Source organism: Trichosurus vulpecula, chromosome 6, assembly GCF_011100635.1.
Source record: "Trichosurus vulpecula isolate mTriVul1 chromosome 6, mTriVul1.pri, whole genome shotgun sequence".
Classification (NCBI taxonomy): Eukaryota; Metazoa; Chordata; class Mammalia; order Diprotodontia; family Phalangeridae; genus Trichosurus; species Trichosurus vulpecula.
This window is the reverse complement of record NC_050578.1, coordinates 270,536,335-270,607,384: the sequence shown is the minus strand read 5'-3', so window position 1 is coordinate 270,607,384 and position 71,050 is coordinate 270,536,335. Positions and strand designations below refer to the sequence as shown.

The 71,050-nt window shown below is 43.0% G+C and overlaps 2 protein-coding genes across 3 annotated transcripts; both read right to left on the bottom strand.

Annotated features, from left to right (window-relative positions):
- Positions 1–11,636: 11,636 nt before the first annotated feature.
- On the bottom strand, positions 11,637–29,156 carry MS4A1 (membrane spanning 4-domains A1). Of its 2 annotated transcripts, XM_036762554.1 has the most exons (7): positions 29,027–29,156; positions 24,784–24,961; positions 22,874–22,996; positions 20,815–20,871; positions 17,719–17,955; positions 14,586–14,687; positions 11,637–12,396 (listed from the first exon to the last, which is right to left on the bottom strand). In XM_036762554.1, the coding sequence occupies exons 2-7, from the start codon at positions 24,943–24,945 to the stop codon at positions 12,211–12,213; spliced, it is 867 nt and encodes a 288-aa protein (XP_036618449.1). In that variant the 5' UTR covers positions 24,946–24,961; positions 29,027–29,156; the 3' UTR covers positions 11,637–12,210. The 2 variants fall into 2 exon arrangements, with proteins under 2 accessions (XP_036618449.1, XP_036618450.1); XM_036762555.1 differs by lacking the exon at positions 20,815–20,871.
- A 14,341-nt stretch (positions 29,157–43,497) lies between these two features.
- On the bottom strand, positions 43,498–53,568 carry MS4A5 (membrane spanning 4-domains A5). The gene is made up of 5 exons (XM_036762597.1): positions 53,284–53,568; positions 51,703–51,831; positions 49,981–50,037; positions 49,083–49,235; positions 43,498–43,620 (listed from the first exon to the last, which is right to left on the bottom strand). The coding sequence occupies exons 1-5, from the start codon at positions 53,431–53,433 to the stop codon at positions 43,498–43,500; spliced, it is 612 nt and encodes a 203-aa protein (XP_036618492.1). The 5' UTR covers positions 53,434–53,568.
- Between the last annotated feature and the right edge of the window lie 17,482 nt (positions 53,569–71,050).

Sequence of the window (71,050 nt, the reverse complement as noted above, 5' to 3'; positions counted from 1 at the left end):
ATGCAAAAACTTTTTATTTTTTTTGAATGTCTGTTTTTAAAACTTTGAGTTCCAAATTCTCTCTCCTCTTCCCTTCCCGCCCACCCTCCCTAAGAAGTCAAGCAATTCAACATAGGCCACATGCATATCATTACGTAAAACCCTTCCACAATACTCATGTTGTGAAAGAGTGACTGTTTTGCTCCTTCCTAACCTATCCCCCTTTATTGAATTTTCTCCCTTGACCCTGTCCCTTTTCAAAAGTGTTTGTTTTTGATTACCTCCTCCCCCTGTCTGCCCTCCCTTCTATTGTCCCCCCCTTTTTTATCTTCTTCCTCCTTCTTTCCTGTGGGGTAAGATACCCAATTGAGTGTGTATGGTGTTCCCTCCTCAGGTCAAATCCGATGAGAGCAAGATTTACTCCTTCTTCCTCACCTGCCCCCTCTTCCCTTCCTACAGAATCGCTTTTTCTTGCCACTTTTATGTGAGATAATTTACCCCATTCTATCTCTCCCTTTCTCCCTCTCTCAATATATTCCTCTCTTATCCCTTAATGTGATATTTTTTAGATATCATCCCTTCATATTCAACTCACCCTGTGCCCTATCTATATATATGTATATAAATATACATAGAGATATACACATAAACACACACACACATATATGTATACACATACACACATATATATGCATATTCCTTTCAACAACTATGATACTGAGGTCTCATGAATGATACACGTCATCTTTCCATGTAGGAATGTAAACAAAACAGTTCACCTTTAGTAAGTCCCTTAGGATTTCTCTTTCTTGTTTACCTTTTCATACTTCTCTTGATTCTTGTGTTTGAAAGTCAAATTTTCTATTCAGTTCTGGTCTTTTCACTGAGAAAGCTTGAAAGTCCTCTATTTTATTGAAAGTCCATATTTTGCCTTGGAGCATGATACTCAGTTTTGCTGGGTAGGTGATTCTTGGTTTTAATCCTAGCTCCATTGACCTCCGGAATATTGTATTCCAAGCCCTTCAGTCCCTTAATGTGGAAGCTGCTAGATCCTGTGTTATTCTAATTGTTTTTCCACAATACTCAAATTGTTGCTTTCTGGCTGCTTGCAGTATATTCTCCTTGACCTGGGAGCTCTGGAATTTGGCGACAATATTCCTAGGAGTTTTCTTTTTGGGATCTTTTTGAGGAGGCAATTTGTGGATTCTTTTAATTTCTATTTTATCATCTGGCTCTAGAATATCAGGGCAGTTCTCCTTGATAATTTCTTGAAAGATGATATCTAGGCTCTTTTTTTTGATCATGGCTTTCAGGTAGTCCAATAATTTTTAAATTCTCTCTCCTGGATCTATTTTCCAGGTCAGTAGTTTTTCCAGTGAAATGTTTCACATTGTCTTCCATTTGTTTCCTTTGGCTCTGTTTTATAATATCTTGATTTCTCATAAAGTCACTAGCTTCCACTTGCTCCAATCTAATTTTTAAGGTCGTATTTTCTTCCGTGGTCTTTTGGACCTCCTTTTCCATTTGGCTAATTCTGCCTTTCAAGGCATTCTTCTCCTCATTGGCTTTTTGGAGCTCTTTTGTCATCTGAGTTAGCCTATTTTTTAAGATGCTGTTTTCGTCAATATTTTTTTCAGTATTTTTTTGGTTCTCCAGGAAGTCATTGACTTGTTTTTCATGGTTTTCTCCCATCATTCTCATTTCTCATCCCAATTTTTCTTCTACTTCTCTAACTTGCTTTTCCATATCCCTTTTGAGTTCTTCCATAGCCTGAGACCAGTTCGTGTTTTTCTTGGAGGCTTTTGATGTAGGCTCTTTGACTTTATGTTGACTTCTTCTGGCTGTATGTTTTGGTCCTCTTTGTCACCAGAGAAAGATTCCAAAGTCTGAGACTGAATCTGAGTGAGTTTTCACTGCCTGGCCATGTTCCCAGCCAACTTACTTGACCCTTGAGTTTTTCAGCAGGGTATGACTGCTTGCAGAGTAAAGAGTACTTTGTTCCAAGTTTGAGGGGCTGCAGTGCTGTTTTCAGAGCTATCTCTATATAGCCACCTCTGCCACACCATCACTCCTCCTTCCCCAAGAACTGCCAACTTGGACCTGATGCAAATCCTAAGCCGTCTCTGCACTCTTGCTCTCATCTGCCACTTAATTCCTCCCACCAGGTGGGCTTGGGGCTAGAAGCAACTGCAGCTCTAGTTCTGTAGCTGCACCTCCCCCTGCTGCCCCCGGGGTGGTGGTCGAACTTCCAACTCTTTTCACTCTGCCCCAGCAGCTTTTCCCACTAACCTTCTCTGTTCTTTGGTGTTTGGGGGTTGAGAAATCTGGTAACTGCCACAGCTCACTGATTCAGGGTGCTAGGGCCTGTTCCACCCTCCTCCTGGTCTGGTTCGGCCGTGCCGCCCATGCTGAGCTCCGCTCCCCTCCGATCTGTGCGTGACAGACCTCAGCCAGAGACCATCCAGGCTGTCCTGTGCTGGAACCCTGCTTCCCTCTGCTATTTTGTGGGTTCTGCAGCTCTAGAATTTGTTCAGAGCCATTTTTATAGGTTTTTGGAGGGACCTGGCGGGGAGCCCACAGAAGTCCCTGCTTTCCAGCTGCCATTTTGGCTCTGCCCCCTCTCTGAAATTTCTTAAGACAACTTCAGCAGATTCAAACAACTGCCCCAGGAAGGAAGCCAAGAGACCCCAGAAGCTGTGAAACCCGGAAACCCTTGGCAGCTCTTGTCGTGCATCAATGCCCGGGAGACACTGATCGAGATGCCAGGCCCATCCACTCACCCTGGGAGAGGCCAGCAGAAGTGTGCGAGGAATCCTACGTGGAGATGAGGCCCAGGAAGGCCGAGCTCCAGGCCGTGCTCGGCCAAACTGTTCAAGAATGTTTATTAATAAATCTTCAACAAGGGCCCCGATAAGAGGGGAAATGGTGCAGGAAGGGGCAGTGGAGAGAGCCCTGGCTCTGGAGTTAGAGGGCCCTGGGTTCAAGTCCCACCTCTGTTGCTTACTCCCTGCCCAGGTCTTTTTTTTTGGTCTCCTCAAATGTAAAATGAGTGGAACTGTACGGCGTCTTCTTCTGGTTCTACCCACGGTCCTATGACCTGCCAACACTGCTGCAGCATCCCACCCTCCTCCTGGACCGCAGTGAAATGCTGCATTTTTAGGACGGCACCTTAGGGCAGTGAGCATTTATTAGGCACCTACTGCATAGACCCACCAGGCATGGCGTCCTTTTACAAGTATGACCTGGGAGGAAGGAGCTATCGCTGTGCCCAATTTACAGATGAAGAAAGGGAGGAAGTGCCGTGGCCAGGGTCGCCCAGGCGCAGCTCAATGGTCTGAGTAAAGGGGACGTTACCCAGAGAGTGAGGCTGGGGCTCCAGAGGCACAAAGTCCAGGCTGAAAGTAAATTAATTTAAGGATAAACGGGCTGATTTGGGGGGTGGTGCTGGGCCAGGATGTCCCCTCCCAAATGACACCCACGCCCCCTGCTGGTCACTGCCCTAACCAGGGGAGGGGTCTGCGCTGATTGGGGATGGACACGGTGAGCGGGACTTTAGGGCTGGGCCCGTGCCCCTTCTCCAGACCGCCCCCTCTGCTCCGCCCCCACATTTATGATCCGACAAAGCAAAACAGGGAAAGACCCCTGCCCCAAGAGTCACGTGATACAGACCCCCATTCTCCTCCCTCCCCCCCTTTCCTTTGGTGCCTCTCTCCAGGCGTGGGTGGGGGGCAGCACGGGGTGGGGTGAGTGGAGGGCTGCCCCCTCCCCCACAACCGCTTGAGAGACCCCGAGGCTGCCTTGCATTTGACCTTGGGGCGGCTCTGCAGGCCAGGCTGGGCAGCCGCAGAGGACCCTCGGACTCCTCCTTTGGCCCATCACGGGCTGCCGGGGCTTAACTCACTCGTTTTACAAAAAAGGAAACTGAGGCCGGGCAGAGGATGGGGCTTTGCCCACGGCTACCGGGTGGGCGGGGGCACAGCCTCCACCAGCGCTCTTACCATTCAGCCAGCCGAGTTTCCCCGACGCTCCCCGCCCCCAGCCGCGGCTTCTGGCCTCCCTGCGCTCCCAGGCCCACTAACCGCTGGCGTTCTGGGCGACGCGCTCCTCTGCCTGCGGCTGCGTGCTCGGCTTGGCTCCGCAGGGGGCACTGGCGAGCTCCGAGTGCTCGAGCGCGCCTGCGCCCCGGTGCGCGCGCAGCCCAGGGCCGAGTGCAGCCAGGGGCGCCTCATGACAGGCCCAGGAACCTGGATGAGGGAACGGAGGGGGTTATGGGAAGAAAGGCCCGCGTGACCTCCCCACCTGAGCCTGCGCGCGCGACCAGAGGCTACGGGTGGCCGTGTGGAGGCCACGCACCACCCCCCCTGAGCATGCGCGGAAAGCCCAGGGCCACGTGCAACCGGCGCACCGTGGGACTGGAAGTGGGCCCTCGTGCTTTCTCCCAGACGGCACTTCGCCCCAGCGCGTGAGCCGCTCCTTGGCTCCTTGGCTCCTTCCCTTCCTAGACCCTCAGTCTCCTTCTTTGTGCCCTTTAACCTTTACAGAACGCTTTGCAAATGTCAATCATCTCGCTGCGTCCTCCCCACAACCAGGCCACAGGGACCGCCATAATCCCCATTTTAAAGGTGAGGAGACTGAGGCAGCCAGAAGGGAAGTGTCTAGCCTGGGACCAAGAAGCTAGTAACTACCTCAAGGTGAATCTGAACTCTGGTCCTCCTGACTCCAGGCCTAGAGCGCAGAGCCGATGGAGCCTTCCCAGTGCACTGATCAAAGTCATCGAGGTCAGCTACCCCCACCGGCAGTGAGTTATTTACCTTGAAAAGGCTTCCAGCCAAGACTAAAGTGGAGGGAGGGTTGGTGCTAGCAGCCTCTGAGGCCCAGATGCAAGAACAAACGTTCCACGTGGAAGGAATGGATTCTGCCGCTTGGGCTAGTTTTGGCTTCTCCTCCCCCCCTCCCCCCAGCCATAAGTGGAGCCCTCGGTTACAGCGAAGGGAGAAGCTTTGAATGCCCCCTTACTACGCAGTATCCCCTTCCAGGCGTGCACCGGAGATGACGAGGTCCATGCTGTGGTAACTCAAAAGAAGCGCGAGATGTGCCCATTTAGAGACACCCGCGATCCAGATGATGACACAGTCCACTGGGGCCCGCCTGTGGGAGCGCTCTCTGAGCTCTGATCGCCTAGGCTTAGACACACCGGACCTTGACCCCAACCTCTTCCAGAATGCAGGACAAGCGCCCACCAAACAGCGCAGCAGGAGGAGCCGTCCCCTGCTGGTACCCAGGAAAGGCGCTGGGACGAGGCTGGCCACTTTCCTTCCATCCACAGGGAGCCTTTGCAGCTTCGGGAGCGCAGGCGCCAAGCCCCAGAGTGGATCCATGAGCGATTGGCTCTGGGGGCCCTTCACCAGGGCAGGTTGCAGCATGTGGAGGATGGACTGAAGCCAGAGGCAGGGAGACCGTCGAGAAGCCTCCTGCAGTAGTCTGGGGGAGAGCAGGCTTCGTTGCACGGGGTGAAACTGTGTGAGAAGGGAGACGCGGCATGAAGGTAGAAGTGATAAGACCTGATGACAGGTGCTGAAGGCAGGGAGTTAAGCATGACCTTGAAGTTGTGAAGCCGGGGGCCTGAGAAGACCACGGGGATGGAAGCCCTCCAATCCACCGTGCAAGGCTCTCAGGATTAGGGCTAATGGCAGTTAAGAGGTGACTGCTAATTTTGTAGAGAGCGGTTTCAGTAGAGTTCTGAGGCTGGAAATTAGAGAACAGGTTTGGAGGAGAGTGAGAGGCGAGGAAGGGGGAGGCGGTGAGTTTGGCTGTCAAGGGGAAGAGAAATGGAGGACGATGGCTTGAACGCAGTAGGTCTGGTTGAGGCTTTTTTCCCCCCTAAGGATTAGGAGACATGATACTCTGAAGGGAGTTTGGAAAAAAAACACTTGATAGAGAGAGGTTGAAGATTTTAGAAGATAGAGGAGTTATTGAGATTACAGGGAATGGGATCAAGTGAGTAGGGTAAAGGAGGGGATGTCAAGGAGTTTTGAGAGGAAGATAAGAAGAGAGGACTGTTTTATGCCTCTTATTACACATAGATTATTGTAGGAGACATGCCGCAGGTGGCTTATGCCAGCCCTAGATCTCTCTTTTGCCCTGATGTTTCCTGATTCTGAACCCTGTAATATTTGTACATCCTTTATTTTGATTAATACCAATCTACCTTCCCTTAATTCCTCCTCTTCCTCTTTCCCTTTACCCGCTTATTTCTCTGTTTTGTGAAATGTATTTCTTGACACACCTGTGTGTGTTCTTCTTTTGACCAGTTAATAATGACAGTGACATTCAAGTGTCAGCCACTCCCTCTGTACCCTCTTCCTTGTTTGTATAGATGTCTCTTTTCACATCCTGATTATCTGAAATACTTTCCCCCAACCTTCTCTCCTTTCCTCCTACTCCCAACATTCCTCTTGACCTCTCTTTCCATTCTTCTTTTAAGATCATGGAGAAATCACCAAAACTGCTTCCAGGCCTTGTCCAAGTAGATTCCATCTATCTTAGACTCTATCACTCCCAATGATAGGGTTCAGAGGGGACACGTATCATCTCCTCACTTTTGAATGTAAGCAATTCATCCTTGTTTAGTCCTTTATCATTATTCATTATTGTTTAATATTGCTCTTCACTCCTGTGTTTGAATTTCAAAGTTTACATCAGGTCTTTTCATCAGGAATGCTTGGTGTTCTACTATTTCATTAAAGGTCCCTCCCCCCCCCCCCCAGCATTGTGTTGAGTTTTGCTGGGTAAATTATCCTTGCTTATAAGCCCATATTCTTCAAGTTCTTTGCTCCTTTCTAGTGGTGGCAGCTTAATTATGTTGTGATCCTGATTGTGACACCTTGATAATTGAATTTTCTTTCTGGCTGGGTGTATTATTTTTAATTTGACTTGGAAATTGTGGATTTTGGCTGTGGTGCCCCTGGGTATTTTCATTTCAGGGTTTATTTCAGGAGGTGATCGGCGAATTCTTTCTGTTTCCCCTTTGCTCTGTGGTTCTAAGACATTTGAGCAATTTTCTTTTAAGATTTCTTGAAATATAATGTCAAGACCCTTTTTTTTTTATTCATTGTGTTCACATCATCCAATTCTTAAATGTTTTCTGCTTGATGTGTTTTCTAGATCAGTTGTTTTTGCTGACATACTGTATATATTCTTTTATTTTTGTAGTCTTTTGGCTTTGTTTTAATATTTCTTGTTGCCTCATGGAGTCATTGGCTCCTATTTGGTTCATTCTAAGTTAATTCCTTTTCCAATTCTTTCTTCCATAGCACTTTTGTCTTTTCCAATTTTGCCTCTCAAACTCTCTCATTTCATTTATAAAAACATTCTAAACTCCTTTTTTTAAGACCTTTCTCTTATCAAGGAATTCTGCTTGAATTTTTGCTCCCCCTTCCCAATTTTTTTATCCTCTGAGGCTTTACTGGTAGATTTTTTTGAGTCATTCTCTCATTCTCTTCTGGGTTTTGACCTTTCCTGCCATCTTTATGATGGGTTTCTTTTTTTATTTGCTCATTCTTCCAGCCTACTTCCTGACTTCAGACCTTGTATTAGGACTGTGCTCTGTGATACCTGAGGAGGGAGTGCCTACACTGAACTTGTTGCTTCTTTCTGGAGGATATTGAGTGTTGTACTTTCCAGGATCTTGGGGACAGCTCAGGCTGGGCACCTACAATCTTCCAAAGTGATTTGATTCAGGGCAAAGTCTGATAGCTGACTTCTGGTTTGAGCTCTGCAAGATTCTGATCTAGATTTTGGGTAGACTGTTACTGGACTCATCGTCCATTTAGAAAGCTCTGTTGGTTTAGAGTAGTCGAATTTAAGTTCCCTTTGTTCCGGGACACATGTGCCCTTCTAGGTCCTTATGCGTGGCCTTTTCTTTTATTAAGGGAATTTGTTTGTTGAAGTTTGGATTCAGTCAAAGGGCCACACTTGAGGATCTAGAGGGCCACGTGTGGCTTTGAGGCCACAGGTTCCCCACCCTTGGTCTGGGATTTTGCCCTATCCATTCCTCTGCAGGCTGCGATAGATGCTGGAATTGAGATCTAACTCAGCTCTTGGGGTTTGAGCTACACTGAGATGCTGCCTTCTGAATTTCTTCCTTTCTGATTACACCACCCAGTATAGGGCCTCCCTGTCCTGGAAAAGCATCCCCATTCATAGGTTCCATTCTCATTCTACCTGGATCTGAGAACAAGAACTGGGTAGTGGCCAACAAAACTGCTAGTTAGCACCTATCCCAGTCTTGGTGTCCCTATAGGGGTATGGTAGTGCTCTGGTATAGGTGGGGAGCCTTCGTTCTTTCCTTCCTTCCTTCTTTCCTTCCTTCTTTCCTTCCTTCTTTTTTTTCTTTCTTTTCTTCCTCTTTCCCTCCTTCCTTCCCTATAATTTTTTTGTTGATGTTTTCTGTTTCTTATCTCATTATAGTTATCCCTAGTATTCCCCCTCCAAAGAGCTATCCCATATAACAAATAATATTTTTTAGAGAAAAAAAATCACTAAACTGATTACATTGAAAAAGTTCGAAATATATGCAGTGTATCACTTGCGGATCTCCTACCTCCATGAAGAGGTGAGTTGTGGGGGTGTTCTTTCATATCCCATTATTTGAGTCCTGCTTGATCTTTATGATTGTTGTCACATTCACTTTTGATTTTTTTGGTGTGTAGTTATTTTTTCCATTTACTTATTGTATATATTGTTTTCTTGGCTCTGTTTACTTCACTCTGTATCAATTTATATAGATCTTTTCATGCTTCTCTGTATTCATCAATACATTATTTTTTATTTATTTTCCCCCCACTAAATAGTATTTTATTTTTTCCAATTACCTGTAAAGATAGTTTTCAATATTCATTTTTATAAGATTTTGAGTTCCAATTTTTTTCTCCCTTCCTCCCCTCCCTGCCCCACAAGATGGTAAGCAATCTGATATAGGTTATACATGTACAATCATATTAAACATATTTCTGCATTAGTCATGTTGTGAAAGAAGAATCAGAACAAAAGGGAAAAACCACAAAAAAGAACAAAAAGAGGAAATAGTCTGCTTTGATCATCATTCAGACTCCCGTAGTTCTTTCTCTGGATGTGGATAGCATTTTCCATCATGAGTCTTTTAGAATCGTTTTAGATCACTGTATTGCTGAGAAGAGCTGAGTCTATCAAAGTTGGTCATCTCACAGTATTGCTGTTACTGTGTACAATATTCTCCTGGTTCTGCTCACTTCACTAAGCATCAGTTCATGGAAGTATTTCCAGGTTTTTCTGAAATCTGCCACTCATCGTTTCTCATGGTACAATAGGACTCCATTATATTAATATACCACAACTTGTTTGGCCATTCCCCCAATTGATGGGCATCCCCTCAATTTCCAGTTCTTTGATACCACAAAAAAGCTACTATAAATATTTTTTTACATGTGGGTTCGGTACCTGTTTTAGTCTCTTTGGGATGAAGACCTAGAAATAGTATTGCTGAGTCAAAGGGTATACATAGATTTATAGCCCTTTGGGCATAGTTCCAAATTGTTCTCCAGAATGATTGGATCAGTTCACAACTCCACCAACAATGCATTACACACACATTATTTCTTATAGCACAGAAATATTATATTACATTCATGTACCACTGTGATGTTTGTTTAACTATTCCCCAATTGATGGACATCTTATTCTGTCTTATCACCATGCTGCTCACTCTAACTTTGATTGATACTACCTTTCTCAGCCTCTTTTCCTGTGTAAAAAGGGCTGGAGGCTAGAATACCAAACGCTTTTCAGTGCCTTCCTTTATACAGAGCAAAAACTGGACTCAGCTCCACATCCGGTGTCTGCTTAGTGTTGGCTCCCAGAACTAGGAGCTCTACATCCTAGTATTCTCTCTCCCTCCTTACCCCTCCTCCCACTTTCTTGCCTCCTTTAATGTGTTGTCTCCTCCTACCTTAGATTGTAAACTCCTTGAGGGCAGACACTGGCTTTCTTCTTATTAATTGTATTCTCGGGGCTTGGTATAGTGCTTGGCACATGGTAAGTGCTTAATAAGTGCTTATTGTTTCCAATTCTTACCTATCACAAAAATACTGCTATAAATATTTTGGTATATATGGCTACTTTTCTTCTTATCTATGACTTCCTTGGGTTATATAAGCCCAATAATGGATTCTCTGATTCAGAGTGTATGGACATTTTACTCATTTTACTTGAATAATCCTAAGTTGATTTCCAAAACAGTTATATCATTTCACAGCTCCACCAACAATGTTTGTATCCCTGTCCTTCCACAACCCCTCTAATATTTTGGGGTCATTTTGCCAATTTTCAGGGTGTGAGGTAAAACCTCCTGGTTCTTTTGGTTTGTATTTCTCTTCATTGGGGCATTCTCTCCATTTAGCACATTTTTTCCTGTGGTTGTGCGTACTTTGCAATTCATCTTTTGAGAACTGTTTGTTCATATTCTTTGACCATTTATCTATTAGAGAAATATGTATGTATATGCATATGTAAATGTGGCTGTACACACACACACATATACACACACATATATAATGTATACGTACATATATGTGTGTGTGTATATGATGGGGCACTAATGATGGACCCCTAAAAGGCCCTGGACTTCACCTGGGGAACCTTGCTCTTCCCAGTTAATCCTTTCAACTTCCCTTTCATTGTGGCCCTCATTGTTTGCACCTGGCCCCAGCCTAGATGGCCACTCCTTGATTCCTCCTCGAGGCCTTCTCTGTTACCTCCAAGTCACCCCAGACTTCTGGGCCACTCCTAGATCACATCCAGATCTTCCCACAATCTTACTGTATGAAAGGTCCCTCTTGCCTCCATTAAAGTGCTCAGATTCCTTAAGAGTCTGGCTGGCTTGTCGATACAAGCATTACAATAGCTTAGATTCTTAAAATCTTAATAATCCTTGTCTGTGACTGAAAGAAGGCTTGGGTCGAATTCTTTCGAAGCAGGACCAGCACTTCTGCCCTTGAATTTCAGAGTTCTCAGCAACCCTAGACCACAACATACATATGTGTGTGTGTATATATATATATATAATATACATATGTATTATATATTATATGTATGTATTATATATATTATATGTGTATTATATATATGTATTATATATATATGTATGTATTCATTGTTGATACATCTTGAATAATAAATCCTTAGCAGAGAATCTGATACAAAGATTTTTTTCCTCTTTCAGTCAGTTCCCTTCTTCTAGGTGTATTCATTTTGTCTGTGTAGAAACATTTCAGTTTCATGTACTCTTTTGTAACTGCCTCTGTATCTGATTTGCTTAAGAATATATCTCCTACCGATAAGTGAGGAAGATATGCAATCTGCTTCTCTTCTATCTTTAAAATATTTTTAAAGTGATATGATCTTTAATGGGGCAGTTGGTGGACCAGTGGATAGAGCCCTGGGCTTAGTTCAAATCTGGCCTCAGACACTTACTAGGTATGTGACTCTGAGCAAGTCACTTAACCTTTATTTGCCTTAGTTCCTCGACTGTAAAATGAGAACATACTGGAGAAGAAAGTGGAATCCCTCCAGTATCTTTGCCAAGAAAATCCCAAATGGGCTTGTGAAGAGTTGGACGTGGCTGAACAGCAACAACAATGATCTTTAATATTAAGGTCTCATCTATTTAGAGTATATTGTGCAAGACCCCAGGAAATACGGCCAAGAGCAAGAGTTCACAGAAAATGATAACAGGAGAATCCTTCCAATTCTTTCTTGGAAGCAGCCTTGACGTGACGAGTTGCTTGTGCAGTGAATGGGAGAAATGTGAGGAGTAGGACAGAGGCAAGCAGCCCTTTTCTCCTCCCATTAGGGAAGTAGGAGAAAATTGAGCTTTTTGATGTAAATAAGAACCTCCATCCCAGGTGAAGGCAGTCATAGGATCACTGAATCTCAGAGCTGAAATGGAATTCTGAAGCTGTCTTGGCCAACTTGGACCTGAACAAAAATCAGCTTTAGTGGGATAAATGTTCAAAAAGCTTGTTCTCTGTCTGTTGCCTTTCTTTAAGGGCACAAAGGCAGATTTTGCTACCTACAGGGAAATGGAGAAGCATTTGAGTTCCTCTATACACACTCCAAAGCTGGAGGGAGGCATGCAAGGAGCAGAACAGATGTGGAAGAAGATGACCGGGACAGAGGCAGAGCCCCACAGATCACTCAGGGGGAGCCTGAGGCGTCGTCTGGGGGTGAGCTTTCCTGAGGGGGAGCTGGGAAGTTTGCGTCTTTCTCATCTTCTTGAGCAGGGAGAGTTTCCATTTCTTCCTCATCCTTTGGTTGGGAGGGCACCACAGTTAGTGGGATGACCTGCTCCTTCCTCTCTTCTGCAGACAGGAGAAGCACAGTCTGCAACAGAAAGCCAGATTACTTTTCTTGTCCTTTACGGTCAGAACTTCCTAGTTCTTTGTCATGTCATATTTTATAAGGGAGTAAAGGGGCCATTAAGTCTAATCCCCTCATTTTGCAGAGGAGGAAACTGAGACCCAGAGAGGTAGATGACTTGGCCAAGGTCACACAGCATAGTAAGTGGCACACCTTTGTTAATTCTTCATACACGTCCATGACTATGTTCTGTCATCCTACAGGGCCAGGCCTGATCTTTGTCCCCATCTTTCTGAAGATGCATAAAGTCAAGCTGTACAGAAAGTTAGCGGGCAGGTGCCAGATTCACTGATTCCCTGACTCTGGGAAGGAGTAGGCACCTCAGAGGTGCTTTAGTCCGGTGGGGACTTGACTAAGAATCCCCTTTCCAAAACTGGGTATAATGGAAAGGGCCCAGAACTAGGCCCCAGGAGCCCTGCACTTTCACTTCCCTGCTGCTGCTACTTTACTGTGTGACTTTGGGCAAACAACTTCTTGGCCTCAACTTCTCACCTCTAAAATGAAGAATCACAGGAAACTAGCCCCAAAGCACTCTTCTTAAATGGCCTACCCCATGATGTGGGCATGAAGCAGAAACAGAATTTTTTAAAATACTGCCCTACAAGAAAGGAAGAGAAAAGGGAATGGGAGGGGAGTGGGGGGACAGAAGGGAGGGCTGACTGGGGAACAGGGCAACCAGAATATACACCATCTTGGAGTGGGGGGGGAGGGTAGAAATGGGCAGAAAATTTGTAATTCAAACTCTTGTGAAAACCAATGCTGAAAACTAAATATTTTAAATAAATAAATTAAAAAAAATACTGCATTTATTATGTACCTACTGTGTACGTAGGATTATGCTAGGAGTAGAAGGTTTAGATAGGACACAGTCCTTGCCTTCATCTTAGTAGAATTTAGCATATACAGTCTTTGAATTTAAATCCTGGCTTCTTGTCTCAACACTTTTTATGTCATCTGTCTTTTCTGTCATCTGCTGTTCAGCTCGCTGTCTCCCCTTCTCCATAAAGGACCATAGTGTCCTGAGCACATTTTCTTTGTCCTTCTCCCCTTCTCTCTTCCTGAGAACCTGTAGGAGGTTGCATTGAGGGGAAAGTGTACCTGGAGCTTTAGGCATATGGGATTCATCCTCTTCAGTGTAACTATTGGCATAGTTAATCCTAGATTAGGAGTTTTGAGGAATTTTAGAGATCATTAGGGTCCAGTCCACTCATCTTACAAAGGAGGAAATTGAAGCCAGGGTGTGCACAGTAAGTGCTTAATAAATGCTTGCTGATGTAATTGAAAAACCCAGAGAAGTGTAAATAACACAGAGTAGCAGACCTAGGATTTGAACCCAGGCCTCTGACTCTACTACCTTGGGTGTGGCAGGGGTGGGGTGGGGGTGGGGGGGAGGAGGTGGGGCTTTACGTAGAAGGACTCATTTGTCAGAAATCATTTATTTATGAGGCATTGGGTTTTAAGGTTGAATTGATTGCTAATTAAACTAAGTATCTGGTGTTATATCTAAGACAGAGTGAAGCTAATGCATCCTGGTGTCAAGTCAATGTTTATTGTGTAAGGTTATGCTACTCTATGTTTGGTAAGAAGGAATAGTGGGAAGGTATAATTCAACAGGATAAATCTATTCATTTGGAAAGGATTGCTGTCAGTTTGGAGAAGGGCATATAAACCACCTCAGTCAGGTCGTGGAGTCATGCACAAGGGTCCCAGCAGCCAGTGTACAATACCGAATCGTTCAGGAAGTTTCCTAGCTAGTCTTTTTCTGAAGATATTTGGGATGATCTCTCTTTTTTAAGGCCATATGCAAGAATTGGTTGAGCGGGGCTTAGGCTGCTGATATAACTTCTTGGTTGCCTGGGTGCAAGGCAGCCATGCATAGTTCCAGGCACTCTTTGTGATGCTTGACTGATGGACCACTATGGCCAGCTCTGGCAAGGGTGCTTTGTTCACCATTGCATCAACTTAGTACGTCCTTAATGGATATCCTTGTCTAATAGCCTTTCTCCTTTTTGTTTACTGGTAAATGTTTTACTTTGTACCAGTATTGAACATAAACTATCAAAGGATGAGCCTGAGTCAGGCCCCCCCTTGATGGAGGAAGACCACGAATGAATAATAAGCCATGAAAGCTTTGGGGTCAGGTCAATACTCACTGTTTGGGTACCAGAGCACAGAGTTTTCCATTCATCCTCCACAATGCACGCTACCAGGACGTTCTGGAGAAAAGTGAAAATCAGCATGATGGCCAAAATTCCCTGTAGAATGTAGAAATAGTTGGATTGGAGCTTAAGGAGACCTCATAGATAGATTATTTAGACTAAAACCTAGGTCGGAATCAGAGGTAGAATCTTAGAGGCCATCCAGTCCAACCCCTTTATTTTATAGATGAGGAAACATGAGGCCTGGTTTCATTTAAAAATAGTAGAGGTGTCATAAGATTGGAGAACAATGTTCAGTTTTCAAAAAAATCAACAAGAAGAGAATCGTCAAACTTCAGGCCAGTGAACTTACCGTAATTCTGGGGAAATTCTAGAATGGCCTATTAAAGAGAGGGAAGCGATAATTACAAAGAGCTGGTGATGCTTCATTTAGATTGTGTAAGGCTAACCTAATTTCCTTTTTTGGACAGGGCTACTAAACTAACCTGTCAATAATGATTCCGGCTACCTGCCTTTTTGCATAGCTTTTGATAAAACATCTCCTGCTATTTTTGTGGAGAAGATAGAAAGATAGGGATTAGATAAGACTAAAATTAGATGGATTCAGAACTGGTTAGGTGATTGGACTCAAAGAGTGATTGTTAATGACTCAATATCATTGTGGTTTTAGGTCTCCAGTGGAGAGCCCCAGGGATCTGTGCTGTTTAACATCTTTATCAGTCACTTGGATAAGGACCCAGATGGCATGCTTGCTAAATTGGCAGATTACATCTAGTTTGAAGAGGTAGGTATCATATTGTAGGACAGATTAAGGATCCAAAAGGATCATGACAGTTCAGAGCATTTTGTACTTGAGTACAAAAAAAAATTAATTTTTTTTTGGCACAAATCAAGTACAAGATCAGTCAATATGCATTTTAAGCACCTACTGTATGCCAGCCACTGTGCTAAGTGTTGGGAATATAAAGAAAGGCAAAAAAGTGTCCGTGTTCTAGAGGAGTTTCCAGTGTAATGATTCTGATGGGGGCGGAGAAGGGGCAGGAAATAGCAGCTGTTTGGAGGTTTTCATGGACTGAAAGCACTATGTGGATCAGCAGAGTGGAGCAGTAGCCCAAGAGGCTAACATGACCTTGGGCTGTATCAAGAGATGCAGAGCCACCAGGAGGATGATGGTGACCTAAAAGCCTGTGGCCTGCCTTCACCGGATCTCATCCAGAGAGTTTGTCTAGTTTGGGAAGTCAGGGCTCAAGAAGTGTTTGAGAGAGGACAGCCAGGCTAAGAAGGGCCTTGCCATATAAAGGCTGGTTGAAGGCACTAGGGGTGTTTAGCCTAGAGAAGATCAGACTCATGTGGGACATGAGAGCTCTTTTTGAAGATTTGAAAGGCTCTCTATTGTTGGTTGGAGAGATTTGACTTGTTCTCTGTGACTCCGTAGCACAGAACCAGGAGGAATGGGTAAAAATTGCAAAGTGGCTCATTTAGTGTAAATTTTGGGCAAATCTTAACAATAAGGACCGTCCAAAGTGCATAGGCAGCCTTAGGGAATAGTGGGATCTTCCTTCTCAGAGGCCTTCATGGAGAAGCTGGACGACTACTTGTTTATGTCGTAGCGGAGTTGCTGTTTGTCCTTCATTCTTGAAGAGGACTGTGACATCAAGAAGGTTATGTCATGACATGCAAGGGAATTGGATTTAAGTGAGGCAGGGCTGTGCAGAGTCACCAGCCTCACTGTATTCTCCAGAGCCATCTGGGTCCAGTGGCCAGATGTAGATCAGGACAACTGGAGATGGCCTCTTGTAGTGCATCATATATGTACTACTGCTGAAGTCCCTTCTAATTCAGAGATGCTGTGAAAGGTAAGACAGCTTGCCCCAAATCCCATAGCTAGCGAATGTCAGAATGTCAGAACTATGACTTCTTGTGCTAAACCCTGTGGTCTTTTCATGCACCATGGTGCCTCCTTGCTCACAGGCACTTCAAGATGCTGAATGGGTGAGATAGGTTGTAGGATCCAGTCTGTGTCCATATCTGTGTTTGTATCTAACTGTATGTATCTATGTGTTATCTATATCTATTTCAGTATCAGTCATCTATATCTGTATATTGTCTGTATATAATCTCTAGCATCATTATCACTGTATCTATAGAGGGAGTCTTTGAAAAGATGTATGGCCAGGGGGAGAGCCAGTGTGGTATTGAGCACGTGGAAAGGCCGTTGATATAGAGTCAGGAGAGACCTAGGTTTTGGTCTCAGTTGTGACATTTATGAGTTGTGTGGCCCCAAGAAGCCCCTTGACCTCTTTGAGATTCATTTTCCTCGTCTGTGAAATGGGCAAAGTAATAAATTGTATAGTTTCCCCCTTAGGGTTGTGGATGAGAAATGGGACCTAGAATTATGAATTTCATCATCTCCTTCTCACCAACAGGGAGATGTCTCACCCATCATCTAATATCTCACTTTTGGAATTCATGAAAGAGAAATGGAATGACTTCATCTTCAGTCACAGGGTTACCACTCACATGCAAACTGCTGCAAAAGCCCCCTGCTGCTAGCTCCTCCCCTCTCAAATCTAACCTCTCCCCAGCTACCAAATTGATTCCTACAGAGCAGAGGTAGGAACCAGGCACTGCTTTGCTCCAAGAGCTTTTGTGAGTCCCTGTTGACTCTAGGATAAAGTGGGAACTCCTTCCCAATCTGGCTCCTTCCCGTCTTTCCAGAATTACTTTGTATTATTCCCCATCATGTTCCACTCTAGATGGAATCTGTGCTGTTCCTCACATGTCGTTCCTCTCCCACCTCTTCCATGCTTCCCTCTCCCCCATGTCTGGAGTGTCTTCCTGTCTACCTTGGCCTCTTAAAACCCCAGTCTCCCTTCAGGGCCACGTCTTTTCCTGGTTGCCTAGGTTACTAGTGTTCTTCCCACCTCCTCTGAAATTATGTCGTCTCTATATTGTCTGTACGTTACATTTACTTATCCGTGTCCATCCTGTGTTGCCCTCTCCCCCTCCTTTGAATGTAAGCTTCCTGAGGTCAGGGAGTATTTTTTGTTTCTTTGTTTCTATATCTTTATCCCAGGGTGTTGGCACATAGTAGATGGCTGTGAATTTAATCCCAGGGGGAACTTACCAAGAAGAGGGACTTCACAGTGAGACAGTACGGCTGCATGTCAGTGCTTTGCTGGGATGGGCCATTTTGCTCACAGCTGTATACGTTGACATGTGGTTTGTCCATTCGACCAAGATTCAGACTTTGCAGTTTTAGAAAATTAGCAACAGTGAGATTAAGTATGTCCAAGATTAAAAGAGCTATTCCAGAGATGGAACAGAACAGGCTTATTGCATTCAGTCCAAGCCTCGTGTTGACCTGGAATAGAGACACAAAGGGTAATGGCTTTTTTGGGCTCTTTCTTGCTCCTGGATTAATAGAATCTGATGATTGAAAGGTCCATTCAGAGGCTGTTGATTCTTATCTCTTCCTGAAGGGAAGGCATGTTTAAACTTCTCCCTTTGGCATTCAAAGCCCTCTGCAACTTGCCATCATCCTCCCTTTCCCTTCTCAACTTCTATTACTCCATGTTACACTCCAGCCAAACTATACTACCCTTCTCAACGCAGATGCTTCCTGAATTCTCTCTTGTCTTTTCTCTGTTTGTTCCCAAAGCCCAGAATGTCCTTCTGTCCCCTTCTCCCCTGTTGAATTTCATCTGTTCTCTAAACCAACTTAAATGCCATCCCTTGCTGAAAGCTCTTCTTGGTTTCCCCCAGAGACTAACAACTTGTCAGGCTTCATGTAACATTTTGTCCCATGTCTCTAATATACTTATCATGTGACCTCATGCATATTTCAGTTATCGCTGAGAGGCAATGTGGTATAAGGGTTAGAGAGCTGGCCTTGGAGTTGGGAAGCCTTAGGTTCAAATCCTGCCTCCCTCATGTAGATGGGCAAGTCACAGAACCTCTCAGTGCCACAGGTAACTCTCTAAGACCATAAATTACCGATGAGTGACTGCTCAGTATTGTTGGGTGGATTTTCTACATTGGCAGATTTTCCTGCAAATGAAATCACAGATGCTACTTCTATCAACCCTTAAAAGGAATAGAAAAGAAAAAAGTTATTTGTATTGGAATCTTGTACCGTACTAGATTGTGAACTCCTTGAGGGTAGGCATCTCTGTGAAGTAAGTTCTTAATATTTTATCGTTGTATTCAGTAACATCTGCATTTCAAGTGTGCATATGAAGGCTCCTCACCCAGCTGCTTGTCAGATGAGTACATGACTCTAAGTAGAATATTCCTAAGTCCCTTAAAGGTAGAGCCCATATATTATTTCAGCTTTCTAGCTCACGGCTGAGCAGGTGCTGCGGGACCAGGGATACATGCTTATTGGATTAAATTGAATTGAAGGAAGCTCTTCCTCCACCTTGAGGTGGCAAACACAGGTAGGGTAGGAGTGCGTAGAGAGGCAGAAGGTGGGATTACAAGCATGAAGCATTGCAGTGAGGCCAGAAAGAGAAGGGATCATATTTGAATTGCCTGCTTCATCGACCTTAAAGGGCTGTGTAAATGAGATGTGTCACTAATATTATTAATTGGTATCATTTATACACAAGCTCAAGGTTTGCAAGCATTTTATGTATATTCTATTATTTTGATTCTTACAACAACCTTGGGAGGTATCCTTGTTTTACTGATGAGCTGATAAAGTGAGGCTGAGGGAGGGGGTAAGCGACTTGCCCAGGATCCTATAGCTGGTGTCTGAGAAAGGATATGAATTCGGGTCTTCCAATACTCTGCCCAACTATAGTTGTTGCTATAATGTTATTATCAGCCCAGAAGAGTCAGGAAAAAAGCAACTGTGTTGCTTGGTCCTAGCCAATGGTCACCTACAGCGGGTGGCATCTCAGAGAGCAGCTGGCGTCTGTGTCACAGAACTGTTAGGAAGATGATGAGAGAAGGTGAAGGGGGCCAGCACTTAGAGAACATTCAGAGGCACTATCCGCACAGCGGGGACTCATCTCAGCACAGCACCAGGCCGCCTGGGCCAGCAGATGACGGCAGCCCCTTTGTGGGGAGGGAGGCCTTGGGACAGGCAGAGAGGGCAGTGGTTTGTTTGTAAAGGCGATACCCTTGGGGCTCACTCTTCAGCGTGTGCAGGGGTGATTAGTTGGTAGATTGTTGGTAGGGGGTTGTCACCGCCCCTTCCAATGTGGGGTTTTCTCAGTCCCATCTTTCAGGACGCCTGTGTACTGCAGCGTGTGGAAGAAGCACCGTGCCGGTGAAATCACGAGGCTTTGGAAGTGGCCTGTAAGTAGAGCTTCCCAAACCTCTGTGACTCTCCTGGGAGGCTGTAGGTGCTCTGCAGTGCTAATGAGCTACTTAGCAAGAACCAAGCAGTCAGCATTTATTAAGTGCCTACTGTGTGCGTGTTGGGGATACAAATACCATGAATGAAAGAAATAAACCCTATACCCTAGGAGCCTAATTAGTTAAAATAGGAAGCCACTAGAAACCTGCTCCCCTTCCAGTGAAGCTTGCCCTCGGCAGACTTGTTGCCAGTTACCAGGTTTCCTAGCTGCATCTCTGAAGGTGGGGGCCATTCCTACTTGCCCTCTTCTTTCATCCTCTCTAGAATGCTGTCCAGCAGAGGGGAGAGGGCAGGGATTCTCCGTGTCTTATGTAGGAGAAGACGAGATAGCAATTTCTAGACTCTTAAGACAAAGGTACTTAACCTTTTTGGTGTGTCCTCAGTGCCTCTGGCAGGCAGTCTGGTAAAGGCTATGGAACCTTAGAAAAAATGGTTTTCATTGCATAAAATTACCAAGGAAACCAATTACATTGAAGTACAATTATCAGTATATTTAAAAAAAAAAGTGCACGTAGCAAAGGTTAAGAACTCCTGCTAAGAGGAGACTCATACTGTGTTTCCCAGGCAATTCTCCTGGCCCCACCACCTTGGTTTATTATTCCAGGAATGTAGTACTCTTTTTGGGAAGCTTCCTGAGTGCACCGGGGCCTGTTCCTGAATGACCATCTTAGCGACTCTAATTCCCTAAATAAGGCCGCTCTCAGAGTATCCAGCTGTATCATTCCATGTCACTGTTTATGGCCTGAGGAATCTGATTCATAAGAATTACATAAGTACCACCAAATTATCAGCAGCCAGCCCTTGGAGATTCTCTCTCCATTCCTAAGCTTTCTGAAGAGAGGGAAAACTTTTACTTGCCAGGCAACTTTTGGAAGTTTTCTCTGCTGCCACCAAGAATGATCCCGAGGTGATGTACTGCGATTGGAAAAAAAAAAAAAAGGCCATGATTATTCACCCTCTTTTCAGAAAGCAGTCCACAGTTGTCTGTACACATTCTAAAACTGAATGGATCTGTGGGGTGAGGACAGGGGAAGAGTCAAGGCAGACACCAAAGGGGCCATAAAGCCATGCATCTACATCTTTCCACTTCCCACTACCCCCTCATTTAATTTTTTCCATTCCCTATTGCTTTGAAGGTCAAATATAAACTTCTCTATTTGGCATGCAAACCTTTTCAAAAACTGGCTTCAGTCCGCCTTTCTAGCCTCATTACATATTCCTCCCCTTCACATACTCTATGTCAGAGTGTCAGACTCAGGTTTATAGGCAGCCCAAACCAGATTAAAATCTAATTGGGAAGTATTTAAGAAAATAAATAAAAATATAATATAACATATTAATTTGTGGTTTTCAAAGTTATTATGCAGCTGCGGGGATCCATTTCTATTTGAGTTTTACCCTGCTGCTAGGCAGCACAGTGCACAGAGCACCTAGAGTCAAGAAGACTCAACTTCATGAGTTCAAATCCAGCTTCAGACTCTTCCTTGCTGTGTGACCTTGGGCAAGTCACTTTACCTTGTCTGCCTCTGTTTCCTCATCTGTAAAATAAGCTGGAGAAGGAGACGGCAGACCACTCTGGTATCTTTGATGAGAAACCCCAATGAGGTCACAAAGAGTTGGACGCTACTGAAACCACTCAACAACAACAACTTAGCTTAGTTCTTGGCATAGTAGTGGGAACTTAAATACTTGTCTTGCCTGCAGTGTTGACTCTGGCATTCAGAGCTCTTTCTTCCTTCCTCCTTGGAGTCTCTGCACACACTGTATGTTCCAACCACACCAGCCCTCTGTTCGCCATTTCTGTGCTTTTGCTCTGTCTGTCCCCCATGGCTAGAGTGCTCCACCCTTTCATCTCCACTCCCCTGGCTTCCTTCACAAATTGCAGCTGCTTCTGGAAGTTAATCCTGCCCTCCCACCCCAGGTGTTAATGTCTTCTCATCTGATTGCCTTTCTTCTGCTCTGTTGGGAGGTAGCCTAGTGGATAAAGTGCAGGTCCTAGAGTTGGAAGACCTGAGTTCAAATCCAGCGCCAGACACTTTATAGCTGGGTTGGTCACTTAACCTCTGTCTGCCTCCATTTCTACTATCATAAAGTGGGGCTAATAATAACACCTACCCTCCTGGGTATTTGTGAGGATCACATAAAGGCTATTATCGTTATATTCTGTTTCCATCTTGTATGTGCCTGGTTATTTACCCCTCTAGAGAGCTCCTTGGGTGCAGAGACCCTTCCTTTATATCCCCAGTACTCAGCACAGCGTCTGGTATATAGTAGGTACTAAATAAATGCTTGTTGATTTGAGGTAGGAAGATAACTAGGAGAGTGTATTGCCCCAGACACTAAGATTCACCAGTATCCAGGGGGTGGTGGTCAGCAGTCAAAACATGCGTACAGGTGAAGGAGAACAGTAGGAGAAGGCCGCATTTTGAACCTCTGTGACCTTTGGGAGCACTGTCAGAATCCAGATTGCAAGAAACTGAGAAATGAATGACAGGTTGGGAAAGTGGACGTCGTGAGGGGAGGTTGGGCCATGGTTTGTTTCGTCCTGGCCAGTTTCCTTTCGTCATTCCCTCTCTTCAGAATAGGTCCTAATGGTTGTGAGGAATGTTATAGAGGGTGATCATGGTCAGGGAGAGGGCAGACTAGATGTCTCTGAGCATCCGTCCAGTGCTGAGATTCTAGAATTCTGTAATTAGTGGAGGGCTACTGTCTTTGTTTTCACGCATTTTTAAATTAACAGGTTGGAAAACTAAGCACAGCGATGGCATCTTCACCTTCTGCAGCGTTGTTTCACTCGTAGTAGCCTCTTTCCTAGCTGTACTTTCCTCTCTGGATGTAGGTACGATCAGGTAGACTCTCGTGGTAACATCCAAAGCTACGTCTACATCACCCAGTAATCTTTATTATTATTACTTACGATAATGCCTCCCCAGAAGGGGTACCACACTGCCACACAGACGGTGGTGTATGTGCCCATGGGCACCAGCAGCAGAATCCCCCCCAGTCCGAAGTGGAACAGGCCGATCATGATCTGGACAGCCTACAGTGTGAGAGAATGAGGTGATGAAAAGGGAATGGAAAGTGGCACCCGCTCACTCATTCATCATTTGTCCTTTTGGCATTCACAAACCATCTAATGAGAAATGCCTACTATGTGCAGGAGAGGCAGTATGGCCTGATGGATGACCTTGAGACTCAAAAGCCCTGGGTTTTTAAGTCTTACCTCTGACACATACTGGCTGTGGGATCCTGAGCTAGTCACTTACTTCTTAGTCCTTCAGGCAGCTCTTTAGGACTAAACATTGCAGAGGGTTTGTTGCCTGGTGTTAGGAGAGGAAGTTTCCTTATCTGGAAATTCCCCTTCCCTGCTACAATTGTGGGGCAGCAGGGATGCAGAGCTCATTTCTTCTGGCTAGGGGGAGACACAGAGTTTAGCTAAGATAAGGCCCTTGGCCTCAGGAAGCCGACTGTCTGGGGAGGGATCATTCCTTCTCTATTTGTTCTGTATCCACATAAATGGGCCCTTGTCACCCCTACCTGAATGGATGTTCCTTGGGAGAAGAGGTTGACTCCTTCCCTGGCTGTGTCTGACTCAGTGCCTGGTACATAGTAGGCACTCAATAAAGGCTTGTTAATTCATTGGCTGATGGATCAGAGCATCCTAGATTTAGATCAGGAAGCACCCATAGATGTATCCTTGTCCACTTCTCCCTCGTTTTACAGATTAGGGGGCTGAGGCCCAGAGACTGCAGGTGGCAGCTATCGAGTTCGGGACAAAGCAGAAGCATGAGTGACTGCCTTCAGGTGTACTTGAATCATTCCTTTATTAGAGTCTTACAAATTAAGGTCTGAGATTCAAGCATCATTCAAGACATTTTTATGCGTAAGGCGCTGTGTGGGATGCTGGGTCACCGAGACAAAAGCAAGGGGGCAGTGACTCCTGACTGGGGCAATCTTGGCAGGCTTCCTGCTGGAGGCTTAGCAAAGGAAGCATCAGCCACTTATGGGTAACAGGACCTTGCCAGACTTGAGCATCTGTGGAGTAGGGCTACCAGAAGAATGGAACGTTTATTAAGCACCTGCTGTTTTATGCAGGTCAGTGTCCCTGTGGCCAATGAGGCTCATTTAAGTTCACTTGCACAGACATTTATTAGTTGCAGGACTGGGGGTCTCCAGATGAGAAGGAAGGACACTTAGGGGACACAAAATAGCCATCTTTGCCATTTTGGAGGAGGAGAAATGAGGCTGGGTCTGCTTGGCCCCCAGGGCAGAACCAGGAGCAATGAGAAGACGGTCCTGAAAGGCAGATTTCAGTTTGAGAAAAGGATGTCGTCAAAATCAGAGCTGTCCAGATTGAGTGTGATCCATGTATAGGACACTCTCGGCCCAGACCCAGGAAGACTTTTACTCACATCCCAGCTTAGATGCTTACTGTCTATGGGAGCTTGGGCCAGCCAAACCTTCGTTGTGCCTCATTTTCCTCATCTGTAAAAAGAGTGTTGGCAGTGTGGCAGAGGGCATTCTTGGTCAGTCATTGGTTGTCCTAAATGGACTCTGCGGTCCCTTCTGGGCTCCTGTGGCCTTGTTAAAAAACACTTGGGGAAAAAACTCCTTCCTGGTTATCAGTCTGGTGGAACATACAGCCTGCACTTACATAGGGTGAAGGTGTGAGGGCACTGACATTTCCTGCCCTTGTGGCCCAGAGAACGGGCTTCTACTCTGCTTCCCTGACCCACCTAAAAGATAGGAACCTTGATGGTCATGCTTTGCCATGCAGGACTTGACTGAGAATATGCCTGTACTTTTGGAGGGAGGATGCAGACTTACCCCAAGAGCTTTGGACTCTCTCTTGAAGAAGCTTTGCCAGCTGGGACTTTGTAACTGGGACCCTCTCCTGAGGACCATCTTTTGGCCTGGCTGTGTGGTGCTGGGGCCCTGTTTGGAATCAGCCGGGAAAATGCCACTGACCGAATTTCTTAGGGGCATCATTTTGTTCTCAGAGGCCCTATAAGAAGGGATGAGACAAGTTGAAGGAGCTTTAGCTTGGGCAGGTGCCCCAGGTCCTCCCTGGCAGTACAGATGCTTTGTTCCCTTGGCGAGCTGCTTATTGCCATCCTCCCAACCCTTCCCTCCTGGCTGCAGACTAGTTGAGAGTGGGACTGGCCCCTGAACATGCAGCAGTGGAGTCAGGTGGTGGGTTCTCAGGTGGTGGGTTCAAATCCTGCTGCCTGATGCACTTCACTTCAGTAAAATGCTGACCTCTGAACTTCCTTCCACCTCGGGCTCTGTGGCCCTCCAGAGGGGTGCCCACCAAAGGGGGACGACTGCTCAGAACTTTAGACTCTTAGAACTACAGCTGGAAGGGACTCAGAGGCCTCTGGTCAGTCAGTCAGTGGGCAATTATTAGTGCCTACTGTGTGCCAAGCACTGGGGATGCAAAAAGAGGCCTCTAGGAGCTCACACTCTCAATAGTCCAGCCGCCTCATTTTACAGATCAGGCAGTTGAGGCCCAGGGAGGGGCTTGCTAGAGTTCGCACATTAAGTGTCCCAGGGAGGGTTTGAAGCCAACCTCCCTGACTCTAGAGTCTGTGAAGGCAAGTGGCCCCTCAGAGGACTCTGCCCTATCTTGCCGGGCCTGGCTTTTCCCCCCCTTACTTCCTCTGCCTGCACGAATACTACCTTGATTCTCTCTTCCTGAAATACTGCTCATCAAGTTTATTTATCTCATCCTAAATAAAATCAGTGGGACGGCTAGGTGGCACCATAGTGCACAGAGCACTGGGCTGGGAGTTGGGAGCACCTGAGTTCACCTCTGGCATTAGAAGCTTCCCAGCTGTGTGACCCTGGGCAAGTCACTTCACCCTCTTTGCCTCGGGTTCCTCATCTATAAAATGAGCTGGAGAAGGAAATGGCAAATCACTGCGATATCTGCCAAGAAAACCCCAAATGGGGTCGGGGAGAGTCAGACGTGACCCAAAACAACTGAACTGCGACAAAAATAAAACCAAAGTTCATACCGTAGCTCTCAGTTAGCTCCCTCAGCGTCTGCTGGACAGAGGAGAAAAATGCCTTTCTAATTCGAGCTGTCTGCAAGGGGGAGGTGTACCGTTTGGTAAGGTAGTGAGTTCTCCTTCAGTGGAAGTATTCAAGCCAAAGGGGAGTAATCCCTTGTTCAGAGGGTGTCATAGAGAGGATTTTTGTTCAGTTTGGGGTTGGGCCAGGTGGTCTCAGGTCTTTCTGGCTGAGATTTTGCCCTTCTCTACTCTCTTATCTTCTCTCTGAATCTGCCTGCTAGAATGGGTTCTTAGGTCATGTCATTTCAGGGTTCTGCCTCATTCTTGCTATGTGGGGAGCGCACCCAAGTTCTGGAGGGAGGAGGGGGAATGACACATACATGGAAGACAGTCCAAGTGAAGTTGTGGCCCCAGGCACTTCTCTCCCATCCCCTCTTATACTCAGACACTCAGGATTGGCCAGCGTGGGACAGTCTGGGGGGGGGGGGGCTCGGGGAGGACCTTCGTGGGAGGCTTATTTAGCCTCCCTCAGCTCCCCTTCACCGTTCTAGAAAGGGTTTTAAAAACTGCTCCTGTGATTCACTAATTGAGCAAGTCACTTCATCTCTGTCAGCTTCGGTTTCCTCCAAAGAGCCCTAGCTCTGCTTTCTGAACTAGCCCATAGCTTGTGTCCAGTGACATGGTTGTATCAGCACAAGTTTTGTTTAATGCTAAAAAAATTGTACTTCCTAAAATGAGCCTTTATTCTAGGGGTTCTTAACTTGAGGTCCACAGACTTCTAAGGATCCATGGATAAATTTATGGGGACCATAAGCTTGGATAGGAGATGATGACATTTTTATTCTTAGTAACCTCTCACTGGAAATTTGCATTTCTTTCAATTATGATTTTTAAAAACTCATTATTCTGAGAAAGGATCCACATACGCCCCCATTATCCCAAAGGGAACTGTGACCCCAAAGAGGTGAAGAATCTCTGCTTTACACCAAGACCTTTTAAGGTAGGCACAAAAAGCCAAATCATAAACGTCCAATGAAACGACAGGACAAAGTCTTGGGGAGGCCATAGGAACGCCAAGTGTAGGACTCTGAGGTCACCCGGACAGTCCAGTCTTCCAAGGAGGGATTCATGTGTCCAAGGGTCACACATACAGCAACTTGATGTTGCTGGATTTGAGCCCATGATCTCAGTTTACACACCTGTGCTGTGTCCTATCCATGGCTATGAAGTCCTCTGCTCAAGCCTTAGCTTCTTTGGTATTCTTATGAGTATCAGATGAGATGATGATGAATGGAAAGGGCTGTATTCTAGGCAGGGCAGCTATCCAGAGTGCCCCCTCCTAGATGGCAGGGGACAGTGGTCCCTTACTATGCTGAATAAATGCCTCTGGAGTGAATGAACTTGTGATGAGGCAGACCCTTCAATATATGCACTCCTTCTCCCTCAATCCACCTGCCCTGAGTCTTCAATAGAAATAAGCTACAGAATGCTCAATAAGCGCTTAGTGGGATGGTTCCAGCTGAACTGATCCCAATGAGGAGTTGTATCACACAGAGTAAAGTATCTTTGTGTTGCAAGGTAGATGCATTTTTGCAACAGGCAGGCCCCAGATAGTCTGATGTCAGGCTACAAGAGATGCCTGTTCCACAGCTCCCTCTGTCCCCATCCCCTTGATTTCCTATGGGGTAGTCCTGCTCTCCGCCTGGGTTAAATAATGAAGGCCTGCCGTTTTACAGAAGGTGCTATCTATGGTTATAGCAGCTGCTTTGTGAGAACAGTGGGGGTGCAGTGGGCCTGACTTCAAGCCTGCTCTCTATAGCCTTGTGTGCAAAAACAACCAAGATGTTGGACTCCATGGCCCGGGAGATCCTTAACATCTCTGACGTTTTTGCAACCAAGCCTGGTGTTGGTGCCCTCCCCCCTCCACCCTAGGCAGGATCTTCCAAGGAGGATCTTCATCTGTTAATCCTCATTAAGAGGTGAACGGCCTGAACTTTACTCCTGTGGATGGTAACATTTTAATGGCACCCCAAACCTCATTGGGCATCAGGTTTCTCATCTGTCCAGTGGGGGAGTTAACCGGGACCTTGCTGAGGCCCTTCCAGTTCTAGGGCTGTAATCCTAGATGCCATGCGATATTAGAGGAATAACAGCCCTTTGGGGGCGGGACCTTGCCTGTGTCCCACCGAAATTCGCATAGCCCATGAAGTCTCTCTCCTAGCTTTCCCAGTGCTCTAAGACCAGATTGAAGGAAATAATAGCAATCTATATAGTACTCTGTTTGGTATTCTAAGACCTCCATATCCCTGCCCCCTCCTCCCTTTCTAGTCTTCTGACACCTCACTCCCCTCGTGTTCTCTTTGATCTACCGACCCTGACCTCCTGGCTGTCCCTTGAAGCAGCCCCTCCCTCTCCAGACTCTGGGCACTTCCACCAACGTTCTTTCTCCTCACCTCTGCCTTAGGACTTTTCAGGCTTCCTTCAAGTCTTAACTAAAATCCTGCCAGTGACAAGAAACCTTCCCACTCCTCCCTACTCTTATTTCCATTCCTCTGAATTTATCTAGTCTTTATTTTGGTTGTAAATAGCCTTTTTTTGGGGTTCTCCCTCAATTAGACTGTGAGCTTACTCGTGAGTGGGGACTGTTTTTTTTTGTTTCTGCCTTTCATCACATGCCCTCGGCTCAACACAGTGCCTGGCTTAATGCTCGCTGCCTGTCTGCTTTTAGGGTTTATTAGGTGCTTTTCCCCACACCAGTTTTATTAGCTTGATTTTAACAATCAGTAAACTAAGTCTCCAAGTGGTCCAAGGTCCCCCAGAGAATAAGTGTGGGATCTTTGCTGTAGTTCTGAGCTTCTCCAGGCCAGTGTGGAGCTCCTTCTGCTGCCTCCCAATCACTCTTAATCTATTCTTACTTGCCAGAGGAGAAGGGTGGAAAGGTCTGTCACTCAGGTGATGTAGATGCTTATATCTTGGCCCAAATCGAATCTGCTGGGCCACACTAACTCTCTCATTCGATGCTTTTAGATGGAGTTAAAGGGTATAAGGCCACCTACCTGTGGGGTCCTGTTGGGGTTGTCCAATTGATGGGGTCAGAGCAGCTGGAGAAAGGAACCTTTAGTCAGCCAGCCTTCTGCAGGTAGGTGTGAAGGCAAATGGGGGAGGCCTTGGCTAGAGCAGGCTGAACCCAAGCAGGTGGCAGGAAATACCCAGCTGCAGACCCCTTCATCCCATGCCCTATGATCACCAGCCACCCCGGAAGGTGCTGCAAATGGAAACATCCTGAAACATCTTAGTTTCACTTCCTGAAAGGGATTCCCTAGGGGATCCTGGGGAGCTGTGCTAGGCCTGAATTAGAAGATCTTTAAAGTCCCCACCCAGAGGGCAGGTGTAGAATGAGGGCTCTGAGGGGGAGAAGGAGCTTGTGGGAATCCCCAGCAATTTGGCAATGGCTTCTGCAGGATGCCACTTTTATCTTTTATTTCATTTTGGTGGGGGACTGGGAAGGAAGTATCCTTGCAGTTAGGGTCCTAGGGGAGTATGAATTGGAGCGCCCTTTAGAAATCAGTTAGAAATCTGGACTCAATTTTTTTGATTTTTTCATTGTCCAGACTTCTAGAGTTGGAGAAAATGTGAGTAATGCACATTCAACTCAAAGGTGTGTCTTGCTTGCAATCCCCCCCACCCCCAGCCGAAGGAGCATGTTGTTAAACATTTATTAGCACACTCCTGTCAAAGGATCTTCAGATCCACAAAGGATTTTTATTATTAGAAAAAAAAAGATTATTGTAGTACTCATTCTACTCTTCTTCCTTGGGCTTCACATAACAAGCAATCTTGTGTCTCCGTGTACTTACCTTTCAGGTGTATCGAGTCATTCAGTTCAGTTCAACAAGCATTTTATTAAGCATCATGTGAGGACCAGAGATTTTTATTTTAACCAGCCTCATGATTTCATCAGGATAGGGAACTTCCAGTGAGGACAATGCTTTTATTATGTGTATTTATGTACATGTACGTCATGGACCTGCACTTAACTCTCAGCTCTGAGGGCAGGGATCATGTCTTCTCAGAACTTCCCCAGCTCCTGCTTTTCACAGGATGTTACATGGTGGCAGCCTGATAAAGATGAAATCAGTGAATGGATGTGTTATTAGATTTCGGAATACTCCCTTATGCTCTGCTCCCTACTTTTAGTGGTATCTCAGGAATAATGATTTCCATGTCAGTAAGCCACTGATAAATATGTCTGATATGTTATAAATAATATAGTTAACTTATTAATTGTGGTATAGTAATTTAGTAGTATCTTAAATTTAGTATATATGTACTATATTCAGTGCTCAGAATGAGATGTTACATTCTACTCACTCCCTGGACAATTTTAGGATTCAGTCAAGTTAAACTTAATAGGCATTTACTAGTCAAGCATTTATTATGATTTATTTATTCATAAAGCACCTTACTAAATGCAAAGAACTTTGCTGGGTGGTTGGGCTATAAAAACAGAAACAACACAGCCCTGCCTTCCAGGAGTTTGTATCTGGTGAGTGGGGGTAGGTGGCGGTGGTTTGGTGAGTTAGAGATATGGCCTGTACCCAGGTAAGTAAGTATAAGGAATGCAATGAAATTTGATAGAGAGAGGGTGCTTGAAATTGGTAGTATTAGGGAAAGCTTCCAGCAGGAAAAGGTTCCAGCTGAGATGAGTGTCCTTTGTGGGTGTGGACATGTGTGTGTGTGCGTATGTGTGTGGGGTGGGGGTTGGGGGCGGGGTTGAGACCCTTGGAAAATGGCTCCCATAGCTGGAAAACATTGAGATTACTTTAGACTACCACTGAAGAAAGCCCAGAGAGGAGTTAAAGGAAGAGAGAGATTTGGAGAGGTGGGGCAGAGGAAGAAGTAAATTCCAGCTGATGCAAATGCACTGAAGTAGGAGGAAGAATGTTGATTTCTGAGTAACTGCAGCCAGTTCAGTTTGGTTGGGATAAGCAGGGCCTTTGAGTGCATGAGGTGAAGCAAGTCTGGAAGCAAAGACAGATTGTAGAGGGCCTCAAATGTCCAGCAGAAGTCTCTTCATATTCAAGAGGCAACAGGGAGACAATGAACATTTTTGCGGCCCATGAACTAACTGTGCCTCATTCATCTGTCAGCTGTAGGCAAGGTCCATCGGGAGGTAGGAAATGGGCAACAGAGAAAGTTCAGAAAATCTGAAGATAATTTAGATAAGGGAGTGGAAGGGACTAAATTAGGGCAGAGATTTTTCTGGCAAAATGCCTTGTCCAAATCACCTGTTGGTGAAGAAGGAAAAAACAATGTTGAGATTTTAAACTCAGTTTGGAAGGATGGTAATGCCTTCAACAGACCTTGGAACATTTGGAGGAGGGGCAGCTTTAGATGTGGGAAGGTAGTCACTTCCATGATGGACATTTTTATATTGAGATCCTAATGGCTCCAGCAAGACAACATACTGAAACTCTGGAGATGCAGCCAAAGCATTTTGTATCTCTATGTCTCTAAAATTTAATATCTCTAAACACTTTCATCAACAAAAGAGAAAAAGGGCAAATCAATAAATTGGGCATGCAACTAAAAGAGTGAAAAAAAAGAGATGACAAAAATGTTAATATAATTGTTAATGTAATAACTGAAAATTATTAATACTGATTGTAATGTGGAGTGCCTAAACCTCTTATCATGACAGTGTCAAAATTCTAGTAATGTGCTTATGATGGGGGATGGGACCCCTAAAAGGAAAAGACCATGTCTTTGAAAGCAACCCAGTCCCTGAATTTTCCCGTACATTTCAGTAGTTTAAATAGAGAAAACTGGCTCCCTAATTTCACCGTCACTTATACTTCTACTCTTAAGGTATTTACTCTTAATTAGGTGGATGTGAACCACACCCTAGGTCCCCCCACCCAGGGATGTTGCCTTGTGGGGAGCCTAGCTTAAGCTAGATCTCAGCTTCTAGTGTCCTTGTCCCCTTCCATTGGGATTCATGGAATGAAGGGCAGAATAGCCAGAATGAAATGGCCTTCCTTGCCCAGATTGCCAAGGACCACTGGGGTTTCATGACCAGGACTTGCTACCTCATACTGTCTTCTCCCTTCTCCTAAAACTATAAAAACTTTTTCATGGGTCAATTTGGTTGGGAAATCCACTGGACATCCCCCAGGATGGCTTGTTTGCTATGCTGTTATCTCAATTAAAAAGGCCCGTGGTTTTGATTTATTTTAAGACTTGACATAAAATGGTGGCAGCATTGGTGGGATTCTTTGAAGATTGCATCTTCCATGGTCCTGAGAGTGAGCTTCTGGATGCCCTGGTGCCAAGCATGGTTCCCTTGTGCCCAAGTCTTCAAGACCTCTCCCTCCTGGACCGGATAAGTACATAATCACTCTTAAATCTAGACTCACCTCTCTTTGGGTTGAGTCTGAGTTGCTTCTTTAATTGAGAATTGGTACTTGACAGAAATAAGACACAAAAACTTAACCAAAAACACAAATTAAAAATTCAGAAAATCAAACAAAAAATTGAATTGATAATTCTAGGAGTTGGGTTTTTTTTTTTGAGGGGAAGAAGACCTTAATAAAACAGATAAGCTTTAGATAATATGATAAAAATAGAGGCAAACCAAATTGACAATATAAAAAAATTAAAAGGAGAATGCATAGGAAATGAAGAGGAAATAAAGGAAATTAGAAACTATTTTGCTCAATTATATGCCAACAGAACTCATAATGAAATGGAAGAATTCAAGTTTATGAAGTCATAGTGCAGCTTAAAGCTTTAACAGCTGTATTTATGAAAATATGTAATACCCAGTTTAAGAGAGTAAGACAGAGAGAATTTTATGACTTAATCTCAGAAAAATCAAAGGCGAGCAAAGCTGTCTATTGTCACCACTGTTATTTGATATAGTTCTAGAAGTGCTAAGTTTAGTACTAAGACAAAAAGAAATTGAGGAAATCAGTATAGGTAAAGAGGAAACATTTTAGCTCTTTTTGCGCAGGACATTATAGTTCAGGCCTACAGTCAACTAAAATTAATAACTTCAATGAAGCATCAGGAGTCATATATATATGTATGTATGAGTATATATGTGTGTATATATATATGTAAATATAAAATTAACCCAGAAAACAGCTTTTTCTAATATTACTTGTAGAACTCAGAAGAGACAGAAAAAGAAATCCCATTTTCAAAATACCTATGGGATACACAAAATCTCTGAGAGTCTGTCCTCCATGACACACACCTTAGATGAATACAACTACAAAACATACTTTATGGGATGAATGAAAAACAGAGTATTATGTCCTTGCTAGGTGCCAAGCGCTGGGGAAAGTGCTGGGGATACAAATCCAGAAGCAAAAAGAGTCTCTGCCTTAATGGCATTTCTATCCTAATGGGAGAGACAATAGACAAGGGGGAATGGAGCCTATGCTTGGGCACTTTGGTCTAGACAGTCTTAGGGAGAGGGAATTGGGAGCATAGGGGAACATACCTTGCCCCATTGGGCCTTCTCACTCCAGCTAACCCCTTCTCTGTTTGGTCAGTTCCTCCCGGAACCTCCTCTTTAAGTAAATTGCCTAGGTCAGCAATGTTCATTCCCTCCTTTCTCTTAAGGCCCCATTCCTGACTCTCTGGATTTTTTCCCCTAAGAAGTAAACACTCCCCTTCTGCTTTCTTTTAATTTGTTATGCCTGTAAACCCCTTTTCCTCCCTCCTCACTTTAGAACTTAAGCTCCTTGAGGGCAGGGGCTGTTTTTATTTTCTTTGAACTTCCACATGCTCACCCATCTAAGTACTTAGTCTTGTGGACAAGTCATTCTGGTATAATAGCCAAATTGATTTGAAAAAGATTCCAGAAAGGGTTGAGGTGGGGGTGGTGTTAATGTGAATTTGCACCTTGTATCCACCTCCCCCCAACTCCATTTCATCTGCCTTTTGTGTATTGTCTTCTTCCTTTAGACTATAAGCTCTTTGAGGTCAAGAACTAGCCTTCCTTTGTGTATTTGTATTCCCCGCCCCCCCACCCCACTTAACTCTGTGCCAAGCACTTACTAGACACTTAATAAATGTTTATTGACTATTGATTATTGACTATATCTAAGATCTATTGTGAATTGATCCAAACATATAAGAGCAAGAGCCATTCCTTCATATGTAAATGGTCAAAGGATGTGAACTGGCAGTCCTCAAAATAAGAAAGGCAAACTATCAACAACCATATATAAAAGTGCTCCAAATCAGGGAAACACAAATTAAAAGTATTCTGAGGTTTTACCTTTTGCTCATCACATTGACAAAGTGGCAAAAAATGTAAAATAAGCATTTTTGGAGGCACTCTGGTAAGATACAAAATCAGTCAGCATTTATTAAGGGCCTACTGTATACCAACTGGGGAATATAAGGAAAGAGGGGAGAAACTAGTACTGGTATAATTATGATTCTATAAAGAAATGTGCAAATATACCCTAAAGTTACTGAACTGAGCATATCCTTTTGATGCTACTGCTTGGCTCAATCCCCAGAGATCAAAGAAAGAGGAAAAGGGCCCCAAAGTACAAAAATATACATTTGTATATTACACTTTGTAAAGTACAAAAATATTACATTTGTATATTTTGTGGCAGTAAAGAATTGTAAAGACAAAAGATGCTCATCAGTTGGGGAGTAGCTGAACAAATTATGACATATATATGTTACAGAGCATTAATGTACTATAAGAAATAAAAAAAAGGGATCGGACTCAGTTCTACCTGGGAGAATTTGTCTCAACTCATGTGGAAAGAAGTGAGCAACAGCATTAGAAAGCTAACCAAGGAAAACAGCTTTGAAACATTTAAAATCAGTGCAGTGACTAATCATGGCTTCAGAAGATAGATAATGAATTGTACTTCCCACCTCTTGGCAGAGAGGTGGTGGTCAAGAGATGCAGCAGGAGGCAGGCATGATCAGATAACATATGGATTTGTTTTGTGGGATTGTGCCAGTTTGTTAGAAGTGAGGCCCTCTTTGTCTGTCTGTCTATCTGTCTATCCATCCATCTATCTATATCTATCTGTTTATTCATTCATTCATTTTTAAGGGAAGGAGGATTGAAGGAGTGGGATGTGGTCAATAATACCGAAAGGAAGAAAAGAGCAGGAATAAGTTTTTAAAAAATTCATTGAAGAGAGTTGAAGTACAGAGAGGTTCAAAAATAGTCAGGGCAGTATTGGAACTATCATTTAGATTGGAATTGTCAAGTTCATTATAATAAAAAGAAAGTTTTTGGGGAAAAAAGTGACATTGCCAGCAGCAGTGTGGACACCCTAAACTCTGCAGCAATGTGGCTGCCATGTTGGAACAGGGATATGTGGATGCAGAGAGGCTGATTAGGAGGCATGGTAATGTGACTTGAAAGGAAGTGAGAGACGTGAGAAAGATTACGGGAGGCAGTACCAGCAAGACTTGGCAGTTGGTTGGATGTAGGGTGAGGGGATGGGAGAAGGGAGAGTCAAAAATGACTCTGAGGTTGCAAGCTTGAGTGATTGGGAGAATGACAGGCCCATCTAAATAGAAACAGAGAAGTTCAAGGGACGGGCAAATTTTGAGGGAAAGAGTCATGAAACTATTGAATGTCAGAGCTGAAAGGGACCTTGGAGCTTGTCTAGTCCAACCTTCTTCCTCCATAGTTGAGGAAATTGACTGAGGAATTGGATTTGAGAGATGTTGAGCTTGAGGCGGTAGCTTGACATCCAGCTGGATATGTCCCGCTAGCAGATGGACAGTTGGCCCTCTAGATTGAGAGACAGGTTGGGGCTGGGGATTTCAAGAGCTGGGAGGCATCTGCCACTCAGGTTAACGTTTCTTTAGTTTCTTTAGTACTTTAAGGTTTTACAAAGCACCTTGTGTATATTACCTCATTTGGTCCTTACAACAACCCTGTGTTGTAGGTGATATTATCATTATCTCCATTTTATAGCTGAAGAAACTGATCAAGTTAAATTACTCATGTAGGGCCACACAGCAAGTGTCTTCAGAAGGATTTGAACCTAGGTGTTTCTGACTCCACATTCACCTTTCTATGCACCGTGCTGCAGAGATCTGGACTTGGAGTCTAAAGCCCTTATAGTTTCTTGCTCCTGTTTGTCTTTACTTCTTGAAGAGGACCATGACATTAGGGAGGTGATGCCATGACATGCAAGTGAATCGGATTTAAATGAGGCCAGGCTGTGCAAGGTCAGCAGCCTCACTTTCTCCTCTGGAGCCGTCTGGGTCCAGTGGCCAGATATGGATCAGAATGACTGAGGGTGGCCCTGGATGCAGTGACGGACCTCCCCCTTTTTAAGCGAAGGTCTTTCCCAGGTCTCTGTTTGACCGAGGCAATGCCCATTTGGTGATTAAGGCTAAAGAAAAAATGAGAAAAAGAATGGCCTCTTGAAAAAAATAGATCTGGGAGGGGAAGACCCTCAGGGTTTCTGGCCAAAATAGGAACAGTTGTTATTTACATTCATTCTCAGCCAGTCAGGGCCCAAGCAGAGAGCAAGTGGGGCTTGGTCTGGGACTAGAGTGATTTGGGGTTAAAGCTGATCTTTAAAAGAAAAAAAAACTAACAAAAAGTTTCAGAAAAAGTTTCACTTCTAACACAAGGGGAAGCAACTCTGAGCCTCAGCTTTCTCACCAGTGAAATGGGGAGAACTGGGAGTATAGTGCCCATTTGGTGGTTTATGTTGAGATAAGCACAAGGGAAAGGGCTACAGGGTAGGAGCTAATTCCTTAAGGGCCTAGGCTGAGAGGTGGGAGCTGTGGTGCCAGCAGCATGAAGGGAGTGGTGGCTCAGGAAGCCCCTAAAATTTAGTTCACTGCTCTGTTACCACTGTTTCCTTGTAAAATCTTTTCATTCTCTGGCTCCTGCTGCCTTACCGTCAGGTGAGATTAGGGGTTCGGAAAATAATCTGACCACCTCATTCCTCCTCATGTGCTGGTGACCTAGATGGCTTCCCATCTCCTCTATGAATGATGAAGACGATGATGTTGTGGGAAAGCGCTTTATTATTTTGTTTGTAAAACTCATTATGCTGTTTATGTCCAACTTCACGTGACTAGAGTTTGTTCATTCCTAGAGTGTAGTCCTGACCTCTAGGAGCTCAGGAGATGCTAGAAGAAATTTTGGCTTTCCTCAGGACCTGAACTTCACCCAAAACATTTGTTACCACACCCAGGTTTCGTTTTGGGTCCATCGAAGCTTGTATTTCAGCTTCTGTTTTGGATTCCTCCTGTGTTTTGACTCCTGCCCAAAATGATATTGAACGTCTACATTTACTGATATCCGTCCCACTGGACGTTCTTTGCTCAACTGTCTAAATAGTATGTAGTGTAAACTTTCCACAACCTGGGGGAGAGGGCCTCTTTCTGACTCTCTCTCTACCAAACACTTAATAATTTCTTTCTAAAACGATTTCAGATTCTGGGGTTTGTTCTCACAGACAGCAGTGATGCCAGTACTAATATAGTTAACAACTACTATAGCATGTTAAGATTTGCAAAGCACTTCATATCCCTTATCTTATTTGGCCCTGACACAACTCTGTCGCTATTCCCGTTTCACAGATAAAAAAAATTGAGGTAGACAGAAATGAAGTGATTTTTCCAGGGTTACATTGGATTAGATGAATTTCTAAGATCCTTCCCATTCCAAGCCCTGTGAACTCTAGCCCTGGCACATTGCATGTCTGCTTCTTACTGACATTTACAATTGCCCCCTTTGCCTGCTTTTGGATCCTTGTGTGACATTGTTCTTTGTAACATCTCCCTGTTTCAGCCAAATTGAGCTAATTATGTCACTGCATTTTCCTATAGCCTGATGACATACTGATGGGATGGTGGGATCTGGACCCCAAAAGGCAAAGACCATGTCTCTGGAAGCACCCCTAATCTTAGTAGGCCCCTGTAAGAAAATTCTTTGTTACAGGCACATGCAGGCCTGACTCTGTAATTCCTTTAATAAAAGCTATCAGTACAGACACAGATGCCAGATCCCCAAGGACCATACCCTCTGGCAAACTTTTGTATAAACAGAGCCATCTTGTCCCCTTAGTAAAGGAAAAGACAGTCCCTGTCCTCAAAGGACTCAGTCTATGGAGGGAGATAACATGCAAATCACTTCGTACAAACAAGCTTATATGTATGGGAAATAACCAATAAAAGGAAAGCACCACAACTAAGAGGGATGAAGAGAGGCTTCCTACAGAAGGTGGGATCTTAGCCAAGATTGAAATTGAGATTCTGGAATTTGGAGATGTCGATGCCCTGAATTTTCCCATCCATCCCAGAAGCCCAGCACCCAGACTAATTGCATATATGACCACTCCTGAATCCTACCCGTCATCACCCAATTAGCATACTTGGCATTCCTTTCTCTGTCCCTTTTTCCATACCACCTTTAGCATCACTCCTATCAGGTAGCAAGTTCCCTAAGGAACTCTGCCCACAGTAAACTTCGCCACTTGACTGGAAGGTGGTTTGAGTGCGTGAATTCATTCCAGGCCATGCTGCCCTGTACCCTGACATTTTGGGGGTCCCAACACCCCTAAACCATGACAGTACCCTGAACTTTCTAGCCTTCTTGCTTCCTCTCCTGACTTGGGGTGTTTTCACTGACTCTTCCCCCATTTCCAAAATGTTCCTCTCCCATTCTTCACCTCCACCTCCTGGATTCCTTCAATCTTGGCTAAACTCCCACCTTCTGTAGGAAGCCTCTCTTCATCCCTCTTAGTTGTGGTGCTTTCCTTTTATTGGTTATTTCCCACACATATAGGCTTGTTTGTACGAAGTGATTTGCATGTTATCTCCCTCCATAGACTGTGAGTCCTTTGAGGACGGGGCCTGTCTTTTCCTTTTCTTTGTGTCCCTAGTGGCTGGCACATAATGGGCGCAGAATAAACACATATTGACGAGACGCGCGCAACTTGGCAGTAGGCAGGGGCCAAAATTTAAATGGGCTAACCTTCTTCCAGGCGGAGATAGGTTTTTAGCTGCTCACTTTTCAGGTAAAGGTATGATTAATGATTAAACTGTTTTGCAAGTAAACCATATTTTTTTAAAAAAGGAATTTTCAATTAATATCAATTAATTGAAATTTATACGAAATCGCTCCTCCCAGACTAGAGACAGACGATGGTTGGTTGCTTCGGGTCACGTGACAAATGGGAGCGCGCATACAGTGGCAGTCCACGCCCAATTACATGATGGGACCATAGTGACTCCTGAGGCGTGGACGCAGCACTCGGCACATCCCTCTTTTACATCCTCTCTATTTTCGAGGGACGCCTGAAATCCTTTGGCTGCAAGTGGCTCACTGGCCGTAGGTTGTGCGGGCCTGCATATTGGCTGACACTGGCTTAGCGACGTTCTTTATCCTTTCTACATGTCATTACATAAATTCCTTGTCATTCTTTAATGAATGACATTGGCCTATTGTTTTCCATTTGTGTTTTTTCTTTCCTTGGTTTATATATTAGGACTGTGTGTCATAAAAGAATTCTGGTGGAGTGCTTTCTCAGTTTTTGAGACTAATTTGTGGAATAGAACTATTAATTAATCTTCAAAAGTTTGATAAAATTCTCCTGTGAATCCCTCAGGACCAGGAGTTTTTTTTTTTGCTTTTGCTTTTTTTTTTTTCTTCCTTTGCAGTTAGAATCAATTTTCTTTTCTGAGGATTTCTACTTGGTCATCTCACAATTTGAATATTTTGTATTTTTGAAGTTATTCCTCTCTTTTGTGTTTGCAGTTTGTTAGCATGTAATTGTGCATAATGTGTTCTAATAATTCTTTTTATTTCTTCTTGTTTTGTGATTTCACCTTCCTCATTTGCTATTTTATTAATTTGATTTTTTTGCTCTCAATCAAATTAGGTAAAGGGTTAAAAATTTTATTAGTCTTTAAAAATACCTGCTTATAGTTATATTTATTATTTCTATATTTTTTGTTTCAAATTCATGTATTTCTTCCATAATTCTTAATATTTTCTCTTTTATACTCACTTTGGATTTGTTTATCTCTTAACTTTCTAATTTTTAAAAATGCTTATTCAGTTTCTTAATCTTTCCTTTTTCTATTCTGTTAATGTATATTTGTAGGGACATGATTTTTCCACTGATGGATGCTTTAGCTGAATTTTTCTCATTTGTAAACTGCTTTAACTGATTTCTTTACCAGAAATTTTGATAATTATTTCATTATTATGATTGTCATCCACATATTTATTGTTTCTATAATGTGATCTTTAGCCCATTCACTATTTAGGATTTCAGTGTTAAGTCTCCATTTGGGTCTGTGTCTTTTGTTTGTAGTTCCTGAACCACTGACTGTTTTTTTATTGCATTGTGGTCTATAAAGAATGTTTTTACTTTATTTTATTTGTTTGTTTACTAAAAAACACCCAAGAGTTTATCAGATTCCATGGTTGGACACCAGAGGAGGGAGTAAATACCCATTTTTTAAAGTTTAAAAATATTTATTTATTCTATTTTATTTTCAATAACAAATTCTCTTTCCACTCCCTCAAATCATTGACAAAGAAAGAGAACCAGATCCCATTATAAATATGTATAGTCATGCAAAAGAAATGTAGTCACTAGCCAAATCAAAAAAAGAAAGAAAAGAAAAAGGAAGAGAAGAAAATTTTATACTGAGTCTTATCAGCCATCTACCTAGAAATATCTAACATGTTACATCATGAGTCCCTTGGAGTTGTACTTGGTAATTTTGTTGGCCAGAGTTACTAAGTTTTTCAGAGTTGATTATAATATTACAGTATTGCTGTTATTTTATAAAATTTTCTCCTCGTTTTGCTTACTTCACTATATGTCAGTTCATATAGGTCTGCCTAGGTTTCTCTGAAATCACTCTCTTATTTCTTTATAGCACGTTGTATTAAATCACATTCATATACCCTAACTTGTTCAGCCATTCCCTAGTTGATAGGGATTCCCTTAGTTTCCAGTTATTTGCTACCACAAGAAGAACTGCTATAAATGTTTTTGTCCATATAGGTCCTTTTCCACATTCTTTGATAACTTTGGCGTATAGACCTAGTAGTAATATTGTTGAGCCAAAGGGTATGAATAGTTTAATAAAGGACATATTTACTATCCTGCCTTCTTTACATTTGTTTGCAATATCTTTGGGGCCTAATGTATGGTCAGTTTCTATAAAAGTTCTATGTGATGCTGAGAAGCCTGTATATTCTTTTGTAATGCCACTTAGAAGACACTAAATGTCTTTTGGCTCCGTGTTCTCCAGCAATTTGTTCATTTCCATATTTTCTCTTTTATTTCTCTTTCCGTTAGATCTATCCAAAACTGAGATAGAGGCATCCTATCACTATTGTTTTTTCAGGAGTGGGGAACCTGTGGCCTCTACCAAAGGGCCACACTTGAGGGCCTGAGGGGCCACATGTGGCCTCGAGGCCTTAGGTTCCCCACCCTTGGTCTGTGTCTTCTTGTAGCTCAATTAACAGGTTTTTATGAATTTGGATGCTAAGGCATTTCGAGTATATAAATTTATTACTAGTATTGGTTTATTGTGGATGATTTCTGAGCATAGTGTTGTTTCCTTGTTTATCCCTTTGTATTTTTTGAAAATTTATTTTTGCTTTGTCAGATAGCATGGCAGCAACTCTTCCTTTTTTCGATTCACAATGCATTTTTTTCCATCCTTCAGCTCTATTTTTTTCAAGTTTTTGCCTGCCCCCCCTGTTCTATAGACATGTTATGTCTCTTCTGTTAATTCATTTTGTTTTTTTAAAAGGTAGCCCTATTTCTCTTTGCTCTTTTCTGCACGTCCCACATTTATTACCCCTTTCTCTTTGGAGTTTTTCTTATTAGTTCTTTTTTCTTAACTACTTTTATCTCATTTTAAAAATTCTTTCTTTTTTCCCTCTCTCAGTCAGTTAGATCCCCCTTTCCTCTCCTCCCCTTCAACTAGTACTGTTTATTAATTAAAAAAATTTTTGCTCCCCTTTCTAGAGTAGATTTATCTCACTCATTCTCTTCATTATTTACCTTACTCTGGTTCATGACCTCCATACTTATCTAGTACCTTTTTGCTCTCTGTATCTCTGTGTACATATTTCAGATTGTTTGCTTCAGTTTATTTGAATTTAACAGACATTTATTAAGCTTTGCCTCTTCCTCCACCCCCCCCCCCGCCCCCTCCCTCCGCCCTGGGAAATTGTTTGGATTTCAGTGTGACTCGGCCTATGGCAACGAAAGCCCTGATTGGAGTGGAGACCCGAGTTTCCATGTTATACGGTTAATATATGTCTAATTGAACTAATCCCAATGGCTGGAGCAGGCTTAGGCTCAGATGGTTGTTCAGGGTGGTGTGTTAAGGATCAGTGTATTTGCAAATACTAAAGCCACCAATGTATCTTGTTCAGTCCCAGGGACAAAAGATTGTAAGGCTTTGGCTAGGTGGGTCTCGCAGATTGTACCCACTTGCCCTCCTGGGCAGGGCTGTGTACCAAAGTACATTCTGGGGTCAAGTCAGCTGGGCACTTAGTGATAAGGGTCCCTGATATAGCACATACATCCTTGTGGCATTTATTTTGTTAGCGATGTGTGTGTGTGTATGTGTGTGATGTGTGTATGTGTGTGTGTATGTGTGTGTGTATGTATGTGTGCATGTGTGTATGTGTGTGATGTGTGTATGTGTGTGTGTATGTGTGTGTGTATGTATGTGTGCATGTGTGTATGTGTGTATGTGTGTGCATGTGTGCATGTGTATGTGTGTATATGTGTGTGATGTGTGTATATGTGTGTATGTATGTGTGTGATGTGTGTATGTGTGTGTGTATGTGGATGTATGTGTATGTGTGATATGTGTGTGTGTGTGTGTGTGTCCTAGGGCTAAACTCACTGAGTGGGAGGAGCAAAAATTCTCTTTGTAATTACTAATTGACCTGATTTGTGATTCATTTTAACTGAATTTTTAGTTAGGTCATAGGATTTTAGCACCGGAAGGGAGGCAGGCACAGGCTCTTTGTTTTTGAACTAGGCGGCATCTCAGAGGTGATACAATCCAGACCCCTCATTTTACAGATGAGAAAACAGAGGCTCAGGGGGGTTGAGGGACGCCTAAGGTCAGACAGCTAGGAGACAGTGCAGCCAGTATTTGAATCCAAGGCTTCTGAATCTCAGTTCAGTATTTCTCTATGAAACCCTGGACATGAGACTCCACAGTGAGAAATCCAGTAGAAAGCCCACAGACAGCTCTGTGATGGGCAGAGGCTTCTTGTTTTCTTGCTGACTCCACAATCTGGTCTGCCGATCCATATTGCTCAGTGTGCTGGGTTCTGGTGTCTGCTGAGCTGTCTGTGAAGCGAGGGAGGAGGGGAAGGGGGGAGGAGCTGAGAGGGTTTCTCTGTCTCTGCTCTTCCCCAGGGAGCGAGCTAGAGGAACAGAGGCTTCTGTTCCGTTCAGTCGAACCACTAGAGTAGAACTACCTCAAAGAGAGCCACCACACATCCTTATTTTCACACTTCTATTGAAAACCAATACTCAGATTCAGCACAGGTCAAGTTGTGCCTGAATATTGAGTAAGACAGAGAAATGAGGAGTTCAAGGGCAGCGAAGACCATCATCATACCCAAAATCCCCTGCAAAAGATGGAAACCAAATGATAATAGAATTAAAAACAATCCTGAGCTTATGGTCACAAAGAGCTATTAATACCTAGTTTGGGGAGATGGCTGTCCTTCTGCAGGAGGGGCCAGGGTGGAGACATTCATCCATCTATCCATCCATCCATCCATCCATTCGTTCATCCATCGAGGACTTTAGGGTCCATAGGTGGGGAATCAGTGCAGACCCACAGGAGGGAAAAAGCACCTGAACTTGGCTAGTTATTCTTTTGTGGATTGCTCTTGGAAGGCAGGTTGGAAGGGGTTGTTTCTTTCCTTTTCTTTGTATTTTGGGCTTCTAGGACAGTACCTGAGGCATATTCATTTCAATTTGATTTACTTCATGAGTTCGTTCTTGACCCCCTCAGCAGAGTAAGCAATCAGTAAGCATTTCCTCAACACCCACTATGTTTTAGGTACTAGGTTAGTCACAGGGGATACCACTGTTCCAGACTTCAAGGAAACTAGAGGGTTCTAGATCCAAAGCTGGAAGGGGCCTCAGAGGACATCCAGGCCAACCCTTTCATTTGATATAAAAGTGAGGAAGGCGAGTGAGGCCAGGGAGGGGAAGTGGCTTGCCCAGAGATACACATTTAAAGAGTAGCAGAGATGGGATTCGAACGCGGGTCCTGTGACCCCAGAGCTGGTGCTTTGCCTCTTGTACTAGGCTATTTCTCTTTATTGGTAACTTTCTCCCACTCCTCCCTTTTTGGAATTAACTAGGATCACCTAGATTGGAAGGAAGGCAGGCAGGTAGGAAGGAAGGAAGGAAGGAAGGAAAGAAGGAAAGAAGGAAGGGCAGAGGTTCAGGGGGCACTTCACAGCCCACATTGAAAGATGTCCTTGAAGACAGCTAGTGTTTCATTTCTGTCTTTTTGTGCTCAGTGCCAACGCAATGTTTGACCCTTCTTTCAGTGTTTTGTTTGTTTCTTTTTTGGATAGGACCTGGATTCATTTTTCTAGGAGATTCCAAATGAGGAAGCTCCCTCTTCCAGGTAGCCTGATATCCTAGAAAGAGCTTTAGTTCTGGAGTCAGAGAGCCTGGTGTCCAAGCTTGTCTCTGACACCCCTTGTGTGTTGTGACCTTGGCAGTCACTTCACTTCTGGGCCTCAGTTTCCTCCTTGTTGAAATGAGGTGGTCAGACTGTCCTAATAGAACGCATCCAAGGTCCTGTGCAGCTTTCAGTATTCATTTCTAATGTAGCGCTACCTCTTATTTCTCTTCTGAGTGTCACTTGGGTCCTCTGGCCATAGTCACTTAGTCTGGCATATGGTAGTAGGCATTTAATAAATGCTTGCTGATTAGTTGATTGAAGAGAAATCAACAAAATATTCTGTTCATTCTCTTTCTAAATTAAATATGAGGCAGATGGAACAAAGAAATAAAAATAAACTACAGTTCTCCATTAAGCTTGAGAGAGATAGAGATGCACACACAGACTGAGAGGGAGGGAGAGAGGGAAAGAGAGACACATAGAGAGACAGAGAAAAAGAAAAAAAGACAGAGACAGAAGGAAGGAAGAGGAGGAAGGAAGAGAAATGTAGAGAAAGAGAAATATGCCTGCAGAGACATACACCCAGATCCAGCCACAAAGCAACCCAGAGAAGCCAAGAGGGAGGTGGTGCTTTCTTGGGTCACCATGGCCATCTTTTGGCCTTTGCAGGAAGCACTGTTGAACGTCCTTTAAAGCTGGGGTGTGTTTTTTTGCAAAGGAAAGCATAACATAGCCTTCACTAGCTTTAGCCTTGTGGTGTTCGCCTTTTAGGCCAGATGGAAGAAAGGTGAACATCAGGAGGTCTTTCCCTTGTTCTGGGTCTCCAGGTGAAGAAAGGCTTCCTTATCTGAATTACAAATAAAACAGAATTTAGAGTTTCCTTTTGGCCTCCTTGACTGAATCCTAAAATAGTCTTCAGTAATATGATGCCTTGGGTTCTTGATGTGGTTAGAGCTTTCATCTCCTCTTGGGTTCCTAACATAGTAGTTCCTGTTAATGAAAGCTGACACTATGTAGTACTTTATAGACTGCAGGAAACTTTACATGTATTATCACCTCACTGGACTCTCACAACAACCCACTTTTCAGCTGAGGAAGGAAACAGGTTTAGAAGGGCCAAGGGACTTGCTCCCGCTCACACAGGTAGTCAGTGTCAGAGGTGGGATTTGAACCTTGGTCTTCCTGATTTCAGGTCCAGCAGTCTGCCTACAAAGTTCTCCCAATGCTCTTTCCATGATACCATGCTGTCTGCTCTGTTCTGTCCTGTTCCGACTTGTCAGGCATGTGAATTGGGGTCTGGATAATATATATTGTGGAGGTGCATTCCATTTGGAGAACTCAATTGTTGAGGACACTATAACTACTTCCTTTCCTTATCCCCTTAGAACTTGACCTTAGGCCATCACTCAGTCAGCATATATTAAACACTATGTGCCAGACATTGGGCTAAGCACATTTTTTTTTTAAGATGAAAACTCTCCCTGACTTCAAGGAGCTTATCCTCAAATGTAGGAGATGATGCACATGTGTAGAGGTACATACAAAAGAACACAAAGTAGATGGGTGCAAAGTAACTTTAATGGGCAAGGGGGAGGTGGGAGTGGTAGGAAAGACCTCCTGCAAAAGAGAGGACTTGAACTGAACCTTAAAGGAAATCAGAGAAGTCTGGAGGCTCTTGAGAGGAAGGAGAGCCTTCCAAGGATGGGAAGATCCAGTGCAGGAGTAAGGAGTTGGGAAAGGAATTGTCACATGGGAAGAACAGAACATGAACTGAGCTAGAAAGTATATGGAGGGCAATAATACGATGCAATACAAGGAGAAAGATAAAAAGTGGGACAAGGTGGTGAAGGGCTTTAGATGCCAAAGAGAGGAGTTTTATTTCATGCCAGAGGAAGAATGGTGCTGCTGGCATTTATTGAATGGGTGTGTGTGTGAGTGACCTGTCAGACCTATGCTTTAGGGAACGCCCTTCGGTACTCCTGTGGAGAATAGATCTGTGACAAGGAAAACCAAGGAGGAAGCTAGTCCATTAATACCAACATGAGGCAGTGTGTGTGCGCCTGAAACTTTGCATCTGAGTGAATTTGTTTCCAAAAGGTGTCATAGAGAAATGGCAAACACCTGTGACTGCTCAGCTCCATGAACCTAGGGAACTGGAAATTCCAGTTTGTGACTTCAGCAGTCACAAGGAATCTCAGAAAAAGGGAAGGTGTTTTGGAAAAGAGGGTAAGTTTTGTTTTGAACATGTTGAGTTTGAGATGCTGAAAGGACATCCCATTTTCAAACACCCAGTAGGCAGTTGGTGATTCACAATCGGACCTCCAAAAAGAGAATGGGCCTTGATATATAGGTCTAGATTTCATGTGCATAGAGATGAGCATTGAACCCATGACAGCTGCTAAGATCATCAAATTGAGAGTAGAGAGTGAAGAGAATGCCCCAGATAGAGCTGTGGGAGTTGTCCCCAGCTAATGGATGTGCCAAGGATGAAAAACCAACCAAGGACACTGGGAAGGAGCCATCATTATACAGGAGGAGAACCAGGAAAGAAGAGAGGGTATTCAAGAGGTGATGACAATGTCCAGTGCTGAAGAAAGGCCAAGGATGAGGATCTAGAAAAGGACTGGGTGGCTTAGTTCTGGGCTGTCCAAAATGTGGCCTGCAGACTGCATGTGCCCTGAAGTGTGGTTTATGCGCCCGCCTATAAGCATAGAAATTCACATAAAAGCTTTAGTAAATGAAGCTGAGCTACTGCAAAGCTTTCACTAAAATGGCATTTCAAAATATATTGTCTGTTGTTTCAATAAAAACCTAAGGTTGGACGGCCCTGGCCTAGTGCATAGAATGCTGGGCCTGGAATCAGGAACACCAAGTTCAAATCCAACCTCAGAGTATGAACTTGGGCAAATCACTGAACCTCTTTGTTTCAGTTTCAGCTGCAAAATGAGAATATAACAGCATCTGCCTCCCAGCGTGAGCAGCTAGGTGGTACAGTGGGATGGAGTGCCTGCACAGATCTTGGGCAAGTCCCTTTACCCTGTTTGCCTCAGTTTCCTTATCTGTAAAATGAGCTGGTGAAGGATGGCAAGCCACTTCAGTATCTCTGCCAAGAAAACCCCAAAGGGCATCACAAAGAGTTGGATACAATTGAAACAATAGAACAACAGCAACCTCCCAGCATTGTTGTGAGGATAAAATGAGATCCTATTTGTAAAGCATTTAGTGACTGGCACATGAGGAAGCATTACATACAAATGCTACTTAAGATTATTACTATTAATTCACAAGGTAGTCCAGCCAGTCAGTCAAGGCAGCATGTATTAAACACCATCCTGTTCTAGGTACTGGGGAAAGCTCTCCCTCTCATCTCTGCCTCTTGTCTTTCCTGGCTCCCTTTGGTTCTCAGCTAAAATCTCACCATTTGTAAGAAGCTTTCCTCAGTTCTTCTTAATCTTAGTGCCTTCCCTTTGAGTTTGCTCTCTGCTCTCCGGTTTATCCTGCATATAGCTGGTTTATACAGAATTGTGAGTTATTTCCCTCAGAGTGCCTTACACAGTGCCCAGCACATTAGTAGGCATTTAATAAATGCTGGTTGACTGACTAATCTGTCTATAAGCAATGCAAAACCCAGGAGGGGGAGAGTGGGTCGGCGGTCACAATTACTACATTGATCTTTTCAAAAAAAATTGCTAAGATTGTCTTAGTAATTAATGCCTCTACAGCTGAGAAGGTCAAGGATGTCATGATCTGAATCTCAGGATGACTGAGGACAACAATTGATCAAACTGGTATTTCATTTTATAAGCTCAGCCTTGAGAAGAAAGCATGGGCTAGTGGAGAGAGGCCTGGCCTTGGAGTGAGGAAGACCTTTGTTGCAGGTTCTGTTTCTGACACATATTAGTTGCATGATCCTGAGAAAGTCTTGGAATCTCTTGGCACACCAGATGATTCTAAAATGACCCAGAGACATTATAGCTGTTACCAGTCTGCATAAGTGGAAGGCACTTCCACATGAGCAGGCGTTGTTTCTTTCACTAGTGAAATTATAAGCTTGGAGGAAAATTAGGAAATATTAGGATGTGGCTTTTCTGGCTGTAAAAATGACCTACCCAGCTCCAGGAAAAATCTTGTTTTGCCTAATAAAGACAGTTTCCTCAAGTTTCTCTTCTTTTCCAAACCTATTTGCATATGGAGTAATACAGTGGGAAGATTTTAAGTCAGAGGACTTGGGTTTGAATCTTGACTCTGCTGTGCGACCTTGAGTTTCTTAATCTCATCTACGAAACCTGAGGGTTAGACTAGATGAGCGCTCAGTCCCTTCTAGCTTTAAAACCTCTGCTCTCATACAAATAGTGCCTCAAACCTTTCCATTCTCATTGGAATGAGCTGGAATCTGAGTTCAGCTCATGCCATGAGGCCTCACCTGAAAGACTGGATACTTACGATTAAAAGGATAGAGATTCCAGCACAAATAGTGCCTCCACCAACATAGCCACACAGGTAGTTCCTATCCAGAACCAGGCCGAACGAGAGGAGAACTATCCCAACCAGTGCAGCCACAGAGCTTATTGTGTTTACAATCAGACTCATTTGTCCCTGAAAAAGAAGAAAAGTGTCAGGATCCACCACCCTACCCCTTGTAGGTCAGGGAAGATGCCTGATGGCAAGTTATCTTATAAAGAAGCCTTGGCCATGGTAAACCCACTGCTTAGCTTTGCAGAGCTTCCAAAGCCCGAAGCCCAAACACTGAATTTTCATGAGAGCCGCTTTCGCTAAAGCTTCTAAATGAAAACACCTTCTGAACTAGGATTAGATGTTCAGTCTGTGGCTTAAGTATGTTTGGCTTCAGGCCTTTTTGATAAATATTCCACTTCTTATCTCTTTATACAAAAATAAAAAATAAAAAAAACAAAACAAAAATACCTTTCTGTTTCCTACTAAGAGTTAAATTGCAAACAATCTCTACCACTAAATGAGCCCATCCACAGACCGTGCTTTTGAAACAGATTGAACTGGAATCCCTGTTTGGCAAGGGCTGAATGGAAGGCCCTTTGGGACCGGGTGGGAGTGGGAGCATTAGCACCTGAGGCCTGGTCCTGCTTCTTCTGCTTTTGACTATTTGACCTCTGACCTCAGGCTGTTCATTCTCTCTGGAGCTCTGTCTGTGCATCTGTAAAATGGAAAGGCTGGAGAAAGCCTCTTTCATCTCAGACTGTGATGCTGTGAAACACAATGGGAGGCAGGCAGCCCGACCAAGCTGCTGCTTTGTGAGCCCCTTTGGGAGACTGGGGATTAAACCCTCTCATGTTTAAATGATTAAGAAAGAGGAAATGAAACTTACAAGATATTTTGTGGTTCTCCTTTCAAATGCGATTAAAGTGGATCCTGAATTAATGTACTGCCAAGAAAAGAGAGAATCTGTTGGTCGTTGGAATCTATATATTGGGGTCCTATGCCAGTTTTCCTCCCTAAAATACTGCTTCTTTATGCCAGGGAGCCTCCTCAATCTTTAGGGCAGTGTCTTGTCGTGGGAAGTCATACAGCCAGGAGAATTATTCTCAGCACTGCCACTAAACGGTTGGCTTTCCTTGGACACTTTGGTTCACATCTGTGATTCTCACTTTCCTCCTCTCTGAAATCAGAAGGTTAGACCAGTTGACCTCTGAGGTTTCTTACAACTCCAAAATTCTATCATTCAGCTTACGCTAAACCTCAGGAGAGGTCTGGGTTTGAATCCTGGCTTTTCCACTCACTAGCTGTGGAACCCTGGGCACACCGTTGCCTGGTTTAGTTTCTCATCTGTAAGAAGGGGGTAATAATCGTCCCTATGTTACAAGGAGGCTGTGAGCATCAAAGTGCTGTTTTCAAGGGTCTGAAGGGGCTGTCTTGTGGAAGTGCGTTCGATTAGCTTTGTTTTGCTTGGCACCAGAGAGCACAACTAGGAGCATGGGGTGGGGAGAAGGTTCAGAGAGGCCAGCTTGGGCTGGATGGCCTGTCAGTTAGGGCTCTCCAACAGAAGAATGGATTGCCTTCCCCCCTTCGAGGCCTTCAAGTAAAGGCTGGATGACCGTTGATCAGACAGGTTGTAGTAAGGATTTCTTTTTTTGGTGCTACATGCCACAGTGGGCAGAGTGCTGGGCCTGTAGGAAGGAAAACCTGAGTTTATATGCAGCCTCAGACACTTACTGGTTGTGTGAACCCTGGCCAACCTCTGTCTGCCTCAGTGTCCACATCTGTAAAGTGGGGGTAGTAAGAGCAGCCATCTCCCAGGATTATTGAGGATAAAACGAGATGATATTTGTAAAGTGCTTTGCAAATCTTATTTTCTGGTATAGGTTCTGTGAGATAGACTCTGAGATGCCTTCTAGTTTTTGAGGTTCTGGGATTTTTCTGCATATGGTAAGTGACTATTAGGATGAGAATGCTACCACTACCAAAAGTCTTCAAGACCCGATCAGACAGCCAATCGGCAAGCATTTATTAAACAGCTACTGTGTTATCGGCATTTTGTCAGGCATTGGGAATACCCTCAAGGAACTTACAAGGAGAAACACCATGGACAGGCATGCATCCTTCTGTGGGCCAGGACCCTAGTAGCTGGAGGAATCTGGAAAGGCCTCCCAGAGGAGCTGGTCCTTGAGCAAGGAGCAGGGAATTTGAAGAGTCATTGGTGAGGGAGGAATCTCAGCAGATGGCATAGGAGGGGAGACAAGGCCATGTTTGGTTGGAGTCTTTAAATGACAAAATGAGGCTTTTCTTTCTTTTTTTGAACTGGGAATGGACGTGGTCAGATCTATGCCTTAGGAACACCATGTGGGGGCTGGATTGGAGTAGAGAGAGATTTGAAGCAAGGAGGTCAGCTTGGAGGCTGTTTCTGTAGCCTAGGTGAGAGGTGCGGAGGACCTGAGTTAGGGTGGTGGCCATAGTGTGAGTGGAGAAGATGAGTCTCTAATGGTGGACTCTTAGGCCCTAACGGATAGGTAGAGCTCTTGCTTCAAGCTTTCTCTGACTCCTAGGGGTTTGAGACTTTTGTGCCCGTAGTTACTGTGTTCGCTGTACTCACACATGCTGCTCCCCAGAATGGATACCCCGTAATAAAGATGAAGGGAAAGCGCGGGTATGGAGAGATGCGAGTAAAAATGAAGACTGCTCCAAAGCAAAAGTTCATCAGACCAATTAGGACCTGAACAGCCTGAAAACAGAAAGAGCATCGAGGTCAGCAAGTGCTGAGAGGCTCAGCTCTGTTGTCCCCTGGGAATTCCTCCAGGGCTCATCTTGATTCTTCCATGCTGCTGCCCTACATCCTCGCTCTGCTCCTTGCTGGGGCTGAGCCTGACCGCAGGTAGTCTGCACCGCCAGCTGGGACAAGAGAAGGCAGGGTGGCACAGTGGAAAGAGTGCTAGCCACTGACTACTTGTATGCCCTTTGGGCAAGTCACTCTAGCTCTCTCTGCCTCATTTTCCTTAACTGTAAAATTAAGAGGGTAGATTCACTCACCTCTGAAGCCCCTTCCAATTCTAGATCTCTGATCCCATGCCAATGTTTTGATGCCAATAGATTCATTCTCTCTACTGTGATGAGCTCTTCTACTTCACCTTTGTTTTGCATCCCAAGTCCCTAGTCTTGCTAACAGCCCTGCTGAAGACCTGCATTTCATCTGAGTCAGACACAGTCTGGGGACTAGAGGCTCTCATTCTTTCTTCTGGGAAAAAGTTTTGGAGACTGTCCCAATGTACCTTGACTAGGAAGGAGCTCAGCTTTGGACTTAAATGCTTCTGCCAAGGCTCCTGGTGTGCAGGGGAAAGAATATTCCCTGATTTGAGAATCAGAATATAGGTTCAAATCAGGTTCAGTGTCTTCTGAGCTGTGGTCCCTTGGGCAGCTGGGGTTATTTGCCTTGGCCTTCATTTTCTCAGGGAAGGGTTGGATTGGATGACCTTTCACTTCCCTTCTAGTTCTGTATTTGTCATCACAGGGTCCCAAGTGCTCTTAGGGAAGCAGTGGAACACTTTGGATTAGCGCCAGGGATGGATTAGGCTCCAGGCCACATGTGGCCTTCCAGGTCCTTGAGCTCAGCCTTTTGACTGAGTCCAAATTTTACAGAACAAATCCTTTTATGAAGGGGATTTGTTCTGTGAAGTTTGGATTCTGTCAAAGGGCTGCACTTGAGGACCTAGAGGGCCACATGGGGCCTCCAAGCTGCAGGTTCCCCACCCCTGGATTAGCTTCTGGTACAGTCTATATGTCTCAGGAATTGTTCAGTTAAGGCAAGGCCCTCTCCTCCTTTACTTGATAGCAAATCCAGTTCTTCAACATGGCCCAGATTTCGGAGTTGAGAGCTTTACTGCGCAAGCTTTTCTCTTATATGTGACCAGCTTCCTAACCCCAAATACAAATGCCCTTTCTTCCCTGCTCATGACATATACACATGAATATCTGTAATTCTGGGTGGAAAACTGTTATGTAAGCAGTCAACCAGAAGGATTTGTGTCTGTGAATCTGCTAGTGATTATATCACTTGTAAGCATTTAGTAGGTCTTTGACCCAGAGTTGAAATCAGTTCTCTTCTTAAAACTATGCCTCCCTATCTCTGGTCTTTCTTTTCCCCCTTCTGTGCATTACAATACGGCATGGGCTAACTTACCCCCATGATTCTCATTTCTGTAGCAAGGAAATGTTCTATACCAGTTTTTTTGGCAAAAGCAGTTGCTTTTAGCCCAGTCTGGACATTGACAACCTTCTGAGGCAGCAGCAGGAACACTGATTGGGGTGTGGGTGCCGGCTTGGGTTCCATGGTCCTGCCGTTGATTCCACGGCAGAAACAATGTCAGTAAAATTGGTGGGCGGGCATCGCAGCCAAGATCATGTTCTACTCCTATGCCAGGTTCACCTGGAGAGCCGGACTATTGCTATACGTTGCATTAGAATCATTCGGTCATTGAGTCACAGTGTCATGGAACCCTGGAATGCTGGAGTTGGAAGGAGCCTCCAGAGAGGCTATGGAGGAGGCCCGGACTGAGGCGCAGGGTCCCGGCCCTACCACTCACCTCTGGCCCTTGGGAAAGCCCTCCTTCCTTTCTAAATTGTCCACTTCCTTATCTGGAGAAGGAGGATGGTGTTTCCCCAGAGAATTGGTCCTAGAGGTCCCCTTGAACATTAAATTCAACAGGGTCGTCTCATTCGGTCCCTTCTTTTCAGGGGAGGGATTTGGAGGAAAATCTCCGAGGACAGATATTTTCTCATTCCATTTTCAAAGAGCTCTGGTGCTGAGGGCTTCATCCTAGGCTGTCAAGGCCAAAACAGGCCTTTGAGGCCGTCTATCCTGATGCTCTCCTTTTGCCAGATGGGCCTAGTGATCTGGCCTTAGTCTCTTAAGGAAGTTCCAGCTGAGCAGCAGGGCCAGGCCTGCATTGCCCAACCCCAAGTTCTGTCCCCTTTCCTATACGTCTCTCCCCTAAAGCTTATGAAGAGCTTCCTGGTTTCCCACCCCAATTTCTCCATTTAATTTTTCAGCCCCTTAAGGTCCTTTGTTGGATATGGGTGGGCTGGATGAGATAGCTGCTGAGGGCCCTTCCAAGTCTCAGACTCTGCAAAGCTTTTTTGATCTTTGACAGTCTCCTGTTGACCCAGAGGACTCTTGGTCAGCATCTTTCTCATAAAATTCCTTCTCAACTGGAAGCATAATGAAGCTTCTTTTCTCTAGGGTTGAGCAGCTGCTGATTCTTTTCTCCCTAGCATGCCTCGTGTACCTCTTGATTCAGTTGCCATATGTTTGGGTATTCTTTTTTCTGTTCCTCTATGTCTTTTTTTTTGTTTTTGTTTTTGAACATCTGTTTTTAAAAACTTTGAGTTCCAAATTCTCTCCCCTCCTCCCTTCCCACCCACCCTCCCCAAGAAGTCAAGCAATTCAACATAGGCCACATGTGTATCATTATGTATAACCCTTCCACAATACTCATGTTGTGAAAGACTAGATATATTTTGCTCCTTCCCAACCCATCCCCCTTTATTGAATTTTCTCCCTTGACCCTGTCCCCTTTTGAAAGTGTTTGTTTTTGATTACCTCCATCCCCATCTGCCCTCCCCTCCATCATCACCCCCTTTTTTATCTTCTTCCCTCTTCTTTCCTGTGGGGTAAGATTCCCAATTGGGTATGTATGTTATTCTCTCCTCAGGCCCAATCTGATGAGAGCAAGATTCACTCATTCCCCCCTCACCTGCCCTCTCCCCTCCTCCCACAGAACTGCTTCCTCTTGCCACCTTTATGCGAGATAATCCACCCCATTCTATCTCTCCCTATCTCCCTCTCTCAGTATGTTCCTCTCTCATCCCTTAATTTGATTTTATTTCTTTTAGATATCTTCCCTTCATCTTCACCTCACCCTGTGTCCGCTCTCTCTCTCTCTCTCTCTCTCTCTCTCTATATATATATATATATATGTATATATATATACATAGATATATACATACATACACATTCACATATATATATACACACACATAAACATATATACATATATGCATATTCCCTTCAGCTACCCTAATACTGAAGTCTCATGAATCATACACATCATCTTTCCATGTAGGAATGTAAACAAAACAGTTCAACTTTAGTAAATCCCTTGCAATTTCTTTTTCTTGTTCTTTTTCTTGATTACCTTCTCATGCTTCTCTTGATTCTTGTGTTTGAAAGTCAAATTTTCTATTCAGTTCTGGTCTTTTCACTGAGAAAGCTTGAAAGTCCTCTATTTTATTGAAAGTCCATATTTTGCCTTGGAGCATGATACTCAGTTTTGCTGGGTAGGTGATTCTAGGTTTTAATCCTAGCTCCATTGACCACCAGAATATCGTATTCCAAGCCCTTCGATCTCTTAATGTAGAAGCTGCCAGATCTTGGGTTATTCTGATTGTGTTTCCACAATACTCAAATTGTTTCTTTCTGGCTGCTTGCAATATTTTCTCCTTGATCTGGGAGCTCTGGAATTTGGTGACAATATTCCTAGGAGATTTCTTTTTGGGATCTATTTGAGGAGGCGATCAATGGATTCTTTCAATTTCTATTTTGTCCTGTGGCTCTAGAATATCAGGGCAGTTCTCCTTGATAATTTCTTGAAAGATGATATCTAGGCTCTTTTTTTTGATCATGGCTTTCAGGTAGTCCAATAATTTTTAAATTCTCTCTCCTGGATCTATTTTCCAGGTTAGTGGTTTTTCCAATGAGATATTTCACATTGTCTTCCATTTTTTTCATTCCTTTGGTTCTGTTTTATAATATCTTGATTTCTCATAAAGTCACTAGCTTCCACTTGCTCCAATCTAATTGTTAAGGTAGTATTTTCTTCAGTGGTCTTTTGGACCTCCTTTTCCATTTGGCTAATTCTGCCTTTCAAGGCATTATTCTCCTCATTGGCTTTTTGGAGCTCTTTTGCCATTTGAGTTAGTCTATTTTTTAAGGTGTTGTTTTCTTCAGTGTATTTTTCAGTATTTTTTTGGGCCTCCTTTAGGAAGTCATTGACTTGTTTTTCATGGTTTTCTCGCATCCTTCTCATTTCTCTTCCCAATTTTTCCTCTACTTCTCTAACTTGCTTTTCCAAATCCTTTTTGAGCTCTTCCATGGCCTGGACCAATTCATGTTTCTCTTGGAGGCTTTTGGTGTAGGCTCTTGCACTTTGTTGACTTCTTCTGGCTGTATGTTTTGGTCTTCTTTGTCACCAAAGAAAGAATGCAAAGTCTGAGACTGAATCTGGGTGTGTTTTCACTGCCTGGCCATATTCCCAACCAACTAACTTGACCCTTGAGTTTTTCAGCGGGGTATGACGGCTTGTAGACTAAAGAGTTCTATGTTCCACGTTTGGGGGGGATGGGCCAGTTCTGCCACACCAGCACTCCTCCTTCCCCAAGAACCCCCAACCCGAACTGGGCTTAGATCTTCAGCAGGCTGTGCACTCCTGCTCTGATCCGCCACTTAATTCCTCCCACCAGGTGGGCCTGGGGCCGGAAGCAACAGCAGCTGTAGCTGCCCCACCTCTGCTGCCCCCGGGGGTGGTAGCCAAACCGAGAACTCCTTCCACTCTCGCAGCTTTTCCCACTAACCTTCTCCGCTGTCTTTGGTGTTTGTGGGTTGAGAAGTCTGGTAACTGCTGCAGCTCACTGATTCAGGGCGCTAGGGCACTTTCCGCCCAGCTTCTGGTCTGGTTGGTCCTCACAGCTCACGCCGGGCTCGGCTGGGCTCAGCTCCCCACGGCTCCCCTCTGCTCCCAGCTCCGTGTGGGATAGACCTCACCCAGAGACCATCCAGGCTGTCCTGGGCTGGAGCCCTGCTTCCCTCTGCTGTTTTGTGGGCTCTGCCATTCTAGAATTGGTTCAGAGCCATTTTTTATAGGTTTTTGGAGGGACTCGGCAGGGAGGTCACGCTAGTCCCTGCTTTCCAGCCGCCATCTTGGCTCCGCCCCCCCTCTATGTCTTTTTTAAATGAGTGGGGACAAAAACCATATTGCCAATCATATCTGAGCAAACTTATGCTCTGTAGAAACAGCCTGTGTAGTGAGGAGAGGCCTGTACCTGGCTCAGGAGACCTGGGTTTGCATGATGAATCTAATACTTGTTAGCTGTGTGACTTTAGACAAGTCCCTTTCCCTCTCTGAGCCCCCATTTTCTTATGGGAAGAATGATGTTTTTGGATGAGATTATAATAATAATAGTGTACATCCAGTAACACACACACGCACACAACACATCACTTTATGGGGCAGCTGGGTGGTGCAGTGGATAGAGCACTGGACCTGGAGTCAGGAAAACAAGGTCACACAGCTACTAAGTATCTGAGGCCAGATTTGAACTCAAGTCTTCCTGGCTTTAGGTCAAGCGCTGCATCCACTGGGCTGCACTAACAATAATAATATTATAGCATTTATACCGCACTTCAGTGTGTGCGGAGCACTTCACAAATATTGTCTCATTGGATCCCTGGGAGGTAGGTGCTGTTATCACCCCCATGTAAGAGACGAGCAGAACGAGGCGGACAGAGACTGACTTGCTGAGACTCACACAAGGAAGGAAGGGTCTGATCCTGATCTTGAACTCAGGTCCTATATTCTGAGAGAGAACCAGGCCAAACATCCCAGCATTGTTCTTCTCTGCTGTGCCTATATTTGTTCTCGCCCCCCTGCCCAGATCACACTGTCTTTTCTCCCCCTGGTTGTATGGTTGGGAGCTAGCTTTAGATTACATTTCTATCACACGAGCTTGAAGAAGTCTCAGTGTGTCTCGCGAGCGCACCAGGCTGGGAGACATGCTTGTTATCCCTGCATCAAGGTGGGCTCTGCCAATGGTGGTGTACTTTCGGCGCATACATGTCCTGGCAATCCTTGTTCTTGCCCTTTGCTACCTTGTTCCTGGAGAAACTGGTCCAAATACTTGGGTGCTCTTCAGGTTCTCATGCTGGGTTCCTATCCTGGAGTGTGAATCTTATTTCAGAGTAATTGGATTCCATTGTTTATCCTAGGTACTTTATTCTGTGCATTTTAAAAGCATTCTGAGAAGGAGGTCCCCAGCCTTCACCAGATTGCCAGTAGAGTTCAGGACACAAAAAGGGTTAAGAATCCCAGCTCTAGGTTGTTATCAGGGTAAGGGTGGTCCTTCTTTTGAGAATCTCTTGTTATCTGATTACTGCCCCTCTTCCCCTCCCCCACCCCTTCTGGATGATGACACTTCTTGAAAATGTTGTTGATGATGTGTGGGGTGTGTGTGTGTGTGTGTGTGTGTGTGTGTGTGTGTGTGTGTCTTGTAAAGTAAAGAATCGGAAGAGAAATGAGAGATCTTGAAGAAGGAATTGGAAAAAGAACAGATTAGTACAAGAGGTATAAAACTTGTCTCAAGTAATAGACTCCTTGAAAATTATATTGGACTAAACAGGGATTGAAGATTTCATGAGACAACAAGGAATACTGGAACAAAATAATAAGATTGAGGAAAAGAATCAGAAAATGTAAAGTATTTTCTGTCCCAAACAACTGACCTGAAAAACAGGTCAAGGTGAGATAACTGAGTAATCATCAGATTACCTGAAAACCTTAACCAGAAAAAGAACCAACCACCCCAAATTTAGATAGAATATTTTAAGAAATGATGAGTGAAAAATTGCCCATATCTGTTAGAACCAGAGAGCAAAGTGAAAATAGAAACAATATCCTGGTAACTTTCTGGAAGAAAGTCCAAAATAAAAGTGCCAGGAGTACCATAGCCCAAATCCATAGCTTTCAGGTAAAACTAAAACTCCTTAAAGTGAATGTAAAGGAAGAATTTAAGTACCAAGATTTAACCACAGTTAGGCTCCTAGAGTCTCATGGAGGGAGTGAGGAAGTTAGAGGGCCTGGAAGAAAATCTTATCTTTTGATGATCTTAAGAGAAAAAAGAAAAGAAAAAAGAGAGGGATGTACCAGGGAAGAGAGAGAGAGAGAGGAAGGGAGTGGAACTTATCTTGAATAATCGTGGTAAACAAGACCCTGCAATGGAGCACCCAGTAAGATGAACAAGTTAAAATATGGATTTCACTTTCATCTGAACTAGTCAAAAGAGGTTGAAAACACACACACACATGCGCCGCGCACGCACACACACGCACACAGAGTCTAGTATAGAAATAGTAACTTCCTCACTCCCTCCATGAGACTCTAGGAGCCTAACTGTGGTTAAATCTTGGTACTTAAATTCTTCCTTTATGTTCACTTTAAGGAGTTTTAGTTTTATCTGAAAGCTGTGGATTTGGGCTATGGTACTCCTGGCACTTTTATTTTGGACTTTCTGCCAGAAAGTTACCGGGATATTATTTCTATTTTCACTTTGCTCTCTGGTTCTAGCAGATATGGGCAATTTTTTCACTCATCATTTCTTGAAATATTCTATCTAGATTTGGAGTGGTTGGTTCTTTTTTCTGGTTAAGGTTAATAGAGAATCAGGAAGGGACAGGGAAAGAGGGATTAAAAGAGAAAGTACATACAGAAGGAATTAGTCATAAAATATAAATGATTATCAAAAAACCTAAGATCTTGGCAACTTGTCCTATCACTTCTTGGCAAATAGAGGGAGAAGACGTGGAAATGGTGTCAGATTTTATATTTATTTTGGCTGAAAGATCACTGCAGAAGGTGACTGGAACCATGAAATAAAGTCACCTTTTCCTTGGAAGAAAGCTATGGCTAATCTGGACAACATACAAAAAGCAGAGAAATCACTTTATCAACAAAGGTCCACATAGTTAAAGCTGTGGTTTTTCCAGTAGTAATGTATGCCTATGAGAGTTGGTCTCTAAGGAAAAAAGCTGAATGCCGCACAATTGACACTTTTGAATTGTGGTGCTGGAGAAGACTTTTGAGAGTCCCTCGGACAGCAAGGAGGTCAAATCAGTGAATAATTAAAGAAATTAATTCAACCTGTTCACTGGAAGGTCTGATACCAAAGCTGGAACTTAATTAATTTGGCCATATAATGAGAAAATGGGACTCATTGGAAAAGACCCTGATGTTGGGAAAGATTGAAGACAAAAGGAAAAGGACATGACAGAGGATAAGATGGCTAGTGTCATGGAAACATGATCCTGAATTTGGACACACTTGGAGAGATAGTGGAGGATAAAAGGGCCTGGCATGCTATGGGCTGTGGGGTCACGAAGAGTCAGACATAACCAAACAAGTGAACAGCAACAGCAACAACCACAAGAAGTCATAAAAACAAACTCCAACTTTGGAGAGTGGAGGGTGAAGGGGATAAGGGTAAGAATCTGGGATGCGGACTGGGAGAAGTGAAGAAAAGGAGAATCATTCAAAAGGAGCAGGTTGCATCAGATACAGATCACTAGTACCGAACACATCATTCTGTCAATGCTACTTGTCAAGAGGAGGACAAAGGGAAAAGAGGGAAAAGTACTCAAGGATTGGATGGAGGAAAATACATTTTTAACAGTTATAAATATGAATGTGAATGGGGTGAATTCACCTATAAAATGTAGAGGGGCAGTTTAATGGTAGTAAAAAGCAAAATCCAACAGTATGTTATTTATAAGAAACACAATAATTATAAGTATTACTATAGCACTTTAAGGTTTGTGAGGTGCTTTACATTTGTTGTCACATTTGAAATTCATAATCTTGTAATGAAGTCGATACTAATACCATTTTACAGATGAGGAATCTGAAATTGAGCGAAGTTAAATGATTTTCTCACTTGAAACAGATATCGAAATGTAGTTAAAAATAAAATAGAAATTGAAATGTAGTTAAAAATAAGAGGCTGGAGAAAAATCTGTTATGCTTAAAGCAGCTGCTGCTGTTGCTGCTGCTGCCTTTTTAGGGGGAAAAAACAAGATAGAGAGGGAAGGAGAAGGGAAGCCAGGATCCAGGTTCTGAGCTTCCCTCTAAAGACCTTCCTGGTTAGGCAGATCATAAACAAGAAGATCATGCAGGGGTAGAGAAATCTCTTAGTCTTTTCCCAGGCTCCGATCATAATCCAGCTGGGAGTGTGGAAGACAAGGAGGAGGAGGCAGAAGGTTTTGTAGCATCTTAGACAAGAAACCTGGAGTAGATGGCTAGCCAGGGAGCTAGGTTAGAGCCAGACTTTGTGCCCCAGGGCTAATGATGAGAATCATAGCCACCTTCCCAAGGATAACAGTTACCATAATTAAGAAGGGAGGGAGCCATAAGATGATTGAACCACTTACTTGTTTGGCTATAGTCAAGTACTACAAGTCACCTTTCTCCCCTTTAGTTTGAGATGAGGTAGTGGTAGTGGTGGAGGACAAAGAGAAAGAGATTTTAAGTAAATGCTGAAAAAAACAAAACAAAAAGAAAAAAAAAAAAACAACCTTGCTCAGGCTGCAACATATTCTTTTATCCACAAGAGGGAGATACATAGTCTCTGAATGTCATAGCCTCTGAATCTTTAATGAAAAAGTTAATTGCTTGGCAGGAAGAAGTAGACAGAAAAACTATAATAGTTGATCTCATTCTGGACAAATCTAATGAATAAACAAGAAAGAAGTTAAGACCCTAAATAAAATTTTAGAAAAGTTAGACACGATAAACCTTTGGCAATTATTGAATTGGAATGGAAAATATTATATGAATTTCTCAGCGGTGTGTGGCAATTTTATAAAAGTTGAGCATATGTTAGGGTATAAAACCTTGTAAACAATGCAGAAAATCAGTAATATTAAACATGCCTTTTAAGGATCACAACACAATGAGAATCATAAAGGATCTTCTAAATTCATTTGAGATGAAACAACTTAAAGAATTTATTGGTCAAGAGCTTTAAATACTTTGATCAACAAAAGTGAGAAAGACAAAACAATTAATTGGATATATAACTTGAAAAAACCCAACAAATTTTAATACAACAAATAGATATCAAAATAGAATGGAGAATTCCCCACAATACAGTAAGAATACCTAGAAAAAAATTAAGCAAGAGATTAAAAATGAAAGAAAAGGTTTGGAGGAGAATTTAAAGGAGAATGAACAGCTTAGTGGAGAAGGTAGGAAACCTGCCCCAAGTAACAGACTCCTTGAAAATTAGAATAGACCAAACAGAAGTAAATGCCTCCATGAGACAGTAAAGTTTAAACTATCCCTCCCAGATGCCTTGATAGTCTACTTGAGACTTTCCTCTTTGTTGAAATCGAACCATTAATCAGGAGATTTAAGACTGTTCATTCATCTTCCAATGCATTTAATTTGATTATGATCTAGTCTACATCTCTCATTTTTTTTTCTAAGAAATTGGAATAAGGGTCGTTAAAATAATTGTGGAATAAGAAAAGAAACTGCCAGCAAAGCCATTCCCAGCTCAGGGTGATCTTTCAGCATAACTAGAAATGAGATGCCTGTAGCCTGCAAGGTTCTGTATGTGGAGATAACAAAAGTAGAGGTTCCCTGGGAGATGACTGAGAGTCCTGGAGGGTGCTGTAGGGCCTTTGACCAGGGCTCTGAGGGCCCTAATGCTTTGTTCTGAGATACCACAAAGGTTGTTGAAGGAAAAAATGCTCTGAACTTTAAAGATTCAGGAGAGCCAACCCCAGGTGGTAGAGGTTAGAGCAAGAACCCAGTGGATCCAGAGCAAGACCAAGCAGGACCAATCACCCCACTCAGAATACAGCAGAGGGCAGAAAACTCTGGCACAAAACTCTAATTCAGGAATTAAACCTTAAGAGATGAGTAAATTAAAGAAAATACCAACCGATATTTAAGATTTGTACAAATCCAGAGATTACAGAAAGAAGGAAAAAAATAACTATGTAACAATTATAAATGGAAATTCAGAGGAAAATGCAGATTTTTCACAAAGACTACATGAATACCTGGGTGAAATGAAGCCACAGATTAAAAAAAAATAGAATAATAGCTCTGCATTTAAGGAGAATGAGTAGCTTAGAAGAGAAAGTATTAAACTTTGCTCGAGGAAAATTTACTCTGGAAAACTAGAGTAAACCAAACAAAAACCAATGACTTCATGAGACAGCAATAAATATTATAACAAAATCAAAAGATTGAAAAAATGTATGATACCTGGTACCAAAAGTAACAGACCTGGAAAGCAGGTCAAGGGGAGATAATTTAAGAATCATTGGGTTCCCTGAAATCCATGAAATCCATAAGAAACCTCAACACTATTTCAAGAAATCATAAATGCTCACATCTGCTAGAACCAGACGGTAACCTGAAGACGGTAAGATTCTGTCAATCACCTTCTGAAAGAACCTCTCAGAAGGAAAGTCTCGGGAATGTTGAAGCCCAAATCTAGAGCCCTCAAGTCAATGAAAAATATTAAAAATATTACGAGCATGCAGAGAAGCAATTCCAGTACTAATAATAGCTATAGTAATAGCTAACCTTTATACGGTGCCTCCTCTGTCTGCACCAGAGACTGTGCAGAGCACTGTACAATTCTTGTCTCATTTTATCCTCACAACAACACTGGGAAGTAGGTGCTGTCATCATCTCCATTTTACAGATGAGGAAACTGAGCCAAAAAGAAATTAGGTGACTTCCCCAGGGTCACACAGTATTTGAAGCCAGATTTGAATTCAGGTCTTTCTGACGCCAGGAACACACCCTATCCCCTTTACCACTTGGTGTTCTCTGGAACCAAGAAACTAGAGGTGGGGTCACAGAAGACCTGGTAACTGAGCTCTTGGAACACAAAAAAAACCTTACTCTGTAAACCCTCATCCTTGAGGGTGAAGAATTCATCTTCATTGCAAAAGAAGACTTTTAAACATTCTAATGAAAAGAGGAGAGCTAAGTAGGAACTGTGAAATAGACAAGAGTGCAGAGAAACCTAGAAAAGTAAATTTATTTGTCAATTGAAAGGGACTATAGGATGATGTAGTTGGTCAGTAAATATTTATCAGGCTCTTACTCCGTGTCAGGCCCTGTGCTAAGTGTTGTTGAGCCATTTTAGTCGTGTCCAGTTCTTTGTGACCATATTTGGGATTTTCTTGGCAGAAATACTGGAGGGGTTTGCCATTTCTTTCTCTATCTCATTTTACAGATGAGGAAATTGAGGTAAACAGGGTGAATTGACTTGCCCAGGGACACACAGCTAGTCATTATCTGAGGACAAATTTGAATTCAGTCTTCCTGACTCCAGGCCCATAACTCTCTCCACTGTGCCATCTAGCTGCCCCACCATGCTAAGTACTGGGAATATAAAGAAAAACTAAGACCTTCCCTGACCTCAAGGAGCTCACAGTTTAGTAAGGGAGATGACATGTAAACAACTACGTACACACAAGATTTCTACAGGGAGAATTAAAACAGCATGGAAGTTTCAGTTCATACATAGATTGACAAAGATGGCAAAATAGAAAATTATCATTCTTACAATGACTGTGAAAAAACATGCACACTGCTGTAGTGTTGAAATTATCATTTGATCCCCCATTCTAGAAAGCAATTTGGAACTGTCCCAGAATTACTAAACTCTGAATATTCTTTGACCCAGAGATACCACCACTAGGCCTGTTCCCCAAAGAAATCAAAGAAAGAGGAAAAGAAACCGTACAGACAAACGTTTATAACAGCTCTTTATTGTTATAGTAAAGAATTGGAAACTAACTGGGTATCCATCAGTTGAGGAGTAGCTAAACAAATTATGTTATATGAATGAAATAGAATAAATGTGTGGTAATAAACGATGAAAAGGAAAGTTTCAGAGAAATATGAGAAGACTTATTTGAACTGATGCATAATGAGAGGAGCAGAACCAGAACGATTTATACAAGAATAACAACTGTAAAGAAAAAAAGTTTTGTAATACTTAAATAACTTTGATCAATGCAGTTACTAAAGACAATCGATGAAGCATGCTACTCACATCCTGACAAAGATGTGATAGACTCAAGATACAGAATGAGACATACATATTTGAACATGATAAATGAGTGGATTTTTTATTCCCAGGATTGTATTTGCGTGTTTCAGTAAGTGTGTAGATTTGTGTGTTTTAATGGAGGGGAAGAGTTTAGAAACAAGAGGAGACCTATCAAAATCACCCCACCTCCCAAAAAAAGAGGGGGAGAAGAGAAAAAAAATCATTGAAGCACTTTAAAAAAATGCACCCAAGAGGACAGAAGGAGATGTAGTTCATGGGAATAAACTTCAAAATCTGAAATAGTTTTAGAAAGAAATTTGTTAGGTCATTTGGTAGCAAGAGAGAGCCAGAAAGAAGGGGTGGTTCTAAGTCTTTGTGAGGCTATATTATATAGAGTTCAGAGAAGGATGTAAGGGCATTTGATTGATTGGTTTCATGTAGGCAGTAAAAAGTCTCCAAGAGAAAGGCAGCTTGAGATGTATATCAGCTTGTAAGTCAATTTAATTTGGGGAACCCAAAACACAAGCTTTGGGTGGATCCAAAATAAACAGTGGTTGGGATCTAAGCATTCCTTACAACCATTCAGCTTCCCAGGAGCATTCAGTCACACCAAAATCTTCAGTAAGCTTTTTGGGTTCAATAATTTTCCATATTCATAAATGATACATAATAATCCACAGAAGATAAGAGGGAAACAGAGAAGCAGGACAGTGTTCAGAGTTCAAAGTTAAATTTATTAAACACTTTAAAAATAGCAAGATGTACATAATAGAGATTCACAGCTTTACACACACAGCTACACATGGTCATTTGAGTGGTTTTAGTGCTTAGAGGGGTCAGGAAAGATCATTTAGAGAGTAGCACTTGAATGTGGCTGTAGATTCTAAAAGGTGCAGGTAAGGAGGTTTTCCTAAGCATCAGAACAGCATATGCAGAGGGACAGAGATAAGAGATAGAACGTGATACTCAAAAAGCCCCAGGGAGGGCAGTTTGACTGGACTGTGTAGGATGTGAGCAAGGCCAAAATGTAGAGGCAGTGCTGGAGAGGCAGGCTAGATTGAGATTGTGAAGTGTTCGAAATACCAAGGAGAAGCTTGATTTGATTGTAGGATTAATAGTAAGCCACTGGAGTTTTGTTATTAATTGGATACTTCCAGATAATATTGCCTTAGCATATGGACAGTGCTTCTTATAGTAGGAACTGTAGTTTGTTTCATTTTTCTATTTCAAATACTCCAATACCGTGAAATACTTATAATAAGAAGCACTTAAAAGACATTTGTTAGATTGATTTTTAAATGGAAATTGCTTTCACATAGATTATATTATTTAATATATTGTTTGCACATCATTCAATAGATGTTTATCCAATAGATGATCATTTCATAGATATTATTTGATATATTATTTGGTAGATTATTCAATAGGTTACTTGATAGACTACTTGGTAGATGGTTATTCTGTAGATTATTTGGTTTACCAAATGGGTTACTAAAGATGTGGTTCTTGATTTGTAACAAAAATCACCTGGATTCTTTGCCAATATTCCCACTGATAGCAATGGAAAACTTAAGTGAAAGAAAACATTTATTGATAAATTAATAGAATCTGATAATATTTTAAAAATATTTAGTATTTTATTTTCCCCCAGTTACACGTAAAAACAATTTTAACATTAATTTTTAAAACTTTGAATTCCAAATTCTCTCCCTTCCTCTGTCCCTCCTTCCCTCCCGCCATTGAAAAGGCAGGTAATTCAATATAGGTTATACATGTGTAGTCATGCAAAACACTTCCATAATCATCATGTTGTGAAAACTATTTTCCTCCATCCCCATTTATTTTATTTTGTTTTCTCTCACCTTCCACCTTGTCCCTCCTCAAAAGTGTTTTACTTCTTACTACCCCCTTCCCCAGTCTGCCCACCTTTTTATCACCCTCCCTCCCTTCTCTTATCCCTTTCCCCTCTGCTTTCCTGTAAGGCAAGATGGATTGGTATGCCCAATTGGGTGTGTATGCTGTTCCTTCTTTGAGCCAATTCTGATGAGCGTAAGATTCACTTACTCTCCCTCACCTCCTCCCTCTTACCCTCCACTGTAGAAGCTTTTTTTTTGCCTCTTGTATGTGAGATAATTTACCCTACTCTACCTCTCCCTTTCTGTTTCTCCCAGTACATTCCTCTCTTACTCCTCAGTTTTATTTTTTAGATATGATCCCTTCGTATTCAAGTCATATCTGTGCCCTCTGTCTATATATACTCCCGCTAACCACCCTAATAATGAGAAAGGTCTTATGAGTTATAAATATCATCTTTTCATTTAGGAATGTAAACAGTTTAACTTTAACAAGTTCCTTATGATTTCTCTTTCCTGTTTACCTTGTCATGCTTTTCATGAATCATATATATGAAAGTCAAATTTTCTGTTTAGCTCTGGTCTTTTCTCAAGAATGCTTGAAATTCCTCTATCTCATTGCATGCCCACTTTTTCCCCTGAAGGATTATACTTAGTTTTGTTGGGATAGGTGATTCTTGGTTGTAATTCTAGCTCTTTTGCCCTCTGGAATATCATATTCCAAGCCCTCTGCTCCTTTAATGTAGAAACTGCTAAATCTTGTGTTATTCTGATTGTGGTTCCATGATACTTGAATTGTTTTGCAATATTTTCTCCTTGACCTGGGAACTCTGGAATTTGGCTACAGTTATTGGGCTTATGTCCAATCCATATCTTTCTCTGTGGCTTTGCTTGCAGATATGTCCAAGTCACTGTCTTCTTCTGAGTTTGTGTCTTGAGTTTCCCTGTCATAGTAACTTTTTATATTTTCTAGTTTTTTCTTGACTTTGGACTTTATGTTAGAGTTGGGCTCTGCATTCTTTTGTATGGAGTAGGAGTGGCGACTGGCCTGAGCTTTAGACTTTTATGTCCTACTGTTTTCACAGCTAGTTTTGGGGGCCTAGAAGTGCTTTTTCGTTCTTCCAGGTTGATGTGATCTGGGAAAAGGTGTGACCTCCTCTCTTCTGATCTATTCTCTGGTCCTTATTCAGGTAGGGCCCTTGCTCCTTTACAATCACAACCTGGAACTGGGTAATGGTGCTTGATTCTGTGTCCAGTGCTAGCAAAGGGGTTGCCTATAATATATTTCTGATCAGGTGTTCAAACATCTTCCTGTCTCTGCGTGTGATCTCTTCTGGTACTGCTACAGCTGCTGCTGCTGGCCACAGCCTCCAAGGTCCGCAAGCTGGTATTGCTTCTGCAGTGCCATCCTCCTGGCCAGCCCCAATCCCATTTACACAGACATCTCTTTCAGTCCTTGTAAGCTGTCCTGGGGTGAAAAAATGACTCATTTTGACTTTTCGTTGGTTATTCATCTTTGAATTAAACTTCATTTACTTTTCAAAAATTGCTTAAGGGGGAAATGTTGGTGGAGCTTGGCAAAAGTACTCCTTTTATCAACCCATATTTACTCTTACCCCCTGCCCCCAACTTGTGTTTCTTCCCACTGGATGTCATGTGCATTTGTAGGAGACTATGCTCCAGATTTATATTTTATTGCTATTTTTTCTTACTATGCCATTTCATCCTTTGAACTCATTGGGTCCTCTGGCTGACTGTTAAAAATGGGCACATGGGTAGAGACTCAACTGATAACTTTAGGGGATGTGGATTCAGGGTATATGAAATGTGGAGTAGATAAATGTTTCTTGTTCATTCTCATATATTATTTCTTTCATTAACATATTCAGCCTTTTTTATTGCATTGTGTTCTTCTGGGAGCTCTATACAGCTTAAATTTTCTATGTATATCCCATCTTTAATATCGGTTGCTTTGGCTTATCGGGAGACCACGTGTTCCTCCAATACTGCTGACTTTTTATTCTGTTATGTCGCGTTGTTTTTCACTTTCTGTATGTTTCATTTTAAAATCTTCCATTCCCTTTTCAGAACTGCTTAAGTTTTGGGGATATTCTCAGGCACATGTCCTAAATTATCATTGCTTTTTGTTCTTATTGTGTTTTTATTCTTTGAGAGCTCAAATTCTTCCCCTAATTTTTATTCTGATTTCCTCTTCTCATTCTTATTTCAAAGTTTTTATTCTATTTTTGGACCATTCCAGAATTTCTTTTTTTTTTCTTCTTTTTCCTCTGTTTTATTCAGATGAACTAGGAGGTGGGATTTTTATTGCACAGCCCTTTCCCGGGAGCATTCTGGTTAAATCATCCAGATTCCTGGAATTCTTGGGGGCCTGTAATTAGCTACATGGTCCATTTGTGTAGTTCTTCTTCTTATCTTGATCCCATTAAAATTGGCGACCATCAGAATTGTGCTCCTCTGATCCTCATAGCAAAGAAAATAGAATCCTTTGGACTTTCCAGTCTTCTTATCTTTTCATGCTTCTCTTAATTCTTGTGATTGAAAGTTAAATTTTCTATTCAGCTCTGGTCTTTTCTTTCTTTTTTTAAAAATTTATTTATTTAATTTATTTAATATATTTAGTTTTCAGCATTGATTTTCACGAGAGTTTGAATTAAGAATTTTCTCCCTATTTCCACCCTCGCATCCACTCCAAGATGGCATATATTCTGGTTGCCTCGTTCTGCAGTCAGCCCTCCCTTCTGTCACCCCACTCCCCTGTCATCCCCTTTTCCCTTAGTTTCTTGTAGGGAAAGATAAATTTCTATGCCCCATTGCCTGTGTATCTTATTTCCTAGTTGCATGCAAAAACTTTATTTTTTTGTTTTTGAACATCTGTTTTAAAACTTTGAGTTCCAAATTCTCTCCCTTCTTTCCTTCCCACCCACCCTCCCTAAGAAGTCAAGCAGTTCAACATAGGCCACATGCGTATCATTGTGCAAAACCCTTCTACAATACTCATGTTGTGAAAGACTGACTATATTTTGCTCCTTCCTATCCTATCCCCCTTTGTCCAATTTTCTCGATTGACCCTGTCCCTTTTCAAAAGTGTTTGCTTTTGATTACCTCCTCCCCCATCTGCCCTCCCTTCTATCGTCCCCCCTTTTTATCTCCTTCCTCCTTCTTTCCTGTGGGGTAAAATACCCAATTGAGTGTGTATATTATTCCCTCCTCAGGTCAAATCCGATGAGAGCAAGATTCACTGGTTCCCCCTCACCTGCCCCCTCTTCCCTCCCAACAGAACTGCTATTTCTTGTCACTTTTATGTGAGATAATTTACCCCATTCTATCTCTTCCTTTCTCCCTCTCTCAATATATTCCTCTCTCATCCCTTAATTTGATTTTATTTTTTTAGATAGCATCCCTTCATATTCAACTCACCCTGTGCCCTCTGTCTATATATATATATATATACACATATATATGTACACATACATATATACATATATACACACACATGTATATGTGTGTGTGTGTATATATATATATATATATATATATATATATATATATATATATATATATATATATATATATGTATATTCCCTTCAGCTACCCTAATACTGAGGTCTCATGAATTATACACATCATCTTTCCATGTAGGAATGTAAACAGAATAGTTCAACTTTAGCAAGCCCCTTGTGATTTCTCTTTCTTGTTTACCTTTTCATGCTTCTCTTGATTCTTGTGTTTGAAAGTCAAATTTTCTATTCAGCTCTGGTGTTTTCACTGAGAAAGCTTGAAAGTCCTCTATTTTATTGAGAGTCCATATTTTGCCTTGGAACATGATACTCCGTTTTGCTGGGTAGGTGATTCTTGGATTTAATCCTAGCTCCATTGACCTCCAGAATATCATATTCCAAGCCCTTTGATCCCTTAATGTAGAAGCTGCTAGATCTTCTGTTATCCTGATTGTGTTTCCACAATACTCAAACTGTTTCTTTCTGGCTGCTTACAGTATTTTCTCCTTGATCTGGGAGCTCTGGAATTTGGCTGCAATGTTCCTAGGAGATTTCTTTTTGGGATATATTTGAGGAGGCGATCGGTGGGTTCTTTCAATTTCTATGTTACCATCTGGCTATAGAATATCAGGGCAGTTCTGCTTGATAACTTCTTGAAAGATGATATCTAGGC

Excerpts from the sequence above, each read along its gene's own strand:
- MS4A1 (XM_036762554.1), bottom strand. The coding sequence starts at position 24,945 with ATGATGCCCCTAAGAAATTCGGTCAGTGGCATTTTCCCGGCTGATTCC. Across the intron at positions 22,997-24,783 it reads GAGAGTCCAAAGCTCTTGGG|GCTGTCCAGATCATGATCGG; the intron begins GTAAGTCTGCAT and ends CTCACACTGTAG. Across the intron at positions 12,397-14,585 it reads TGTGCTCTGGTACCCAAACA|ACTGTGCTTCTCCTGTCTGC; the intron begins GTGAGTATTGAC and ends TTTCTGTTGCAG.
- MS4A5 (XM_036762597.1), bottom strand. The coding sequence starts at position 53,433 with ATGGAACCCAAGCCGGCACCCACACCCCAATCAGTGTTCCTGCTGCTG. Across the intron at positions 51,832-53,283 it reads CAGAAATGAGAATCATGGGG|GCTGTTCAGGTCCTAATTGG; the intron begins GTAAGTTAGCCC and ends TTCTGTTTTCAG. Across the intron at positions 50,038-51,702 it reads CATTCTGGGGAGCAGCATGT|TACATTAATTCAGGATCCAC; the intron begins GTGAGTACAGCG and ends TTTTCTTGGCAG.